The sequence below is a fragment of the Arvicola amphibius genome, chromosome 3 (genome assembly GCF_903992535.2).
Source record: "Arvicola amphibius chromosome 3, mArvAmp1.2, whole genome shotgun sequence".
Taxonomy (NCBI): Eukaryota; Metazoa; Chordata; class Mammalia; order Rodentia; family Cricetidae; genus Arvicola; species Arvicola amphibius.
In genome coordinates, this window is record NC_052049.1 from 175,504,487 (window position 1) to 175,574,875 (window position 70,389).

The 70,389-nt window shown below is 45.2% G+C and overlaps 4 protein-coding genes across 6 annotated transcripts in view; 3 read left to right on the forward strand and 1 right to left on the reverse strand.

Annotated features, from left to right (window-relative positions):
- The first annotated feature begins 6,343 nt into the window (after positions 1-6,343).
- Spink8 (serine peptidase inhibitor Kazal type 8 (putative)) lies at positions 6,344-22,193 on the forward strand. Its single transcript, XM_042054753.1, has 5 exons — positions 6,344-6,407; positions 11,049-11,104; positions 12,804-12,925; positions 18,319-18,365; positions 22,036-22,193. Exons 1-5 carry the CDS (start codon positions 6,344-6,346, stop codon positions 22,191-22,193), a joined length of 447 nt encoding a protein of 148 aa, XP_041910687.1.
- Positions 22,194-25,578: 3,385 nt separating this feature from the next.
- Positions 25,579-32,058, forward strand: Nme6 (NME/NM23 nucleoside diphosphate kinase 6). Its single transcript, XM_038322593.2, is given in 7 exon segments — positions 25,579-26,090; positions 27,023-27,119; positions 29,475-29,577; positions 30,487-30,526; positions 31,086-31,246; positions 31,581-31,709; positions 31,712-32,058. Coding segments are annotated over 7 exon segments (648 nt in total). The 5' UTR covers positions 25,579-26,007; the 3' UTR covers positions 31,747-32,058.
- Positions 32,059-36,130: 4,072 nt separating this feature from the next.
- On the reverse strand, positions 36,131-38,005 carry LOC119810851 (cathelicidin antimicrobial peptide). Its single transcript, XM_038324527.1, has 4 exons — positions 37,811-38,005; positions 37,129-37,239; positions 36,938-37,006; positions 36,131-36,280 (listed from the first exon to the last, which is right to left on the reverse strand). The coding sequence occupies exons 1-4, from the start codon at positions 38,003-38,005 to the stop codon at positions 36,131-36,133; spliced, it is 525 nt and encodes a 174-aa protein (XP_038180455.1).
- A 17,865-nt stretch (positions 38,006-55,870) lies between these two features.
- Cdc25a (cell division cycle 25A) overlaps positions 55,871-70,389 on the forward strand; it is a 19,330-nt gene continuing 4,811 nt past the window's right edge. Inside the window, exons 1-11 of one of the 3 annotated variants that reach the window (XM_038324052.1) lie at positions 56,342-56,451; positions 56,742-56,840; positions 57,399-57,475; positions 59,829-59,871; positions 60,792-60,828; positions 61,491-61,592; positions 62,868-62,987; positions 64,629-64,763; positions 65,516-65,590; positions 65,758-65,937; positions 68,973-69,071. In XM_038324052.1, coding sequence (XP_038179980.1) covers positions 57,415-57,475; positions 59,829-59,871; positions 60,792-60,828; positions 61,491-61,592; positions 62,868-62,987; positions 64,629-64,763; positions 65,516-65,590; positions 65,758-65,937; positions 68,973-69,071 — 852 coding nt within the window. In that variant the 5' untranslated portion in view covers positions 56,342-56,451; positions 56,742-56,840; positions 57,399-57,414. Of the gene's footprint in view, positions 56,452-56,741; positions 56,841-57,398; positions 57,476-59,828; positions 59,872-60,791; positions 60,829-61,490; positions 61,593-62,867; positions 62,988-64,628; positions 64,764-65,515; positions 65,591-65,757; positions 65,938-68,972; positions 69,072-70,389 lie in introns of all 3 variants that reach the window. The other 2 variants (XM_038324051.1, XM_038324050.1) reach the window with 2 other exon arrangements.

Consider the following 70,389-nt stretch of genomic DNA (forward strand, 5'->3'; position numbering starts at 1 on the left):
GGGGGGTGGGAGGTCAAATGACAACTTTGAGGATTCGGTTCTCTCTGCCTTTTTGTGGATTTTGGACAGTGAACTCAAGTCACCAGGCTTACAAATACTTTCACCCTCTGAACCATCATGACAGCCCAGCACTCACTTAAAAAAAAAGATGATGATGATTTGTTTGTTTGTTTTTCAAGACAGAATTGCTCTGTGTTGCCCTGACATGGAACTCGCTCTGTAGACCAGGTTGGCCTTGAACTCACAGAGATCCTCCTACTTCTACCTCCCAAGTGCTGGGATTAAAGGCGTGCACCACCACCGCCAGCCTACTTTTACTTTATGAGATTTGTTCACATGTGTGCCAGGTGCTCACAGAGACCAGAGGAGAGCATAGGATGCCCTGGAACTGGGGTTATGAAGGGTTGTGAGCTACCATAGGGGTGCTGGGAACTAAATCCAGGTCCTCTACAAGAGCAATGAGTGCTCTTCAAAGCTTAACCCTCTTTCCTGCTCCCAAATCCTACACTAGGGAAAGCAGATTCTGGGATCTGGATGGCCAGCCAGCCATTCTACCTGGCAAGCTCCAGGCTAGTGAAGACATTGTCTCCAAATACAAGATGGAGGTGGGTGGGGCAGGGTGGGTGAAGGGATAGCTCATTGATTAAGAATACTAGCTACTCTTGCACCCACAGGGAAGATCACATCAGGTTGTAACTCAGCCCCAGGAAATCCAGTGCCCTTTTCTGGCTTCCATGTATACTGTTTCCTGTAGTGAATATACACACATGCAGGCAAAACACTCATATATGTAAAATAAAAAACCATAAATCTTTACAACAAGATGGATAGAGTATCTGAGGAATAACACTGAGCTATCCATTTGTACACTTGCCCATGTGTGTACTTACCCACACACATGCATCCACACACATACACACACGTGTATACACAAAGATTTTATTAGGCAGTTTTAGAAATGTTGTTAAGCTAATGCTTCAATAAGGAAAGCATACAAGCTCCAGGCCAGGTGGGGCTGCATCAGACCCTCCCTCAAAATCTCCTCCCCCAAAAGATGAATATATGTAGCGCAAGTTCTAATAAATCTTAATAATAAAAGACCAGAGTCATATATAGGGGAAAATGCTGAGAGATCAGAGAAACAAAGGAAGCAAACCACCACCACCTTCCCTGCTCAACTTCCCAGACAAAGAGACTGAGTTCCTGTTTCTTCCACCTTATCACTTCCTCTCTCCACCCAGTCATATAACTTCCTGTCTGTCTGTGCAGACCTCCAGACCTCTATGGTTAGCTAGTGGCTGGCCCTGCCCTCTGATCTTCAGACAAACTTTATTTGTACAAACAAGATATCACCGTATGAATATGGTTTGACTCTGGATAAAATAACTAACTACATAGGTGTAGACGGTAATTAATACAATGTATCTGAAGCTATCCTGAATGTAATTGTTGAGCAAGATATGGTAACTCATACCTGTAATCCCAATCATGGAGAGGCAGAAGCAGGAGGATAAAATTTTACCTACACAGTGAGACTTGGGTTACAGAGAAAGACCTTGTCTCAGAAAACTAAAACCAGAGCCAGGTTACAGAGAAAGACCTTGTCTCAGAAAACTAAAACCAGAGCCAGAGAGATGGCTCGGCAGTTGGGTGCTTTCTGCTCTTCCAGAAGACATAAGTTCAGTTCCTAGCACCCAATTCCTTCCTCACAACTACCTGTAACTCCAGCTCCAGGGGATCCGATGCCTTCTTCTGGCCTCCACAGAAATCCACAATATGTGGCAAATGCACACATAAGGATAAAATTGTCTTTTTGTTTTGTTTCTGGTTTTCCATACAGAGTTTTTTTTTTTGGTTTTTCGAGACAGGGTTTCTCTGTAGCTTTGGAGCCTGTCCTGGAACTAGCTCTCGTAGACCAGGCTGGTCTCGAACTCACAGAGATCTGTCTGCCTCTGCCTCCCGAGTGCTGGGATTAAAGGCGTGCGCCACCACCGCCCAGCCCATATAGAGTTTTCTTGTGTAGCCCTGACTGTCCTAGAACTCGCTCTGTAGACCAGGCTGGCCTCTAACTCACAGAGATTCACCTGCCTCTGCCTCTCAAATGATGGGTTTAAAGGCATGTGTACCACCACTACCTGGCTTAAAATGAACTCAAAATCAATCAATCAATCAATTAATCAATCAGTGTGGCATGGTAGTGTACAGCTCTAATCTTAGTACTTAAAAGATACAGGCAGGAAGATCAGGAGTTCAAGGTTCTCTTCAGTACTCTAGGTCAGTCACAGGAGACCCTGTCTCAAAACAAACAAAAAAAAATTAAGTATGGCCTATTCCTAAAATGATAGCAAATTTGGCAAGAGGAGTTTCATTTCAAAGTGGCAGTGGACGACAATATTCTCCACCCCCAGGAAGCTGAAATGTGAACTTAGGATTTAGGAAGCATGGACTTTGTCATTTGAACTATATTTCTTTTTTTTTTTAAGATGAAATCTCAATATGTAATATGTAACCCTGTCTGTCTTAGAACTCAATGTACAGACCAGGCTAGCCTTGAACTCACAGAGATCTGCCTACCTCTGCCTCTGCCTCCCAAGTGCTGAGACAAGGCACGCACCGCTACACCCCTGGCTTGTACTTCTTTATACTTTTGAACTCCACAGCTCACTGTCTTCACTGCCGGGAACTGTCCTCTGGGACAACACCTACCTCCTGCCAGTCTTGCTATTTCCTCATCACCTAAAAGCTCAGCCAGTCAGCCAGTTTCTCAGAGCAACCGCGGGAGCCACAGCAGGTAACGTGAACTACCAATTGGCAACTTTTTTAGAATGAAAGAGTTGTTTTAGTATTCATTTTTATTCAGGGAAGTCCTGGGCTGAAATTACCCAGCTAGATCATTTGTCTGGGAAGTGTACAGGATGAAAAGAGTAGCAAAATGTGCTGGACACCGAGAGTGGCGTGTGCTCTGGCCGTCTCTACAGTGCAAGTGAGCGTCTGCTACCAGCTCTCTGGTTTTCATTTGGGGAATTTCACTGGTCACTAACTATGAACACCAGAGCAATGCATGATCAATGTTTAAGTGTGGCAGTGAGTGTCTGGGATTCTGTCCCTTTCTTTTCTTACCATCTGTTGACTTACAGGTCACACCCCAGAGGCAACTGCAACTTTAGAACAGTTCATTGAAAAACCCTTGGCACTTATTTCTTCATTTCACAAATATTATTCGCCATCTCTGGTACCTTATTAATTTGGGGTTTAAAAATCAGTTTCTTTTGTTGTTAAACAGTGATGTGTGTGTGTGTGTGTGTGTGTGTGTGTGTATATACATATATATATATATTTGTGTTTAATAATGTGTAAAAGGCCGTCCTTGGGCACAGCGGCACATTCCTTATTTAGCCATAGGCGGTGTGTCTGGAAGTCTCTTCCCATGTTTAGAAGCTGTGTCTGATCCCTGTCATCATGCTGCAGACAGTTGGGCCTTTGCTGCAAGGTAGTTTTCTCCACAGTTCTTTGCTCTGGCTGGCTGTGATCTGCTCACTTTACAGAACAGGGACGGGAAACAGGTTTTGTTCTCCTCTGCACCTGCTCTAAATGGGGCTTCAGCGCAAACACGAGGAATTTTCCTCAGAAATGGGCCCCATAAAAATTTACCTTAGCTCCCATGAAGTCTGCTGAAATCATACTACCCTTACTCCGTATGTCACCGTGTTGACGTTACTGTTTCTAGTCCAGCCTGGGAATTCTCACTGCCGATGTGATTTCAGCCCCCCTTCTCCCTTCTGCGGGGCCTGAGGGATGGGGACCCAGTTTTTGTCACTGTTTTGGAAGGCACTTCCTGCGGATGTGCTGCAGTGACTGTCACCTTGCTTTGCAGTGTCTGTGGCACACTGTCCCTAAGGAAGTCACTGATCGGGAAAAACCCCGTGCTCCATTAGAACTTCATTGCTCACAGGTTAAAAGCCCCGTGCTGCTTTAGAACTTCATTGCTCACAGGTTAAAAAGCCAATGCTCCATTAGAACTTCATCATTCACAGGTTAAAAACCCCGTGCTCCATTAGAACTTCATTGTTCACAAGTTAAAAACCCAATGCTCCATTAGAACTTCATCATTCACAGGTTCCCAGCAAGGTATGTGTGTTTAGTGAGTGACATACAATCATCCGTTTGGATGGAAGGAGGCGTCTTGTGCCTCTCAATGCAACAAAAGTTGCTCTACTTCTGGCTACAATCAGACGGCAGACGGCGGTCTGAACACTACTAATGGCCTTCCATATCCTTTAGAATTTCTCTTGCCTAACACCACTCCACTATTCTTTTTAGCCAATCTGACACTGAAAGTGAAGCTGGTGGGCTACTCCCCCACTAGTTTATTTATCATACGGGGCTACTGAACTATAGTTATGCCATCTTGTGGAAATATTCCTAAGAACACCGTCATGATTACGTCCTATTGTTGTCAAGAAACACTATGATCAAGGCAGCTCTTATAAGGCAAAGCATTTAACTGGAACTTGTGTAAGCTCCCATACTTACTTATGGGGCCAAGGTCACCTGACATGACCACAAGGAATGAAATCAGACCAGGCTGGAGGGGCCACAGCACAACTGAGACTGTGACAATTTTATTGAGAGCAATCAGATCTTTTGTACCTTTATCAGAAACGGAATATAATGGCGATTGTCAGGATCAAAACTGTTGTAGTTGCCAGGATACTATGAAGTTTGCAAGTCACACATGGTACACAAGATTAATGTTTAATACCAATTGTCCCATCAAGTTTCCATGCTCCCTTGGCTTCCAAGGGAACACACAGAGAAACACAAAATGACCTGAACGCTTCACTGCCTGAGGGAGCACATTGGTCTCTTGGGACCTGGAAGGCACATTCTACCCCAGGAACCACGGACTCAAACCTGAAAAACCTGTGACACATGCCTCTCAGGACAGCTAGGCCAACCCAGCTCCATGGTTCCCTGCAGGCTTGCTTATGAGTTCAGAGATTTAGGCTATTTTCATCACGGCAGGGAGCATGGGGTAACACAGGTAGACATGGTGTAGTAGAGCCTCTCGTCAGCTGCCAGCCCCCAAATAATGACACAGAGACTTATTATTAATTATGAAAGCTTGGCCTTTAGCTTATGTTGTTCCCAACTGGCTCTTATAACTTAAATTAACCTGTTTCTATTCATCTGCATTCTGCCATGTGGCTTTTACCTCTTGGCCATTCTGTGCATCTGACTTGCTCGGCATCTTGCTGGGTCTCCCTAGATTCTAACCCTATGAGGTCCTCTCTCTGCCCAGAAGTACCACCTAACCTCTCCTACCTAGTTATTGGCCCTTCAGCTTTTTATTAAACCAATCACAATGACACATCTTCACACAGTGTAAACAAACATCCCACAACACATGGTACTGGAGACGGAGCTGAGAGCTCTACACTGGGCTCTGCAGGCAGCAGGAAGAGAGCAACATTGGGCCTGACTTGGGCTTTTGAACCCTCAAAGCCCACCCCCAGTGACACATGTCCTCAAAACAAAAACAAAAACAACACCTACTCCAACAAGGCCACACCTCTTAATCCTTCTCAAGTATTGCTATTTCCTGATGACTAAACATTCAAATGTATGAGCCTTTGGGATCATTCTTATTTAAACCACTGTAACAGGGCCCCAGACTTAGCAGACCCTGAGACCTTAGCACAACTGACTCCATGATGGAAGTACTGTTTAGGCTGTAAAACTCAGCATGCAGAGAGTACGACCTGCCAAAACTAAAACAAAGTTCTAATCCATCAAAGTCCATAGCTATGGGAAAGTCTCTAAAAATACTAACCTTGTTTTTTAGCTTCTGTGGTTTGGTTTTATGCAGGGGTTAAAAATGGAGAGTTCTTGGCAAGCAATTGGTGAGGGGAGCATCCGGGGTGGTCTGCTTCTCTGACACATGGGCTGATGTCATCTGGATGACACTGGATGTCCTGGTTCTGTGTGACTCTACGCTACCGAGTCGAATGACTTATGACTCATGTTGCTGCAGTTCCTGTTGCAGCAAGGGTGATTCTGCAGCTGCTTATTAGGATGCAGAAGGCCTCTCTCCCTCGGAGAACGGGGGAGACAGCAAACAGCTGCTGTTCTCTACACTCGAGGACCAGGGGACATGGAGAAGCCGCTCTCCTCTAGGATAGAGCTGATAACATTCCCTGGCGCTGTCTTCACCCCTGAGGTTGTTCCAGGCAGGAGTGTCTTCCGCTGCTGAAACCACTGCAAGCTGGAGAGCAAAGCCACACCTGCCTTCCTTGTTGCTGTCATCAATGACTGTGCTCCCTTCCACAGGTCTTCTGTCACCATGAAGGCGACCTTCTCAACTGCCCTCCTTGTTCTAGTCTCAGTGTGGACTTCCTTTGCAGTTGGTGAGTTATAAGTTCTTGCTCTATCCACATTTTCTGCAATTGATTTAACCTATGGAAAAATTAGCGGTGCAAGTGCCATGTAGAGCCATTCATTCATTCATTCATTCATTCATTCATTCATTCATTATGTGCAGTGTTGGAGACTGAACCTAGAGCCTGCACACACTGTCTAAGCATTGTGCCATGGAGCTATGTCCCCAGTCACCTTTTAGATTTCTTTGATCATTCATTCCTCATGTTACTGATGAAGCTGAAATCCAGAGAAAGAAAGGAGTCACACAGTGTTGCCAAGTATCAAAACCTGCAGTTGAATCCCAGCCTTTCAAATCCAGAGCCACTGACTTTTCCAAAATACTAGGTTATCAAGAGGACATTCAGCCCTAGGAAGCATTCATTTCCGTGGTTCGTATCTGTACGTATCTCAAACCCAAAAAGAGCTTCAGCAGGCTCTGGAGAAGGGGATTCTGATATTCTTCTGGTTAATGATTGACCTTTCAATTTTTAAGATTTATTTATTTACTATGTATACAGTGTTCTGCCTGCATGTATGCCTGCAGGCCAGAAGAGGGCACCAGATCTCATTACAGATGGTTGTGAGCCTATATGGTTGCTGGGAATTGAACTTGGGACCTTTGGAAGAGCAAGCAGTGCTCTTAACTACCTAGCCATCTCTCCAGCTCCTGTGATTGACCATTTTTAAGCAAAAGTGGCATTCACAGTTAACTGAGAGTTGAGGACACCTATGCATTCTTTTCCTGTTTAAGATCCCCAGTGCCTCATTCATCTTTAATCTCATATTTTCCATAGCTACTTTCTCTCAAACTGACCTTTCTCCTACAAGGTTCACACCTTTGAAAGCTTTGTAAAAACCTGAGTGTTGCCGGGTGGTGGTGGCGCAGACCCTTAATCCCAGCACTCGGGAGGCAAGGGAGGTGGATCTCTGTGAGTTTGAGGCCAGCTTGGTCTACAAGAGCTAATTCCAGGACAGGCTCCAAAGCTACAGAGAAACCCTGTCTTGAGAAACCAAAAAAAAAAAAAAAACAAACAAACAAAAAACAAAAACAAAAAAACCCAAACAAACCCTGAGTGTTGGGGGAAGGCTGCTTGTCCCTTCCCAGCTACTTAGGCCCGAAATAATCACACAGAAACTGTATTATTTAAATCACTGCTTGGCCTATTAGTTCTTATTGGCTAACGCTTATATATTAATTTCACCCATTTCTATTAATCTGTGTATTGCCATGTGGCTGTGGCTTACTGGATAAAGTTCCGTCTGGCTCTGGCGGGGTTACATGGCTTCTCTCTGACTCTGCCTCCTTTCTCCCAGCATGACATTTAGTTTTCCCTGTCTAGTTCTGTTTCCCTATAGCTCTGCTATAGGCCCAAAACAGTTTCTTTATTTATTAATGGTAATCACAGCATACAGAGGGGAATCCCACATCACTTGAGAATGATTACTCATGTCTTTTTTTTTATTTTTTTGAGACAGGGTTTCTCTATAGCTTTGGAGCCTATCCTGGAACTAACTCTTGTAGACCAGGCTGGCCTCAAACTCACAGAGATCCACCTGCCTCTGCCTCCCAAGTGCTGGGGTGAAAGGCGTGCACCACCATGGCCCAGCTGATTATTCATGTCTTGAATATCTCCTCTCCCTCCATAGCCAGTGGAATCCTGTCTGGAGGGAGCTGAAGGGAGCTGGGCACATGTCCTCAGAGCTTCACTTTTCACTCAGCCCTCACCACTCAGCTACTGAACGCACTACCTATATCCTGCCTCATGTCCTTCTGACGAATGTTTCAATCCGTGGGTCCTGCAGGTAACCAGGACCTAAGTAAGGAGACCCACAGGCAGGGCAATAGTATACCCTGGCTCCTGCTACCCAGGGACCTGACTACTGTCGCTGCATGGGTCAAACAAGCCCTACTCTGCCACCCATAGAAGGAGTGACCCTGTCACCTAGCTGATGTCACATATAGCTCACTTTCTTTTCCTGGTCATACAGCACAAGCCACATACTAAAAGTATTGATTAAGCCTGCTTCTTCACAATGCAAAGCCTCCCTTTCCCTCACAGACAGACACTGATTTGACTAAGCCTGCTTCTTCACAATGCAAAGCCTCCCTTTCCCTCACAGACACTGAAGCTTCTTGCTCAGATCTTCAGACCACCTCTGTGTCTGCAGATTGTTGAGGTGTTAGTAAATCTGTTTCAGGCAGACAGCGGTGGTGCACGCCTTTAATCCCAGCACTTAGGAGGCAGAAATAGGTGTATCTCTGTGAGGCCAGCATGGTTGGTCTACAGAGTGGGTTCCAGAACAGCCAGGACTACACAAAGAAACCCTGTCTCAAAAAACAAAACAAGCAAAATCTCTTTCCTGAAAAACAATTCAACTCAGCTTCTCCCACCTGCACCTTCTTCCCTCCCCCTCACTCCCATATAAAGTTTTAGATTAAATAGTTATGTAATTATTTAACATGTAAGTAAATATAGAAGAATCATAACTCGTTAATTATATAATAATCACAGTTGAGTCACACAACTTTAAATCATGTAATATGTATGCTGAGATATTAGCTCTTCTGCTGGTGGTGCATAATTCATGCCTCATAGCATCCACGGAGCACTTCTCACTGCATTCAGAATTGCACGACCACCACCAAGACAGCTTGGGAACAGGTGGCGCCAGCTGTTATCTAGATGGGTGCTATAATTATTTGTTTGTTTGCTTTGTTTTGAGACACGGAAGGTTTTTTGTTGTTGTTGTTATTGTTTTTTTGGTTTTGTTTTGTTTTGTTGTTGTTGTTGTTTTTTTTTTTTTTGAGACAGGGTTTCTCTGTGTAGCTTTGGCGCCTGTCCTGGAACTCGCTATGTAGACCAGGCTGACCTCAAACTCAGAGATTCGCCTGCCTCTGCCTCTGGGATTAAAGTGTACATATGATTGCAGACATGTGCTCAAACCTTCCTTTCTGAGACTACCAATCCACAAATAATGACATAAAGACATTATTCATTAAGACTATTTGTAAAAAAAAAAAAAGAAAAGAAAAAAAAAGAAAAAAAAGAAAAAGAAAAAAAAGAAAAAAAAGAAAAAAAAAAGAAAAGAAAAAAAAAGACTATTTGGTCGTTTGCTTAGTTTATTCCCAACCAGCCCTTATAACTCAAATTAACCTGTTTCCATTAAGCTATGTTCTACCAAGTGGCTTTTACTTCTCTCCTGTTCTATACATCTGACTCGTTCTGCATCTCATGGCATGTCTTGTGAACCTAGATTCATCTCCAGTTCCTCTCTCTTTCCCTGGAAGTCCCGCCTATTCTCTCCTGCCTAGCTATTGGCCATTCAGCTCTTTATTAAACCAATTAGTAGATGCCTTGGCAAAGAGACCTCTTCACAGTGTACAAGATTATCCCACAACACAAAGATGTTTTGGATTGAGTGTGTAAGGTAGTGGAACTCAGCGTCTTTTATGGCATTCAGTATTATTATTACAGACAACTTATAACTTAAAATGTATTTTCCTAAACAACTGAAGAAAATACAAGTGCGGGGTTTGCGGGTGGCTCAGTTGCTGGAGTGCTAACCTAGCATGCACAACGCCCTGGACTCCATCCCTAGCACCACATACACTGGGCATAGAGGCACACATCTGTAATACTAGCACTCAGGAGGTAGAGGCAGCAGGCTTAGACGTTCAAGGTCACCCTGGACTACACACTAAGCCTAGACTACATAAGACCCTGAAGAAAGAAGGAGGAGGCAGGGCAGGCCATCTAGGAGAACAAATGGAACCAACTGTCAGAGGAGAGGAGGAAAGAAAAAGGATGGAGCGTACAGGGAGGGATGTTGCCAAAGAACTTCCCTTTGATATTTATTTTATTTGCATGAATGTTTTGCCTGAATGTGTGTATGTGGGAACTGGCACTGTTTGAGCACTGCTTTCATATGTGCACTGTGCTTGTGCACTGCTTTCATACGTGCACTGTGTTTGTGCACACTGCTTTCATACGTGCACTGTGTTTGAGCACTGCTTTCATACGTGCAGTGTGCTTGTGCACTGCTTTCATATGTGCAGTATTTGAGCACTGCTTTCAGAGGGCAGAAAAAGGTGTCAGGCACTCTGGAACTGGAGTTACGGATGGTTGTGAGCCACCCTGTGGGAGCTGAGAACTGAACTTGGTCTTCTGCCAGAGTAATATAGGCTTTTAACTGCTGAGCCATCTCTCCAGCCTCGCAGAATATGTAAAAATGTCTTTATGAGCCCAGTACTGCATAAAATGAATATATAGAAATTTTAAAAATGATGAGGCTGGGTGGAAAATGGGCTCTAAAGCTACACAGAGAAACCCTGTCTTGAAAAAAAAACAAAAACCAAAAAAAAAAAAAAGACAAGAAACCTAAAGCTTTTGGAAAGTTATTTACCCATGAAGCATGAAGGGGATGGCAAAGTCTCTACTTCACTAAGAGGCAGGAGCTCCTGACTCTCTTCATTCCTGTAGAGGCCAGCCTGTGCAAAGGGGAACCCTGGGCTCGGATGATGGAATGGAATGCTCTTGAATGACAGGCAAAGCCACAGTCACCTAGCCTTTTCTCTGAGGACACAGACAGGGCAATAACTCTCCCACGTGTATGCTTTTGTCTTCTAGATTTCCCTCTCCCTATGAGCCCTCGCGTGACCGACGAGGTCTTCCAGGAGACAAAGGTGAGCTCCACTTCCCAGGTTCCCAAGAACAGAAATGGAGAGTCAGTTTCCCTCCCAGGTCCCTGGGAGGTGGGGAGCAGAAGGGGCTTGCCTGAGAACACCATGATCATAAGAGAGTCCCAGAGTGTGTGCCGCTCATTTGGTTGTCCCTGGGGGCTCTTCCTACACATTACTCCAATCTGCAAGCCTCCTGTAATAACCACCACTAAATGCATGGGGAAGTCATGGTTCAGATTCAGGTTGGTCCCAGTCAGGTGGCGGTAGTGCATGCCTTTGATCCCAGTACTTGGGAGACAGAGGTGGGCAGATCTCTGAGTTCAAGACCAGTCATCTCTACAGAGCATTCCAGGACAGCCAAAGCTACACAGACAAATCCTGTCTCGAAAAACAAAAACAGAATTCAGGTTGGTCCCACGCTGCTATGGACATTCTTTCCACAGTGACATCCAGCACATGTGTATGCCACCCTCGCTCCAAGCCCCGTGATGCCTTCTTTGTCAGCTCTACATCTTAACCTTGTTGTGACAAGTTTGAGCACACTGCCGTTTAAGGCACAGACTGTAAGTCAGTCACCAATGCTCATAAGCATTTCCGATGTTTTCAGGCATGGTGGCACACACTGTTAGTCCCAGGACTGAGGAGGCACAGGTGGGAGGTTCTCTGTGAGTGTGAAGCCAGCCTAGTTTACAGAGTGAATTCCAGGAAAGGCACCAAAACTTCAGAGAAACCCTGTCTCAAAACAAACAACAAGGGGGCTGGAGAGATGGCTCAGAGGTTAAGAGCTTTGCCTGCTCTTCCACAGGTCCTGAGTTCAATTCCCAGCAACCACATGGTGGCTCACAACCATCTGTAATGGGGTCTGGTGCCCTCTTCTGGCCTGCAGGCATACACACAGAGAGAATATTGTATACATAATAAATAAATAAATATTTAAAAAAAAAACAACAAAACAAAAATAATAATAAAATAAAGAAAAGGAGGGGGCTGGAGAGATGGCTCAGCAGTTAAGAGCACTGGCTGCTCTTCCAGAGGACCCAGGTTCAATTCCCAGCACCCACATGGTGGCTCACAACTGTAACTCCAATTCTGGGGTATCTGATACCTTTATAGGAAATACACATAAAATAAAGTTAAATATTTTTCTAAAAAAGGAGAAAAACAACAAAAAGAAAATTAAAAGAAGAAATATCCATTTTTAGAAATTCTTTTCCTTTTTTCTTAAAATTTTATTTTAATTTATGTGTGTCTATATGGATGCATGCCACATATGTACAGGTAGATGCCCCTAGGAGCCAGAAGAGAGTCCTGGATAGCCTGGAGCTGGAGTTATTACAGGCAGCTTTGAGCCATCTCATATGGGAGCTGGGACCTGAACTCTGTTCCTCTAGAAGAGCAGCCAGTGCTGAGTCGCCTCTCCAGCTCCAGAGACGCCTGTTTGAAAAGACATTTCCCAGCTCTTGCTCTCAGTACCATAATGCTCACACTCTGTGGTCTGTCCAACAGAGACTTCTTCCTCAGAAGGACCTGGTGGGAGGCTGGGGAACCCACATCTACTACAGTCGTGCAGGTGGCAGTGGCAAGGACCAGGATAAATGAGGAGAATCCGAAGCCTGTTGTTCCTTGTGCCATCCCTGCCGCTGTTACCTGTAACAAAGGACCTGGAGGAAGGTGGTGGCAGCAGTGTTGTGTCTCACTTCAGGCCTTGTGCAACAAGAACGTAAGGAATTGCTGGATGCTTTCCTACTTCAAGCCCAATGAGCCTATATGTGCCACTGACCAAGTTACCTACGGCGGCGAGTGCCATCTCTGCTCCAGAATTCTGTAAGTCTCCATTTTGTTATCCCTGCCTCAGCCATTAGCTCATCTCTCTTCCACTAGCCCCTCCCCCACTACTTGCTTCTCCATTTCTTCCCTTTTCTCCTCCTGCTCCCCAAAGCTGAATGGAATTCCATGTCAGCAATGCAAGAACAGAAAGCCACAGAGGTCAGAGTGCAGTGTCTGGGGCAGACAAAGACCAACTGGAGGGAACTCAGTAGCAAGCAGGTGCAGCATTCACACCATGTGACCAGTGACCCCAGCCCAGTTGGCTCACCTGGCCAGAGAACAGTCTGGTGAGGAGAGAGGCAGGTGAGAGGGCTGGGCAGGTAAAGGCACTTGACACCAAGCCTGAGACTGGAGTTTGAGCTATGGTAGAAGGACAGGTCTTACATTCCAAAAGTTGGCCTCTGACCTCCACATAAAATACCACAGCACACAGACCCACGCATACACACAAGCACACACACGTACATACAATCTGATGAAAACAGTTCTTAAAGAAGAGGAGGATGAAGGGAGATGGGCAAAAAAGGAGGAGGAGGAGAAGGAGGAGGAAGAAAAGGTAGAGAAAGAGAAGGAAGGGGAGGAAAATGGGGAGGAAGAGAGTGGAGAGGAGGAGGAGGAAGTTGGGTAAGGAGTTTTCCCAATGAATGGTTTATTGGTCTTTTTTTTATATTTATTTATTAATTTATTATGTATACAATATTCTGTCTGTGTGGATGCCTGCAGGCCAGAAGAGGGCACCAGAGCCCATTACAGATGGTTGTGAGCCACCATGTGGTTGCTGGGAATTGAACTCAGGACCTTTGGAAGAGCAGGCAGTGCTCTTAACCGCTGAGCCATCTCTCCAGCCCGGTTTATTGGTCTTTAAATGAATATTATTCCCCAAAACAACTTTTTTTTTTAGAGATTTATTTATTTATTATGTATACAGTGTTCTGCCTGCATATATGCCTACAGGCCAGAAGAGGGCATCAGATTTCACTATAGATGGTTGTGAGCCACCATGTGGTTTCTGGGAATTGAACTCAGGACCTCTGGAAGGGCAGTCAGTGTTCTTAACCTCTGAACCATCTCTCCAGCCCAAAACAACTTTTTTTTTAATGTTCATCCTGTCAGTGGTTTAGTTTGGAACCAGTGACATTTAGCTTTTGGTAATGCCTGTGCAAAATGCCCAACTCTTTGGTCCAAGGCACAGAAGTCTGCATTAAGGAACCTACAAACAAAAGTGGGAGAATTCCCGGACAGAAGTTGCTTTCTTTTTTTTTTTTATTGTTTTTTCGGTTTTTTTTTTTTTTTTCAAGACAGGGTTTCCCTGTAGTTCCTAGAGCCTGTCCTGGAACTAGCTCTTGTAGACCAGGCTGGCCTCGAACTCAGAGATCCGCCTGCCTCTGCCTCCCGAGTGCTGGGATTAAATGCGTACGCCACCACCGCCCGGCAGAAGCTGCTTTCTTGAAAAAGGAAATCCATATCTTGTGTAATATTCCCCAGTTAAGCCAATATCTTTTGTTTGTGTGTTTGTTTTGGGGGGGTTTGTTTTGTTTTGAACACAAGGGTTTTTTGTGTAGCTCTGGCTATCCTGAAACTCACTTTGTAGACCAGGCTGGCCTAGAACTCTGTCTGTCTATCTTCTGCCTCCTAAGTACTGGAACTAAAGGTGTGCGCCACCACTGCCTGGTCCCCAGTATCTTAAGAGAAAAGAAGAATAACATGAGACTGGTCTAACGTTCACCCTTGCTTTAGTCTTCTTTAAGAAAAAGAATAACCTTGGTCAGTATGAGAGATGCTTGGCCAATAGGAATCAGCCTTGTTCGGCATTCTTGGTTGTATAAATAAGAAAGCTTACACTAAGAGCCCATAAAAGAGTTATGAAGCAAATTTGTATGTCAGCCTCAATGACTGGCACAGATAACTGCCAATTGCAGAGCAGGGGAGGGGGGCACAGCACACAAACCAAGAGATGATGTCATACACAAACTCACTTCTGCTAGAGTAAACAAAATTAGGGATTGGGGAAATGGCTCTGTGGGGAAGAATGTTTGTGGCCTCAGCATGAACCAGAGTTCAAATGCTCACCACCAACACGAGGAAGCCAGGCTTGGCTGCTTGCATGCCTGCAACCCCAGTGCTATCGGGGGCAGAGACAGGAGGACCACAAATTCTTGTCAACACCGGCCAAGCTCGAGGATTAGTGAGAGGCCCTGTCTCAAGGGAATAAGGTAAAATGATATAGAACAGGCTGTCTCCTTCTCTGGTCTCCACAAGAACACACAGAAGCAGGTCCCTGTACACACACATGCGTAGACAGAACACACATTCATCACACACACACGTCTATACAAGCAGTAAATAAACAAGTAAATTCTTTTCTTGACCTGTGGATACAGCGCAGTGGTATATGTGAGGCCCTGTGTTCCACACCCCAACCATTCAATGCGTCATGATGTATATCTGTGATCCTAGCACTGGGGAGGCAGAGGCAGGGAGATCTCTGTGAGCTAGAGGCCAGCCTGGTCTATGTAGGAAGCTCTAGGCCAGCCAAGCTGCGTAGTGAATCAATCTCAAAAAACAAACAAAATAAAAAATAAGTATAATAAAATATTTTCTCTGGTTGGTGGCAGCACACACCTTTAATCCCAGTACTCACTGGGCAGAGGCAGGTCTCTGAGTTCAAGGCCAGCCTGGTCTACACAGTGAGTACTAGAATAGCCAGTGCTACACAAAGAAACCCTCAAAAAAGTTAATTAATTAATTAAAATATTTTCTTAGCAGCTTCCCTGAGATTGCAAATAAACTTTATAGCGATCCAATCTGCATTTACAGCAATTATAGATAAAGATGTTAACTGAGCATGGTCATGCATGCCTTTAATCCTAGCTCTTAGGAGGCAAAGGCAGGTAGATCTCTGAGTTCGAGGCCAGTTTGGTCTATAAAGTGAGCTACAAGACAGCTAGGGCTACACAGAGAAACCTTGTCTTAGAAAAAGGAAGGAAGGGAGGAAGGAAGGAAGGAAGGAAGGAAGGAAGGAAGGAAGGAGAAAATAGTATATATTCCCTCGTTCTTTAAGTGATCACTGCTATACCAACTATTCCTTTGCCCATTGCACACCAGTTAACACAGGCATAACTATGTATACCCGTTAACACAGGCATAAGTATTGTACACCAGTTAACATAGGCATAACTATTGTATACCAGGTTAACTACTGCTATTTTCTTTTGAATCTGGAGAAAAAGGTGTACAAATAAAAAAGATATTTCATTGTCTTTTCTACATTCGTACGAGTTGCCCACTACTGGTTCTGTTTCTTCATAGAGATTCAAGTTTGTCTGTTTCAGCTGAGACAGGGTCTCATTTTAAAAAGCATTTGTAAGCTGCCCTCAGGCTTGCTGTAGTCCAGCCTGGCCTCAGACTCATAGCCTCCTGGCTCAGCCTCCTGAAGGCTCTTTACAAGTATGCACCACTACACATGACTTTCTGTGTGCGAATTCAAGTTTCTGTCTAGAATCCTTTCGTTTAAAAAATGATCACATGTTATTTATTTAGGGAAGAGAGCTTGTGCACGCCACAGTGCACACATGAATGTCAGCAGCTTGCAGGAGCTGACTCCCTCCTTCCCCCCTGTGCGTTCTGGGGAGAAGCTCAGGTTGTCGCCTTGGCAGCAGGTGGGTTTACTCGCTGCCCGTTTCAGCAATCCTGTTGAGAGGGTTTTGGTCATCTAGGGTTTTTTTTTTTTTAAGCTTTTCATTTTTGAGAATTTTAAGCATAAGTCATATTTACATCCCTTTTCCCTCTCCAACTCCTGTGTGTCCCCTCCCCAGTCCCTCTCTTGTATGTAAATGAGAGAACGGAGCAGACGCCATAGCAGGCTGCTCAGTCTTCTCTCAGAGATCAAGCCTCAATTTCAGTTTCCTGAGACTGAGCAAGCAGTTTCCGAGAGAGCCACGAACAAAGGGCAATTAATCACTGGTGCCCCTGACAATAGGGACAAGGGAGACAGGATGCCCCAAGCCTGGGCCATTGAGCCAGCCCCCACAGTCGGTACCTAGGTCAGCCAGCCCCCACAGTCCGCACACAGCAGCTCAAGGACAAAGCCAGGGACTTGTCCACCCCTGACCAGTCTCTGACTAGTTCTTGCCAATTAGAACACACTAATATGATGGCCACTTGCTTGAGCCAATCATATCTAAAGTGACCTTACTGCCCTAGGACCGCCCCTTGGCTGTGTTTAAAAGGAGTCTTGTGAGCTCCTCTCCGGGTCTTCGCCATCTTGCCTTTGTGTGGGAATGGCAGTCCCCAGCATGCTGGAATAAAAACGCCCTTGCTGATCGCATACGAGGATGGTGGTTTTTTTTTTTTTTTTTTTTTTTATGGAACTTCTCCAGGACCCTAACACACACACACACACACACACACACACACACACACACACCCTACTACTGAATTCATTTATGTTTGCTTATGTTTACTTGTGTTTAGGGCTGACAACTTGGGGTGAGATAACATAAGAAGGGCTTCTTTCTAGAGGAAACCAATCCCCATCCTCGCAGAAGACACCGGCTGTAACTCATCATCTAGGGGTGGGGACTTGTGAGCCGGCCCCCCACCCACGTTGCCATGGTAACTGGTGCAGTTATTATGCAGGTCTTGTTTCCCAGCAATATGGTTGCCTGAACCAGACTAGTTGGGAGACTTGATCACAGATTTAATGTCTCTACTTGGAGGTCTCCTGAGCTGTTTCATTTCTTCACCAGTCAGTTTAGATAATTGTGTTTCTGTGAAAATTTGAGTGTCATCTAGGTTTCCTAATTCATTGATACATGTATTCAGTGGTATCTTAATCTCTAAGATTGTTTTATTTATTTGTTTGTTTGTTTGGTAGGTTTTTCAAGACAGGGTTTCTCTATGTAGCTTTGGAGTCTGGCCTGGAATGCACTCTATAGACCATGCTGGCTTCAAACTCAGATCTACCTGCCCCTGCCTCCCGAGTGCTGGGATTAAAGGTGTGCACCACCACTGCCCAGAAGATTGCTTTATTTTTAATTGTGTGTGTTTGTGCACATGAGCATGCATGTACACATGTGCACATACACACATGAGCATGATACGTGTAAATACAGGTGCCTATGGAAGCCAGAAGAGATCATTGGATCCCCTGGAGCTAGAATGTAGGCTCATCCTCTTCTGATCTCCGTGGATACACAGACCTACATGCAGGCAAAACACACATACACACAAAATAAAAAGTTACATTATATATATAATATATATATTAATCCACTGTTATTAACAAAATATTTCTTGGCTTTGCCTAAGACTACCAAGAAAAAGTTGGTCATGGTTTATGGCATCTAACAGAACAAAAATAACCATTTCATAATATAATTTTTTTCCAGATATGAAAGCAGAACCATAGTTAAAATGCATGATGGAGAATGTGTAAGTAAAATCACTCTTATTTTTTCATTTTTGAAAGTAGACCACAGATATTTAACAGCTCATTGTCAAGGGTTTATGAACGTGAGTTGTGTATGTGTGTGTGGTTTCTGCATGAATATTTAGGTATGCACACACGAGTGTACATGTGGAGCCCGGAGCAGCTGCCAGGTATCTTTCTGTGTGTGACTTCTTTATTGCTCTCTGTCCTGTTGCCGTGAGACAGGATCCACCTGCTTCAGTTCCTCAATGCCACCTAGATGGACACACAGTCACGTCGAGGTTTGCACTTGGTACTGGGAATTCAAACTCAAGTCCGCACATTGTGCAGCATTTTCTCTTAGTCCCTGAGACATTTCACCAGCCACTGTTACCAGGGATCTGTAACAGTTTGTTAAGAAAATCACCAAAATGCACAAAGGGAGAAGTAGTGGTAAAACAAATTCCATATATCTGTCATGCAGATTTTTAAAAATGGGGGGTGGTGGCATATGTCTTTCCTCTATTATTCTTTGTGCTTGATGAAGAATTTACACAGATTTGGACATATCCTTTGCCCCAACATTCTCCAGAGTGCATTACTAAGTTTGGTCGTTTCTTTATATAACTCCATTGCCGTTACAACATCTAATTAATTCCTTAGCATCTTTTTTTTGTTTTTGTTTTTCGAGACAGGGTTTCTCTGTATATCTTTGGCTGTCATGGAATTCACTATGTAATTGGCTAGCCTCAGACTCACAGAGATCTGCCTGCCTCTGCCTCCCAAGTGCTGGGATTAAAGGTGTGTGCCACCATGTCCGTTTTCCTTGGCATCTTCTAAAAGTATCTTCAAACGTTCCCAAGCTTTAAAAAATAACAATTAGCCAATCTATAGCAAGGTCAGAACCAGCCTAGCAACTCAGAGAGATGCTGTGCATGGTGTGAGAAAAAGGAAGGGAAGAGGGAAGCAGGGGAGAGAGGAAGACAGCCATTCTTAGACTAAAGAAAAAGAAAACCCAACATACTGTCTATAGAGATAGCCTGATACACAGAGAAACAGAAAATAAGTATATGTAACTAAAAACCAACAATAAACTAAAAGAAATCTAAACCTACAAGCTTGATATGAGCAAACAGAAGATTCTGATGTCTTACCCTTGAGATTAGAGATGGGTCAAACAAGTTACCTCTGCTGTAAGACCCTGTTTCTAAAACATAAAATCAGAGACAGAGAGTGTGCACTTGGTTTTGTTTTTGGCCTAATTGTAAAATGTGAAACCTGCTCAAATGCTCTGGAATAACAGGACAAATTCAAATTGAAACAATAGTAAGATGCCAATTTCCTGGCTGCCGGAAAAAGTCCGAAGTCTGGGAAGTATTCAGCTGCTGGAGACAAGATATCAGTATTCTCACAAGCTCTGGGAACAGTGAGGGTTTAACGTCACTGTGGAGGACAAATCTCACATGTTTTAGACAATGCAACAAATGATGTACATATATATCTTATGGACCAGAATTTTCAAACCTAGAAGATGGCAAAGAAATTTTCTCATAGTTTTGCAAAGTGACTTAGAAGTCTATGGCAATGTTTATCATGGTGTGAAGCAAAAGAAAATGGATAAATGAATGAATGGCAGTTCCTCCCCGCACAGACTTGCACAAGTTCCCTATGTATATACAGCATACAACAGGGGGAGGGCTGGTCCTTACACCTATCCCCAGCTCTTTTTCCTGCCTAGTATCACACCCTTTATTTGCTGTTATCTCCTCCCCCAGCCCTCTCACAAGACCTTTAAAGGCACAGCTCTTAGCTACATTTCACATTCAAATAAGCAGATGTCTGGAGAGGTCATATGATTTGCTTCAAACCCTCCGGGCTGAGAACTGATGGGGCTGTGTTGAGAATGTGAGGATCCGTTTCCTATTCTGTTCTTCACACAGCCCTTGGTCTATCCCCTGAGTGTCACATGCTTCTAATCTAATGCCTCTACCTTCCATCTGCTCTGCTGGAGCGGCACCCTGAGGGGCTCCAAGTCCACAGAATCACAAGCACCCACACCCTCTGCTCTCTTCTCTGCCCACATCTACTCAGTTATCTTTTCATCCTCAATGAAATCAGAATGTCTCTCATCAGCCTCAGTTCAGGGGTCAGCATCCTCCTGGAGTGTGGGTGTGTACATGCCCCGCACCGCGCCCCCGTGTCTGTGTTCGGTGCGCTGGCACCCAGTTCGCGAGATTCGGGCAAGGGGCAGGAGGTTAAAATACACAGACACACACACAGACAGAGAGACAGCGACGCGGGTCACCCTTGAATTCCCCAAGAATGCCCCCTTTATTGTGTTCAGGGGCAGATTTATATAGAGATAGCCACGCCCCAGCCAAACCCACCAGAAACCACTCTCCTACTATCAGGAACTCCTGAAGGTCTCGTGCTCAGAGCAGCTGTAGGCACTCAGATCAGGGGATTACAAGAAATTCAGGATCTGGGGTCACACTGCTCCCAACATATACAGTTAGCGCAGCAGCTTTTCTCGTAATTTTACTGACTGCAGTGTCTCTAAGCAAATATCTCTCTTACAGATTTACTCCGGGGAAGACTATGAACACAAATAAAAGTTGCTGAATCCTCAGACAGCCAAGTGAAGCATGAAGACTGGGTCTTCAGATTTGGGCACAGGGGCTGGGCCTCCTGGCACAGTATTTGCCTAGTATGTATGAAGCCTTAGTTCACCCTCCAATGTTTGTAGGACAAAAAGAATAGCTCATTAAGAAATGCATCCTGCCCAGCACTCGGGAGGCAGAGGCAGGCGGATCTCTGTGAGTTCGAGACCAGCCTGGTCTACAAGAGCTAGTTCCAGGACAGGCTCCAAAGCCGCAGAGAAACCCTGTCTCGAAAAACCAAAAAAAAAAAAAAAAAAAAAAAAAAAAAAAAAAAAAAGAAATGCATCCTGGTGGTAAAAGGTACTTGGATCAAATTCATTGATTTGCTTCTTCAATAAATGATTCTTAGCATAAGCTTGTTCTGTAAACATTTTCTCAGTTAATAAGAACCTTTTCTTTTCTTTTTCTTTTTGCTTTATCATTTTTCTCCGTAGCCCTGGCTGTTCTGGAACTCATTATGTAGACCAGGCTTGAACTCAGAGATCCACCTACCTCAGCCTCCCTAGTGCTGGGAAATGACTGTGCCATCACCACTCAGCAAGACCTTTTCCAATATATCAGGTATTCTATGTTCTCACCCCTCCATAGTTTCACATAATGACCAAATAACCGATGAAATGCAAAGTGAGGGAATAAATATCTCAGTAGCAGCAATATTTGGACTTTGGTCATAATTAAATTGGATATTTGTCCTGTGAACCATACAGCTCTCAGCATGTCTCAAAACAACTATACCATAAGAGGGATTCAGATTTTAATCAAACCCTGGCCCTCTGGAAGAGCAGCAAGTACTCTTAACTGCTGAACACCTCTCCAGTTCCAAAGGTTTTATTTTTTTAACTTAATATGCATTGGCATTTTGCCTGCATGTGTGTCTGTGTGAGGGTGTCAGATCTTGGAGCAATAAACGGCTGTGAGCTGCCTTGTGTGTGCTGGGAATTGAGCCCTGGTCCTTTGGAAGAGCAGACAGTGCTGTTAGCTGCTCAGCCATCTCTCCAGCCCTCGTTTTTATTTTTAAATTCTGTGTATGTGTCTAGGTGTGGATGTGGGCAGGTGCCTACAAAAGCCAGAGGCACTGGGCCCCGTGGATCTTGACTTACAGGTGGCTGAGCTACCTGACTTCAGTCCTCTGCAAGAGCAACACGCGTTCTTAACCACTCAGCTGTCTCCAGCTTGGAATTCAGAGTTGTATTGAAAGAAAATTTGTTGAGTATGATATTGGAGTAATTCCTGGGGATAGTCGTGTTTCTAAATACTTCCCAGTAAGGCATCTAAGGTTCAAAACAAACTCAACTGGGTCTGATGGTGCAGATCTGCGACCCCAGCTATGTGGAAGACTGGGACAGAAGAATTGCAAAATCAAGGCCTGCCTAGGCTCCAGTGAGCTCAGGAACAGCCTGGGAAACTGTGGTGTACAGACAGCTCTCAGGTAGAGCATTTGCACAGCATGTACAGCGCTCCCCAAGCAACACAGAACCAACAATACAACAACAAAAATGCTTGAGAAGTATATTCCCATTTTATATAAAAACAAAAAATTAAAAAACAACAACAACAAAAGGCATAGCTGGACAGTGGTGGCACACAACTTTAATCCCAGCACTTGGGAGGCAGAAGCAGGTGGATCTCTGTGAGTCTGAGGCCAGCCTGGTCTACAAATTGAGTTCCAGGACAATCAGGACTGTTACACTGAGAAACTCTCAAAAAACAAAAAACAACAACAAAAAGCTACAGGTAATCAATGTCAGCTGAGAGAATCAATTTTCACCAGATACACGCTCTCTGATAGTTTATCCAATCTCAAGTGTTTAGCCCTTACCATATGTAAGGTACAGTATATATGAGCAGTGAGTTTTATAAAAGTTATAGGCAATTTTTTTTTTTTTGGTTTTTCAAGACAAGGTTTTTCTGTAGCTTTGGAGCCTGTCCTGGAACTAGCTCTTGTAGACCAGGCTGGCCTCAAACTCATGGAGATCTGCATGCCTCTGCCTCCCAAGTGCTGGGATTAAAGGTGTGTGCCACCACCGCCCGGCCAGTCCCTTATTTGTGAGTGCACATGCACACCACAGCACTCACGTGGAGGTCAGAGTGAGGGGTGAGGGACGATTCTCTCCTTATACTATATGGATCCTGGGGATTGTACTCCAGTCATCAAGCTTAGTAGCAAATGCTTTTCTCTACTGAGCCATCTTGCCAGCCCATTATCAACCTAGGTGATTTTTCCCAATTGAGTTTAGACTCACAAAATGGAGACTGAAAAACTATCATGGAGCTTCCTGAGTCCCCGTAAAACTGAATCAAAACTTTCACCTTTTCCTAATTATCTTCAGATCCACTGGGGTCTGGGAAACATGAAGAACTGAAAACTAGGGCAAAACTTTGCCTAAAAGCCAGTAGAGTCTGGACACTGAAGTGTTTTCTGAATATATGGGGGGGGGGGAACAATGCTCTGATATCGTCCACGCTTTGGTAATGATATATATGTTTATTATTATTGCTGTTGTCTCAAGTGAGGCTCCTATGTCTCGGTACTGAAGTAACGGAGTTAGAAGCCAGGCATCTTTGGTTCCCACATTAAGTTACAACCTCTAACAGCTCCTTGGGTTAGCAATAGAACTAACAATTTGGTTCCACCTACCTGCCATTCCTTTTTGTTGGTTCTTTTTTGTTTTGTTTTGATTTTTGGTATTTTTAATTAATGTATTTTTATTTCACAAGCATTGGTGTTTTGCCTGCATGTACGTCTGTGTGAGGATGCCGGTTCCCCTAGAACTGGAGCTACAGACAGATGTGAGTTGCCAGGTGGGTGCTGGGATTGAACCCAGGTCCTCTGGAAGAGCAGCCATCAGACTGGAGAGATGGTTCATTGTTGAAGAACACTCGCAGATCTTGCAGAGGAGTTGGGTTCAATACCCAGCACCCACATGGTGGCTCACAAGCATCTGTAACTCCAGTCCCTGTTGGCTGATCACCTCTTCTGGCCTCTACTGGTAACAGGCACACACATGCTGCATAGACATACACACAGGCAAAACACCATAAACATTAAAAAAATGGATTTTCATGCTGGAGAGATGGCTCAGCCATTAAGAACACTGGCTGCTCTTCCTGAGGATGGGGTTATAGTCCCAGCTCCCAAGTGTAAGCTCACAACCATCTGTAATTCCAGTTCCAATGGATCCAGCACCCTCTCCGGGCTCCATGGGCACCAGGCATGCATGTGGGATAATATAAAAAAATTTATTTTAAAAAAATAAATGGGCCAGGCGATGGTGGTGCACGCTTTTTTAATCCTAGCACTCGGGAGGCAAAGATCCCTTTGAGTTCGAGACCAGTCTAGTCTACAGAGAGAGTTCCAAGTTACATAGTGAAACCCTGTCTCGAAAACCAAGAAATAAATAAATAAGAAAGAAGTGGACTTTTCTCTGGAAGACACCTTGTGTAAGCAAGCACCACCACCACCGCAGCCCCCCCTTCCCACCAACATTCCAGGAGTGCGAAGTCTGAGCATCCAAGCCCTGAAGCTAAATGAGCAAGTCTTGAACGGATTATTGTTCCTTCTCAAACTCAGTCTCACACGCACATACACAAACGCACACGCACACACGAGCGCCACTCAATTTACCGCCGCTAGACAGTAGGACACACACACACACACACACACGTCACAGATAGTAGGACACACGCGCACACACAAACACACACGTCACTCAACTTTACCACCGCCAGACAGTAGGACCCGAGGAGGGCTGCCCGGCGACGTGCCTGAAGAACCCCAAAGGACCCGGTAGGCTAACTAGCTCAGTGCCTGCTGGCCTAGAGCCCTGCCGGGAGGACCAGGTGAACCCAGAACCCAGGCCCGCTCTGGAGCCGGGTTTGCTGAGTTTGGGGTGGGCTTTGACCCGGAGTGGAGAAGCCCAGATCGTACGGATTGAGGCCTAGAATAAGGGGGTAGTAGGCCGTTCGGGAGAAGACGGGGGCGGTGGGGGGCGTGGTCGCAGAAGTAGCGTTGAGAGGCCAGCAAGTACGTGACCAGCGTGGGAGTAAAAGAAATGGCCTTAGCTTGCCGGGACGCTGTCTGATAGGGTGACCTTTAATTCAAGCCAGTTTCTTCCTTCATTTCTCTCTTTCTTTTTTTCCTTTTCTTTGGTTTTTCGAGACGGGGGTTTCCCCGTGACAACTCTGGCTGTCCTGGAACTCGGTGTGTAGACCAGACTGGCCTTGAACTCGCTGAGCTCCTCCTGCCTTTCTTGACCTGACAGCATTTTCTTGTAAACCAATAGCCAATACAGCACTAACCAACTGACATTTGTAAAGGAACCACACCCCCTCTACAGTTCACCTGAAGGAGATAACAGGGGAAACACACGAGAGACTTGGACTCTTCCTTCCACAACACTTGTCAGGCCAGAAGGGCGTGGGACAGGAAAAGCCTATGAAACTGGAGCAAAAGAGTTCAGGGTTGTGGGGCTCAAGATGAGGCCAGAGAAGTTAAAGTCTTCTGAAATCAGAAGACCCAAAGACCAGAGCGGGAGTGGGGGGGGGGGGGGGGGGGGGGGGAGGGGCTAGGTCTTCAGAAGTCAGAACACCCTGACCAAAGGAGGGTACTGTGTAATTAGCAACTTTTGTTGCTGCGGTAGAACAGATTTTGGACTGGCAAGAGCAAAAGCCTAGGAACCATTGAGGGTGTCACAAGTCCCAGACAAAGGGGTAATGGCAGTTAAAAGGAAGAGATTTGTTTGGACTTTGAGGTGTATTATATAGGTAGGATTTTTAGAACTTGGTAATAGTGTGGAGGTGGTGGTCTCATGACATCCCCATGTAGAGTGGGCCACGGTGCCATGTTATCTAGAATATTAGGTGAAGCGGGTATGCTGAACCTGTACTGGTAGATTGGGCTCAGGTCCACAGTCTGAATGGATCTTCTCGTAATAAACTGTGAAGAAGACGTGAGTGGAAGAGACCTGAGCACAACTACCCCTGGCAGTCCTGTTGTGATTGGCTAAGCTATGTTCAGGCTGCAAGTAATGAGAACGTTACCTGATTCTGCCCTGCTGGTGTCCCCGGACACCTTCTCTGTATTTGTTAACAGGTTAGAGATGATATTTCGGGGCCGTGGTTGTTTTGCAATGGATTGGTTAGGGTCTGGCTGTATAGTCAGCCTCTAAGTGCTAGAATTACAGGCTTGTGCCTTTCATCCAGTTTCTTCCTGCCGAAGTGGTTTCTCACATGTAAATAGAATGTCACAGTTGAAAGTGACCTCTGATGCTTAACCAAGTCTAGAAATATTGTCTGTTAGTTATTCCCAGAGTTATTTATTGAGCAGGGAAGAACATCCATAATGTTAAATAAGAGATGTCTATAGCCCTGAAGCCTTTTCTTATCTGGGGCAGCCTAATTCTTCTTGTCAGTCTATCTTCCAGTTCTGTGACTGGAAGAACACTATAGGATAAGGCTTTATGGCAGTCTTTTTTGTTTGTTTTTTCAAAACAGGATATCTGTGTATGACAGCCCTGGCTGTCCTGGAACTCGCTTTGTAGACCAAGCTGCCTTCAAACTCAGAGATCCACCTGCCTCTGCCTCCCAAAGGCTAGGATTAAAGGCATATGCCACCACTGCCCAGCTAAGTCATTGTAGTCTTATGGCTAGACTGTTCAATAGTAGATGTCATAAACCTTGTTCAAAACACAGAAAAGTTTAGAAGTTGAAAGTTTTGGCAAAATCAGGTGGTAGTATTAACTCACATTTCTTTTCAATGGAGAACTCCCTGCTGCCTTTATACTTGTAGCATAAAGCAGACTGTATGTCTCACAGGGTGACCTGAGTGTCCCCTCTACAAACAAACAAACATAGTAAAAAGTCACATGAGTGCGAATAGGTAAGTGAGTGGTCACACACAGCCTGACAATGCTCTGTGAGGCTCGGGGGAAGCCCCTGGTTGACTTGCAAGGCTAGGTGGCTTCCAGAGTAGAAGGGGCTGAGAACTCAACACTGTGTGGCTCTAATCCAGCCCTCTGATGGCAGGGGTGAGATGGCCTCCATCCTGAGAAGCCCTCAGGCTCTCCAGCTCACGTTAGCCCTGATCAAGCCTGATGCTGTTGCCCACCCGCTGATTCTGGAGGTAAGAATGAACCCTACATCTCCATCATCCTGTTTGGGATGCCACAGGACCACTTGTGACAACTCAGTCATGTGCTAGATGCTGAGGCTGAAAAGCAAGATGGATCAGCTTGACTTCTCGGCATGTAAAGGCTTGAGTTTGACCTGTGCATCTCACATGCTGGAAGGGGAGAACCAACTCTTGGATGCTGTCATCTGACCTACACACACACACACACACACACACACACACACACGTAAATAAGGAAAGCTTGTTGAACATGGTGGCAAGGTAGAGACAGGCAGATCATTGTGAGATCCAGGCCAGCCTGGTCTACAGAGTGAGTTCCAGGACAGCTGGAGCTACACACAGAAACCCTGTCTCGAAAAACAAACAAACAAAAAAAGAAAGAAAATGAAAAGAAGAGCTAAGAGCCATGAACTCTGACCCTTAGAAGACTACTCTTAGAAGTAGGTATATCTAAAATACAAGAAACAAAATTTTTTGCATTATTTTCATATTTTTACTTATTTTACATGAGTGTGCAGATTTGAATTTGAGTTCTCATGCCTGCACAGCAAATGCCCTTACTCCCTGAACCATCTTCCTTGATCAATTTTTTTTAACAAAGTGTTATTGTGTACCTGCTGCTGGCCTGAAATTAACTGTGTAGACTAGGCTGGCTCTGCCACCAGAGTACTAGGATTAAAGATGTATACCACCATGCCCAGTCCCATTTAAAAAAAAAAAAAAACAAAAAGCAAAACTCTAGTCTGTGTATGTGTATTATAGTAGTTTAATATATATATTTTAACTGAATATATTTAACTAACATGTATATATTAGTTATATATACATATATTAGTTTTAATTAAATGTATCACTTAGTTGTATGTACATATGTGTGTGTGTATATATATATTAGTTATCAAATGCTACATTCCAAATTTGATAGCTTAAAACGACTTATTTCAGGCTGGAGAAATGGCTCAGCCCTTAAGAGCACTAACTGCTCTTCTAGAGGACCTGGATTTGGTTCCCAGCACCTACATGTTGGCACATAACCATCTGTAGCTCTATTCCAGGGAATTCAGCACCCTCTTCTGGCTTCCTCAGAAACTAGGCACATATACGCTATACAGAATTACATGCAGGTAAAACACTCATGATAGTAAAACTACCCAGAGCCGGGCGGCGGTGGCGCACGCCTTTAATCCCAGCACTCGGGAGGCAGAGGCAGGCGGATCTCTGTGAGTTCGAGACCAGCCTGGTCTACAAGAGCTAGTTCCAGGACAGGCTCCAAAGCTACAGAGAAACCCTGTCTCGAAAAACCAAAAAAAAAAAAAAAAAAAAACTACCCAGAATGTTCTGACCAAAGCATGACATGTATATAAGTTATAGAGTTTTTAATCATGATTTAGAATGAATGAGAAAAACTGAGGACAGGACCATTAATTTATATTTGGGTTTTTTTATGGTTTACTTAACAATAATTTTATGTGACTTGGTATGAAGGTGTCAGATCCACTGGAACTGGATCTTCAGACAGTTGTGAGCTGCCATGTGGGTGCTGTATTGAACCTGGGTCCTCTGGAATGGCAGTCAGTGCTCATAACCGCTGAGCCATCTCTCCAGCCCAGGACAGGACCATTAAAAAGACTTGTGTGGTGTTCTGGGTGGCAGGGCCTAGGGACACTACTTCTTGCCTTAGGACTGTGGCTCATACTCTGGCAGTATAGCTGCGGTCCTCACTTCACCTGTTAGTCAGCTCTCTGCCACTGGACCACACTTACGGGAAGATCATTTTCCCTCAGATGTTCACAGGTTTTATTTATTTTTTTTAAATATTTATTTATTTATTTATTTATTATGTATACAATATTCTGTCTGTGTGTATGCCTGCACGCCAGAAGAGGGCACCAGACCCCATTAGAGATGGTTGTGAGCCACCATGTGGTTGCTGGGAATCGAACTCAGGACCTTTGGAAGAGCAGGCAATGCTCTTAACCTCTGAGCCATCTCTTCAGCCCCGATGTTCACAGGTTTTAGTCCGTGGCGCTCGGTCCTGTCGCTTCCAGCCTCTGCTGAGGGTGGATATTACGGTGAGAAGTGCTCACTGCAGGGACTGGGATGTGAAGAGGGGAAAAGTTGAGCTTCCGCTTCCCCTTCAAGAGCACACTCCTAATGACACTTTCTTCAGGAAGGCCCACTTTCTGAAGTTCCCATGACCGTCATCGGCCTTAACACATGAGCGTCAGGGTGGAAGGGTACTTAATATCTGGACCATAGCACCCATCACGGGCAGACATGTGAAGTGATCCTTGAGACAGCTGGAGTCCTGACTGATTTCTATCTCTGGAATGGTTTGTTCTCCAGGCTGTACATCAGCAGATTCTGAGCAACAAGTTCCTCATTGTGCGGAAGCGAGAACTACAGTGGAGAAAGGAAGACTGCCGCAGGTTCTACCGAGAGCACGAAGGTCAGGCAGCAGTCTAGCAGTCTGCATTACAGCCCCCCACCCCGTGTGTGTGTGTACGTGTGTGCATGTGTGTGTGTGTGTGTGCGTGTGTGTGCGTGTGTGTGTGTGTGTGGTGCACCTGTGTCCATGTAGAGGCAAGAGAACAACCTTAGGTGTCAGTCACAGGCACCACCATCCCGCCCAGCCCTGGTCAGGGTCCCATCAGTGGCCTAGAACTCAACAAGTAGGCTAGGCTGACTGGTCCCTGAGCCCCAAGCAGCCACCTGCCTTAGCCTCCCCTGCACTAGGTTTGTAAGTGTGTGCCACCATGCCTGGCATTTGTACGTGTGTTCTGGAAATCAAACTCAGATCTTCATGTTTGTAATGCAGGCCCTTTACTGCCAAGCCATCTCCCCAGACCCTGTGTCTTCTCATGTTTGCTTCTGCACAGACTTCTCATGATAATCAGCATTTTCTTTTCCTAGGCGAGATCTCCTATATAGTCTCAATCAGAAATTTAATATTATGCCTTGGTAATATCAGTAATTAATATTGGGTAAACATTTATCTTGTCAAACATTTCCCTAATGCTCATTATTTCACTTAATTTTCTCAGATTTAGAAAAGGTTGTGGTAGGTAGTATTCTATAGTGCACGCACGTGCACATGCATAGAAAGATAAAATAATTTCCCCCTAATTATAGCGAGCTAATGTTATATCCCAAGGTATAGATTTGGAAGACACGTTAGGGAAGTTATTGACTTATCCAAAAGTGTACAGATTGTAAGTGGCAGAATCTAGATCTGCACTCAGAAAAGTCATACTCCAAGGTTCTTGTTATCTCTGTAAACAGTGTGGTATTACAGGTAGTGAACAGTGAGAAACTTCCCTGGGCGCCATGTTCTCATGAAGGAACTCTCTCTTTGCAGGGCGTTTTTTCTATCAGCGGCTGGTGGAGTTCATGTCCAGGTACTTGTAATTTTGGGTATCAGCATCTTTATATGCTGTGGCAGATCTCCTCCCTATGAATAGAACTGCCAGTTCTTTACCACCCTTTAAAGATGTAATCACTGTCAAGTCTAAAGAAACATGACTAATGCTAGTTGTGGTGGCACACATCTTTAATCCTAGCACTCGGGAGGCAGAAGCAGGAGGATCTCTGTGAGTTCCAGGCCAGCCTGGTCTATAAAGCTAGTTTCAGGACAGCCAGGGCTGTTACACAGAGAAATTCTGTCTCAAAAAAAACTAAAAGAAGAGTCATGACTGAGCTACACTAACCCATATGCGGTAGGTGCTTATCCTGTGGCTGCTGAGCCAATGGCTATAGTGGAGTACCATAGAATGCTGCTTAGCAACTCTGCCCATCAGTCCTTGCACATCAGTAGTCTGCCTCTCCTGATCAGTTCCCCTTTGAAGCAGCCTCAGTACTCACTAGAAGACAGAGACATTCAGGAAGTACAGTGGACTCATTCCTGCCCTGTCCACAGCATGTCTAGATTAGGTGGTCATATCCCTTCTTTATCCTCAGTGGGCCAATCCGAGCCTACATCCTTGCCCACAAAGATGCCATCCAGCTTTGGAGGACACTGATGGGCCCCACCAGAGTATTTCGAGCACGCCACATGGCCCCAGATTCAATTCGTGGGAGTTTGGGACTCACTGACACCCGAAACACTACCCATGGCTCAGGTGAGTCTCAACCTCTCATCCACAGCCACAAATGAGGAAAGATGTCTTCCATTGAGCTTGGTTCCATATATTTCTGGCCCTTTATAGCTGTCTCAGCCGTGTGGCTTGTACTGAGTGGTTCAGGTTTCGGAACCTGAAGCTGTCTTGACTGCCTCTACCCTGTGATAACCCTCCTCTCTCATTTGAGTTTTTCGTTGATGTTTTGTTGGGTTTTTGTTTTTTGTTTTTTGTTTTTTTAAGACATGGTCTTGCATTGTTTCCTAAGCTGGTCCCAATCTTGCAATCCTGCCTTAACCTCCTAAGTAGCTCTTCTCTCCCTCTCCTCTCCTCATAGACTCTGTGGTTTCCGCCAGCAGAGAGATCGCAGCTTTCTTCCCTGACTTCAGTGAACAGCGCTGGTATGAAGAGGAGGAGCCCCAGATGCGCTGTGGTCCTGTTCGGTACAGTCCAGAGGAAGGGATCCACTGTGCACTGGAACGGGAGGCTTGGAACCAGCCTAGTAAAGTCCTGTCAGTCCCTGAGGGGAATCATGGGCTGTTGGACCCCATCACCTGTCCAAAGACCTAGCATATCATTGCTCAGCTGCTGCAATCTAGTTCTCGCTACCTCTTCTATGGAACATTCTTGGGTATTTGGGAAGGTTGGGGACTCCTCTTTTGTGTGTATGCGGGGGTTACTGAAACAGGTTTCTCTGTATAACAGCTCTCTATGGCCATCCCAGAACTTTTCTTGTGATCAGGCTGACCTCAAACTCACAGAGATCCTCCTGCCTCTGGCTCCTAAATGCTGGGATTAAAGGTTGTACACCACCACCGCCTGCCCAGCTGGTGACTCCTCTTTCTGCAAAGAACTGTCATCCTTCCTCAAGGATACTGCCTGTTGACTAACCAGGAAAGTGCAGTGACCTGGCTTTTTTAATAAATTCTGGGCTGCTGCATCCTCCAGGTCATCAGCACTAGGTACGAGCTTTCTTTGTCGTCCACTGGAGTCATTGCATCTGCCCTGGAGCCAGGTTTCTGGTCTGTGCGAACTGAAGAGAGAATCATGTAGATTCTCTCAGTGGGGTGATAGAATTAACTTACTGTCCTGTTATGTAGGAGGCAGAAGCCTGGTATTCCCGTCGTCTGCCCACCCCCACCCCTGGTCCCACAGAACTGACTCCATAGTTCCTCTGACCTCCACACATGTCCCGTAGTCTGCAGGTATGTGCAGGCATTCACACACACACACACACACACACACACACACAAGAAATAAAAAACAATTTTAAAAAAAGAAATAAAAATATGAGGGGTTGGAGCTAAAAGTAAAGGTTTAGCTCAAACATCAAATCCATAGCTCCAAGCCCAAATTCCTAGTTGATATACTCTATACAGGTCAATATCCCAAAGATATCTGTGGTGCTGCTTTGTTTGTGATCTAACAAATCAAGCTTGCCTGAAGATCAGAGTGCAGAGCTAAACTACTAGTTAGGGAGCCAAACCACTAGTTAGCTATAGAGGCCAGGCAGTGGTGGCACACACCTTTAATCCTAGTACTTGAGAGTCACAGGCCTTTAATCTCAGCACTAGGAAGGTGGAGATAGGAGCTCAAGGCATTCAGTCTGAGGACTTGTAGAGACAGGATACCACATTTGGTCTGAGGATTTTGTAGAGGTAAGAGCTCTGAGGGCTGACTGCATCTGACTCTGGGTTTTTGTTATTAAAACCGATTAGGATTTGCGCCACAGATACTACTTCACTAACGTTGTGGCTTAAATTGTACTCCCCCGATTTATAAACTGAATTCCTAACTCCTAATTCCTAATTCCATTTCAGAATTAGAAGTAGTCATTTCAGACATAATTAGTTATACAACCTGTCTTAGGGTTTCTATTGCTGTGAAGAGACAGACACCATGACCACAGCAACTCTCATAAAGGAAAATATTTAATGAGGTGGCTTATATTTTCAGAGGTTTAGTCCATTATCACCATAGTTGGGCATGGTGGCATGCAGGCAGACATGGTGCTGGAGAAGGAGCTGAGAGTCCTACATCCTGACCATCAGGAAGCAGGAAGTGAACTTTCTCACTGGGTGCAGCTTAAGCATATATGAAACATCAAAGCCCACCTCCAAAGTTACTCACTTCCTCCAACAAGACCACACCTGATAATGCCATTCCCTTTGGAGGCCATTTTCTTTCAAACCACCACACACCCCTCCCCAGTAAATAAATAAATAATTTAAAACTTAAGATTGCTTAAAGCAGTTTTAAAATATCCTTCAGATCACAGAGATAGAGATAGAGAGAGGGGATAGGGAGGAGGGACAGAGAGAGGGACAGAGAGGAGGGAGAGGACTCATAGGCTTCATGTAGCAGTTTTGAGTCAATGCCTCTGACCGTAAAGTTCAAAAATCTGATGCCAAAAATACATACGTACGTGTGTGTGTGTGTGTGTGTATTCTTTAGAATAAATATAGGAACATAATGGTATAACAACAGCAGATGAAATAAAAGTCAGACCAAATCAGATTGGCCAGTTAGAAGCTAATTCAAATGGATGAATCTGCACTGAAATAGATGCAGAAACCAAGTTAGAACTCAGTGGGACAAAGCCAATTCAAATTAGATGAGAGCAGTTCCAGACACACCCAACCAGACACAGGGAACAAATCAAAACTATTTGGTTCAGACTTGTACTAAAAGAAGCCTTATCTTGGGCTGGAGAGATGGCTCAGAGGTTAAGAACACTGGCTGCTCTTCTAGAGGTCCAGAGTTCAATTCCCAGGAACCACATGGTGGCTCACAATCATCTATGATGAAATCTGGTGCCCTCTTCTGGTGTGCAGGCAGAATGCTGTATATATAAATAAATAAATCTTTAAAAAAAAAAAAAAGGCAGATTTTGAAAGAGCTTCTGACAGAGACTCCAAGGGTAAGACCCTCAGCTATCACGAAGGAGCCCACAACTGTCTGTAACTCCAGATCAGAGGATCTGGCACCCTCACACAGACATGCAGTAGGCTCTCTGTAACTTGGGATTCCCTCACGGGCATTGTTTTGTTGGTAATGCCTCATAGGTGATGGGTGTGACTTCCTCTTTCTAAGCCTGCTGGGATGTTGTTCTCTGGGACTCTTCCTAAAGGAATATCTGTATGAAGTTCAGCTTAGGAACTGGTGATGCCTGGTGTTGACCAGGGAAGTTTCCTGAAACACAGGACCAAGGGTGGGGCTGGACACTTAACCCCAGGGTGACCAGCTGGAGTCAAAACCTTGGTGAGGCTGGGCGGTGGTGGCGCAAGCCTTTAATCCCAGCACTCGGGAGGCAGAGGCAGGCGGATCTCTGTGAGTTCGAGACCAGCCTGGTCTACAAGAGCTAGCTCCAGGACAGGCTCTAAAGCTGCAGAGAAACCCTGTCTCGAAAAACCAAAAAAAAAAAAAAAAAAAAAAAACCTTGGTGCGTTTTATGAGCCTGTTGGAGACAGGATACCAAGCTTTAGACCCAGGGAAATCTGTCTACTATCTGGAGGCTGTGGCTAGAGCCATAGACTTGAAGTAACCTCTGAGACCACTCTGGTCTTCCAGTGACTCCATCCCCTAGTACCCTTAGAGACCTCTGGAGCCAAAGCTGCAGGCAGTTCCTCAGAGAACCCTTGGGCCCTGCACTGACCCCTTGAGGCCACTGCCCTGCAGTCCAGGATGCTGTCTGTTTATGCAGGAGTCAGTAGCCTGGTATTCCTGTCATCTGACCCCTACCCCGGTCCCACAGAATTGACTCCCAAAGTTGTCCTCTGACCTCCATACACGTGCTGTAGTTTTCAGGTATGTGCAGATGTATACATGCGTGCATGTGCACACACACACACACACACACAGGAAATGAAAAACAACTTAAAAAAATATGAGGGGTTGGGGTTGAAGAGAGGCTCAGAGCTTAGGAGCATTAGCTGCTCTACAGAGGGCCTGGATTTGATCCCAGCACCCACATGACTGTTACAGCCATCTATAACTCCAGTCCCAGGGGATCTGATCCCTTATTCTGACCACAGGCACACATGTAGTGTGGGCAAAATACCCACATACATAATTTTATTTTAAAAAGTTTAAAATGGGCGGTGGTGGCGCACACCTTTAATCCCAGCACTCGGGAGGCAGAGGCAGGTGGATCTCTGTGAGTTCGAGGCCAGCCTGGTCTACAAGAGCTAGTTCCAGGACAGGATCTAAAAAGCTACAGAGAAACCCTGTCTCGAAAACAAAACAAAACAAAAAAAAAAACAGTGTTATGGGGCTGGAGAGATGACTCAATGGTTAAGAGCATTGCCTGCTCTTCCAAAGGTCCTGAGTTCAATTCCCGGCAACCACATGGTGGCTGACAACCATCTGTAATGAGGTCTGGTGCCCTCTTCTGGCCTGCAGACATATACACAGACAGAATATTGTATACATAATAAATAAATAAATAAATATTTTTTTAAAAAAAAGTTTAAAATACATTGATTGAGTTGGTTATGACCTTTAATCCCAGCACTGGGAAGGCAGAGGCAGGGCAAGTTCTGGGACAGCTAGGACTATTGTACAGAGAAACCCTGTCTCGAAAAAAAAAAAAAAAAAAAGGAATGTGCCACTACTGCCCGGATTTCATTACATAGATATGATATATATATATATATACACACATATGAATGGACCTCTTGCCCTGCTGCCTTAAATATACCTTCTAATGGAACAGCTACACTCCTCTCTCTCAAACACTCTTCCTCCTACACACACACAAAGTACAAAAATGATGGCTCACACACGTGCTCAGCCTCCAGAGTTAAAAACTAAAAAGACAAAAGCCATTGAGAAGTTTCCTTCACCAAATTTATTATTTTTGAAATCCAGAAACAAGCCAAGGCAGGCCTACTTCTCTCCCTCAGGTGTAGTTTTCTGGAAAAAATTCAGGATTTTCTGGCCAAGTTTCTCAATCTTTTGACCAATCTTCAGCCCACCTCTTCGGAGAAGTTCACCAATATGGGCAACTTTCTTGACCCGCTGGGGCTGTGTCCCAGGCTGTGTACCACGAAGAGATGGGTTCCTGGTGAGGCTGGTCCCAGGGCACCCAAAGTGCTCCCAACTAGACCACACTCAGGGCTGCTCCCAGAGCCTCTGGGCCCTAGTGCAGCTTTTTGGACATGTAGTTGGACCCTTCACCCCAACAACAGATGAGAACACTGGGGCCTGGTAATGGCAAGAGGCTCCCGGGGGTCTGAGGATGCTGTCAGTATTAGCAGGACTCAGAATATCCAGTAGGGCAATGCTAAAACTCAGATGAGATCCTCAGCTGAGTCCTGTTAAAACTCAGCAAGACCCGAGAATCCACATCCCTAACAAGTTCTGGCTAACAAAAACAAACGTATTGATTGATTGATTGATTGATTGATGATTGATTGATTGAGACCAGGCTTCACATGTACACATGTCTGGCCTGGAACTCTCTAGAAAAGGCTGACCTAGAACCTATAGCTGCCTCTGCCTCCCAAGTGCGCCAGCTCTGGAGTCACGTCACTGCTCTAAGGGATGACAGAACCGGTCTTGGAGCTGAAATCAGGCACAAGGGAGGATCAAGGGGATGAGGTGAGCATTCTCAGTTCTGGGTAGGAGTAGGGAGTAACTGATCCACAGGCTAATCCACGCCCATCCCCACAGCACCTTTTCTATTCCACTCACCCCTTTACAGCTGATGTCTGTAAAAGAATCTGTGCCCTGGTTGACTGTCGCCACACACTGCTTCACCAGCTGAGAAGAGGAAGCGCAAGGTCAAACTAGAACCCGTTTGCCACGTCGCCTAAACCCTAGCCCACTGGATGGAAATATTCCCTCAGGCAGCCACCACCAACCACCCCGGCCCTCTGACTTACCCCGTGTTCCCTGAAGTTGCACTGCTCAGGTGGTGTCTGATATGTTGCTTTGTCACATACTGTTTCCTTCACTCTGAACCCCACATAATTTGGGGTATCTGGGTCTTCATCCTGGTCATGGGAAAAAGTAGGGAGACTAGTCTTGGGCCCCTTCTCAGCTTCGAGAATCAATCTCCCTGACAACCACTAACAGAGTGGCCTTCCAACATTGCATGTAAGGTGCTGAAACAAGGCCTAGTGCTGGGGTACAGCGGGGAAGAGAAAATGAGCCCCCCTCTTTCTTCCCACATCTACAGTGAGTAGGCAAAGCCCTCAGTCAGCTAAGATGAAGAACACCACCTTCCCTTCTGGGAAGGGAGAGGGAAATCAGGGCCAAGGGGATCAGGCACATACTTAGGGACCTCAAGGCTAGGCAGAATCCTTTATTGGGTATGAAAAAAAAAAAACACCTTAGAGCAAAGGAAGCCAATTCCTGAGGCCAGTGATTCCACTGTCCCTGGAATGGAGGTCCCAGGAATCACTAGAATGCGCTTGAGGGCACTTCTGCCACAGCAGGTATTCCAGGGCTGAAAACTGTCAATCTGGAAGGCGACACAGATCTAGGGAGTGTCCTCGGAAAAGAAATGACCACACTAAAAGGGGAGGATGCCTTGGATTAGAGCCTGCTCTTCCCCAGCCTCACCCCTGAGGGCTGAAAATCCATGTCCAGAAGGCGGTAGAGTTTGGTGTCCAGGGACTGCTGGTTGAAGTCATCCACAGCACGGAGCACAGCCTCCCTGTAGCTGAGGGTCTGGGAGAACACTAAGGGCAACACCAGGCCCAGCAGCAGCAGCGATAGTGAGCATCGCAGGGAAGGGTTGTCCCTCTGGGCTTGCATCGTCCCCAAGACTGCCTACTCCAGGCCTGAGAGCCTCCTTTATGCTCAGCCTGAACCTGATGCAAAAGCCCAACCAGAAGCCTTCCGCCACTGGCTGCCTGCCAGGGTGTGGGCTGGGGCTTGCTTCAGACTTTTGTTGCCTCATGAGTCTCGGGCAGTGAGTGAGGTAGGCCTGGCATACTGGGTGAAGAAATAATTTCCCCATCTTCCTGAAATGGCCTTGGCTTCTCTCCAGCCCCAGGGGGACTATCACATCCAGTATTGCTCAACGGGTTAAACATTCCGAGAAAGGAAAAGCCAGTGACTATCCTAAGTCTGTCTACTCCTCGGGAATGAGTCTAGACTTAGTGTCCACTGCTAAATCTCCAGCTCTAGGTACTGTCTGACTCTCAGTGGACATTTGGCCTTTGGTGGTTACCCCACCCAGTAACCCATCCTCCCAAGGAAGAAGTTTCCCCTGTCATTCAAGACCATAACACCCTCTTCTTTGACAGTTGAAGGGTTTAGAAACACAGGGCCAAGAGGCGATGGATACTGGTGACCAAGCACCACTAGTTGAAGCCACGCATTACAAGGACCATGGCTTCCTAGACATTTCACTAGGTCCAGAAGCAGTAATGACACCCTCTCCTGGATCCTTCTCAGCTGCCTTTCTCAAGATAAAAATGTCCCTATCCTGCAGATGTGGCCTTTAGCCCAGTCCCCAAAAGGCTGCCTACACTGACTGAGTCCGCATTTCTGCCTTCTCTCGCACTGACACTCCTGCATGCTGACCGGCCTTTTCTGAAGCCAGTGTTTTAGTGCACGAAGGCTTAGGTTACCCCTCTGTCTCCTGGAACCGTCCTTCCCCTATCATCCTTGTTTGGCCTCTTGTCTATGTCTCCTCCAAGGGCTGTGGGCTGTTTTCTTTTCTTTCTTTTTTTTTTTTTTTTTTTTTTTTTTTTTGGTTTTTCGAGACAGGGTTTCTCTGTAGCTTTGGAGCCTGTCCTGGAACTAGCTCTTGTAGACCAGGCTGGTCTCGAACTCACAGAGATCCACCTGCCTCTGCCTCCCGAGTGCTGGGATTAAAGGTGTGTGCCACCGCCGCCCGGATAGGGCTGTTTTCTTAACATTGAGGTCTAGAGGGTTGCATCTAGGGCCAATTCTGTCCCAGGATTCAGGCCCATGGTCTGTATCTCTGAGTTCATGATCCTATAAATATAAAGGTATGGTGGTTCATGCCTATTATTTTAACACCTCGGAGGCTGAGGCAGGAAGACTACTATGCGCTCAAAGCCAACCTGGGTTAGTAAGTGAGACCCTGTCTCAAAACCCCCAAAAAGAAATGGGAACTGGGGAGTAGTCATAGTCTTGTTCACAGCATACAAAACCCCAGGTTCAAGCCCCAGCACCACAGCCCCACACAACCTGTTTAGACTGGTGCAGGCTGGTTATCACAGCACTTAGGAAAAGGAAGCTGGAGGGTCAGAAATTCAAGTTCATCCTTAGCTACAAGTCTGAGGTCAGCTTGGGCTGCAGGAAGGCCTGCCTCAAAAACAAATGAACAAATAAATTAATTTTAGCATATAAAAGAAGTGTGTGTCTGTGTGAACATATGCCACATCAGTGTGGGAGCCTAAAGAAGCCAGAGGCAATGGGTCCCCCAGAACTGGTGTCACAGGCGATCATGCCGTGCATCCCTCTCCATTGTTACTGGGAGTACTGTTCAGAAGAGCATCACATGCTCTTCACCACTGAGCCATCCCTCCAATCCCACATTATCAGATTTTCATGGGTCCTCTCACCTGACTGCTTGAATTGGTTCTCTCACCCATTGCTCGAATCCTGATCACAAAATTGTAAGAACAGCCTAATTGTTGCTTCTTCCTCCTGGGACGTGCCCTTCACCCCTTCCACACCATCACCCTGATTTTCACTGATTTTTCCTCCTAGAAGTTGTTACCAAAATCTCTAGGTTTCATCTGCCCTAGGTTCCACACTCCCTGCAATCACTAGGAGGGCCCCTTCAACCCCTGTCTTCAGCAGCCCACACATCCTCATCTCCCATCAGAGCCTGCATCCGTCTTTTTCCCCACAGCTCTCATCCTAGTCCCCTGCACATCCAGATGTCAGAACGCCACCCACACCCACGCTCGGACTCACTGAGCTTCTGTCCCTACACGGTGCTTTGGGTTTCTGTTGTGGCTGCTTTTGTTTGTATGCGAAGGAACCAAACTGACTGAACTATGGATGCTAAATTATGTGAAGACTGCACTACTTCAATTAAGGCTTTTCGTTGGAGTTGTAACATTAGGTTGGTCATTTTATTTTATAATTTTAAGACAGGGTCTTATGTAGGCCAGGTTGACCCTAAACTCTTTATGTAGCAGCCAAAGATAATCCTGAATTCCTCCTGCCTCCAATCTCCAAAAGGCTGGTGTTACAGGCATTTGCCATTATACTAGCTTTTTGTTTGTCTTGTTTAAATTAGTGTGTGCATGTGTGTGTGCCTCTGTGTGTGTGTGTGCGCGTGCGTGCATGTGTTCAAGCACATGCATGTAAGTGTCCACCTTCCAAGTGCTGGGATTAAGGATAGGCACAACCACATCCTGTTTATTTTGGTTGATTATACTTCCTGTTGGAAAGAGACAAAATCCCCAATGTCAAATACATGCAAAGCAACAGCCATTGTGAAATAAAAGAGCAACAGGGGCCAGGGAAATGGTTCAGTGGGTCCACAGAGCATACAAGCAAACACTCCCACCTGAGTGCATTTGCACACATACACACTCATGCATGCACACAAAATAATTTTTGTTGTTTTTTGTTGTTGTTTGAGACAGGGTTTCTCTGTATAGCCCTGACTGTCATAGAACTCACTCTGCAGCCGGGCAGTGGTGGCTCTTGCCTTTAATCCCAGCACCTGGTCTACAAGAGCTAGTTTCAGGACAGGCTCCAAAGCTATAGGAAAAACCCTGTCTAGAGGAGGGAAAAAACTCACTCTGTAGACCAGGCTGGCCTTGGACTCCTGGAGATCCACCTGTCTCTGTATCCTGAGCGCTGGGATTAAAGGCGTGTGCCCAGTGGAAAAAAATGTTTCTTAAAAATTCCTATACTTAGCAGGACGTGGTGGCACGCATCTTTAATCCCAAAACTAGGGAAGCAGAAGTAGGTGAATCTGTGAGTTCAAGGCCAGCGTGGTCTACAAATCAAGTTCAAACACAGAAAAACCTTGTCTTGGAAAAAAAAAAGGACTCAGAGATCTGCCTGCCTCTAAGGAATGCGGGGATGAAAGGTGTGTGCCACCACACCTGACTAAGAAGCTTTTTTTTTTCTTGGTTTTTCTAGGCCTGGTTCTTCTGTGTTGCTGTGGCTGACCTGGAACTAGCTCTGTAAACCAGGCTTGCCTTGAGCTCACAGACATCCACCTGCCTCTGCCTCCCAAGTGCTGGGATTAATGGTGTATGCCACCACCGCCCAGGCTAAAGGCCACACCAAAGAATTATGAATTGTCCTGGATAGTCATGTTATGAACCTGACACCTCTGGAAAAGTGGGAACCTCAACTGAATGATTAGCTGTGGGCTTGTCTCTGAGGCACTTTCTTAATTGCCAGGCCACCAAAGGCAGTGCTGTCTCCGGGCGGGTGAGCCTGGGCTGTATAAGGTAAGTGGATGCACATGAGCCTGGGAGCAAGCCAATAAGCATCCTTCTCTGTGGTCTCCTCTCCATGTTCCTGCTGTGAGTTCCAGTCACACTTGTTCGTGGTGTTCGTCACAGCAGCAGAAAAGCAGACTAGAGCATCATTCATTCGGCAGGGTTCTGTTTTGGTTTTTTGTTTGTTTGTTTGTTTGTTTGTTGAAAAGTTTAAAAAACTGATTTTTTAAATGTTTCTTATAATGAAGTTTGTAAGTAAAAAAAAAAAAAAGATGTAATAGGGGCTGGAGGGATGGCTCAGAGGTTAAGAGCACTGGCTGCTCTACCAGAGGTCCTGAGTTCAATTCCCAGCAACCACATGGTGGCTCACAACCATCTGTACTGAGATCTGGTGCCCTCCTCTGGCATGCGGGCATACATTGAGGTAGAATGTTTTATACATAATAAATAAATCTTTAAAAAAATGTAATAATAACAAACATACTTCTTTGCTCTTTAAAAAGTTAGCCAGCTGTCTCGAAAAAAAACAAACAAAAAAAAAAGTTAGCCAGGTGATAGTGGCTTTAATCCCAGCAGTCAAGAGTCAGAGGCAGGAAGATCTCATGAGTTTAGACCAGGTTGGTCTACAGAGTGATTTCCAGGACAGTCAGGACTGTTACACAGAGAAACCCTGTCTTGAAAAGCCAAAATAAATAAATAAATAAAAATAAATAAAAAAATAAATAAATAGATACATAGATGATTGATAGATATGCCAATGAAAACATATTTTGCACCTTAAATTATACTGAGTATAAATTTTAGAAATATTATAGTCTGGCAGGATAACTGAGCAGGTAAAGGTACTTGCTTTCAAGCCTGATTATCTAGGTTCAGTCCCTGTAACCCACATGGCGGAAGAAAAGCATTAACTCCTGCAAGCAATTTGTCTTCTTACTTCCACACATACTATGGCATGCATGTATGGGTACACACACACACACAATAAATAAATAGAATAAAGTTATTTTTAAAAGATATTTATTGTATAGTATGAGTGTGACTGTGTCCATACATGTGTGTGCGCACACACACAGGCACACATATTTGCACATACCCGATGCAGAAGAAGGAATCAAGCCCCCTGGAATTAGAATACAGACAATTGTGATCTGCTATGCACCACCACTGCCCGGCTAAAGTGGTTTTAAAATTACAATAAACTACAAGTATCAGAGAAGCAGTTACCTAGAACATCAAGACAGGGGTTCTCTGGATTTTCGATAAAGATTTTAGAATTGACTGTACTGTCCTCTCCTCCACCATGTTTAGGGTGTGTTAAAGTAGCACAAAGCTAGGCGAGAGGATGGGCCACGGCAGTGGAGGGGTCTAGAGTCCCTGGGGCAGATTCTGGTCCCAGCTCCTCTGTGAACTGTGTGCCTTCAAGGCCTGAGATAACTCTTGGCTTCAGGTGCTGTGGGACCTAAGTGGCTTAGCCAGGACAAGGCAGCAGCCTGGGTGAATGTTGCTGATTGCACACTCAGCCCCGGGGCCGTGAAGGAGAAGTGGACTTCTGCAACCTCGTTTCACAGTGCGGGTGTTACTCCAGTCGCTTCTTGGTCAAGCAGGCCTTGCACATCAGGCCCTTATAGCAGCGGAAAAAGGGACAGTCCAAGGACATCAAGCCTCTGTTGTTCCTCTGGTTCCTTCACTGGAAGCGGGACATGATGGTGCACCCCTTTAATCCCAGTATTTGGGAAGCAAAGGCAGGTGACTTCTTGAATTTGAGGCCAACCTGGTCTACAGAATGAATTTCAGGATGGCCAGGATTATACAGAGAAATCCTGTCTTGAAAAAAACCAAAAAATTAAAAAGTAACTAAAGTCACCCTGGAAAAAGGCCTCTGAGAACGTTGGTGAGGGACTTCGTGGAGTACACCCATTGAAGCGGGAAGTCCCTCCCTGGCTGAATGAGCACCCCTAGTGAGGTTTCTGAAACATCCTCTGTTCTGAGTTCGAGCCCAGGCTGGTCTACGTAGTGAGTTCCAGGTCAACCACAAATATAGTGAAAGCCTGAATTAAAAAAAAAAAAAAAGGAAGTAGGTGTCCCACCCCCACCCAAGAAGCTGTTTGCGACTGCTGCCCACTGCAAAGGGAAAATCGGTTTGTGCGACACCATGCCACTGTTACCACCTCTCTCCAGGGCAGGCCCCATGCCCAGACATAGTTAGCAAATACAAAACAGAACTCAGTGGTACTTTTTGTGAAATGTTTGGCTATTTTTTTGTCTTATTGGTGTTTTCCTTGTTTGATTTTCTTTTTTGTGTTTTTGTGTGGCTTTTTGTTTTTGTTTTTTGAAAAAGAGAGAATATAGAGTTGAATGTTAGGGAGGTGGAGAGGATCTGGGAGGAAGTGAAGGAGAAAAACGTGATCAAAATTTAATGTTGTGGCCGGGTTGTGGTGGCGCATGCTTTTAATCCCAGCACTCTGGAGGCAGAGGCAGGCGGATCTCTGGAGTTCGAGGCCAGCCTTGATCAACAAGAGCTAGTTCCAGGACAGGCCCAAAAGCTACAGAGAAATCTTGTTTCAAAAAACCAACAACAACAACAAAAAAAATATTGTTATGAAAAAAATTTAAGACTATTACATTGTAAAAAATAAAAAAAAAGAAACAATGAAGACATATTTTTCAAGGCAAGTGTAGTAGCCCACATCTTTAATCCCAGCATTTGGGAGGCAGAGGCAGGCAAATCTCTGTATGTTCAAAGCCAGGCTGGTCTACATAGTGGGTTCCAAGACTCCAGAGCTACACAGTTAAGACTCACTGTCTCAAAAACAAAACAAACCATAAAACTATTTTTCAGTGGGGTTGGGGGCTCAGTTAGCAGAGTGCTAACTCAGCACAGGTAAACCAAGAACGCACACGCTGAGCTTGGCCACACAGACCTGTAATCTCAGCACTCGGGAGGCAGAAGCAGGAAGGTCAGGAACACCCCCCACCTTGTCCCATCCCCACAAGAAAATCAAGAAAGTGTGAGACTTTAAGACAATTCTGAAGCCATTTCTGACAACTCTGAATCCTCTCAGCCTCCGTGCCTTAGTGCTTCCCCTCCTCTCCTGGGAACCAAGGACCTAACAGCTACACATGCACATACTCAGTTTCTGAACAATTATCTATATATGTATGTTTTGATTCAGTACCCTGGGAAACGGGGTCAAAATGAATTCTTACCTCATCTGATCTGGCAACAGCTCTCCAGCCAATTATTGGTAATAGCCCTTTCGAATAAGCCAATCACAACTCCCCCTTGCTTCTATGCCCTTCTCCTTTAAAAATAGCCTGTACCAGCTAGTCGGGGTCTCTTGGCTTCCCGAATGCTGAGGGACCCTGTCATGACAGAATTAATAAAATCCTCATGCTTTTGCATAGGCTGTGGTGTGAGAGGTGGTCTCTGGGGGTGACTCCTCCTCGGTGTTTGGACTCTAGAGTCCAACAAAAGGACTCCTTAAATGAGTGAGCATATCAAGATAACCAAGGTTTACATCTGGCACCACTGTCAGAGGTAGAGAATTTCCTATCATGCACAGAGCCCTCTGTTCAATCTCAGCTCTTACAACATCTGCCTGAATGCCACAGGGTGCACTGGGCTAACCAACACCAACCCTGCACTCCAGCAATGGGAGTCTGTCCAAGTCATATAAGGGCGCTCTTCTCAACATCCTTTGGAAGTCCTGCTGGGAACTGGGACAGTTGTCCCAACCTACCCACCTGCTAAGCCCTCTCTCCACCCTACTAGGAACCATTAGTGGAAAAGAACAGCATTCGGTCTCCTGCTCCCCAGTCCTGGCTCATGAACCCGGCCCACACAATCCCAGCCTCAGAAGCCCAGTAGCCACTGGTTTCCAGGCACATGTGCCCTGAGAGATGCCTGAGGCCGGGTCTTAACCAAGCTATGTGTAAAACCCCCGGTCCTGGACCTTCCTTCACTCACCAATAGGAAACGCCCATTGCCCTCTGGAAAGGGAAGAGGAAAAGCTGCTTAGGGTGAGGGTGAGGGGTAGGAAAGGGATGAGACTTGGGAAGCCTTGGGCACCAGATACAGAACTGCCCAAAAGAGATGCTTACAGTAAGTCTCCAGAATGGTTGGTTAACTTCTCTCTGGGGACGAGAAAGCCTGTGTGCTCCCTCAGGTTAGTGCCAACCCTGACAGAACCTAGTCAAGTATCTATGCTCAGAATAGCCACTCAGCCATAATCCAGATGCATCCCCAGATCACATAACCTGGGCAAAAAGAGACTCACAAGGAGTCAGAGAGCTGGTGACATGGCGCTTGCCACCAATCTCGACAACCTTTGTGAAAGGAGAGGACCAACTCCAGAAGGTAGTTCACTATCCTCCACATGTGCCCTCTGTGCGCGTGTGTGTGTGTGTGCGCGCGCGCGCGCACACACACACACACACACACACACACACACAAATAAACTGAATTTAAAAACAATTTTAGGCAAGGCATGGTGGCAAACATCTTTAATCCCAGCACTCCAGAGACAGAGGTAGGGGATCTGTGTGAGTTTGAGGCCAGCCTGGTCCTCATAGCAAGTTCCAGGGCAGCAGAGCTATACAGTGAGACCCTGTCTCAAAACGAACAAAGAGTAATCAGAAGAATTACAAGGCAAACCGTTCACTAGAATGGCTGAGAGGGCACCAGTCAGGTAAGATCACTGGAGAGTAACAGGGCTGAGATGGCTGGAGCCTTTGCCCAGACTGGCCCTCGGAGTGACTGTTGGACCACCTAGAGAAGAGGACACTTTTCCTGGAGGCAGATAGACACATGGCTCCAGGAGGCCATAACTGTCACTTGAGGATCCTGAAGATAAGAAGATACTCGTGCTAGTCAACTCCCCTTCAGTACAGGCCTAATCCAGTTCTTAAGTTTCTGACCACGCACACATAGGCACAGGCATGCGTGCGCACGCGCGCGCGCACACACACACACACTGAGTCGAGGCCTGGCAGAAGCCCATCCTGCTTCATAACTCCATGAAATCAACAGGGGCTTATACAATGTGAAGCAGGAACTTCTCAGACTGTGCTCCATGCAGCAGGGTTCTCTGTGTAAAGAGCCCATCCCTCAAGGAAGTCTGAGAGCCTCCCTTGCTGTTTTTAGCCACTCAACACACAGCTCATTAAAGAGCAGGAGGAACGCTACAGAAAGTGAAACTGTTTTCCTTGATTAGCCCCTGGTTCTCTCAAATCTGCCCCTTTCCACAGAACACACCTAACAGACGCCAATGGGTCCAGCCTCCATTCCCACTGAGGAAGGAATGGCTCAAGAATACAAAGGGACAGGTCATGGACACAGACTTCCACCCTCACCTTGCCATTCCCATTCCCCCCATAAAGCACCTCACCTAATGTGAACATTTGTCAACCAGCTACAGGCAGATGAAGAAAGAGAGGAGGGACCGGGGACAGGAGGGAGCCCCAGGAAACCATGCCACACACCAAGGCCCAAGGATTGAGAAAGGCAAGGGCACAGTGAAGACATCACGGAGCCCAGCTTCCGGGTCTCCAGCTCCTCCTTGTCCCTAGCACATATTTCCCCTCTTCTAAGTGGGGCAGGGAAACAACACTCAATAGGGGAGGTTATAAGGAGTGCTTTGCTGCTTCTCAGGACTTCCAACTTTTAGGAGAACCCTAGAAAACTCAGTCCTTAGTGGGTGGTGTAGGTACTCATATCTGTAATCTCAGCACTCAGAAGTCAGTCGTGATTGCCATGAGTTGGGAGGCTATATAACAAGATCCTGTCTCCGAGAATCACATCTCTCAGAATGTCCACTGCTGGACACTCACTTTGCTGTAGTATATATGAGTATAGTGTTACAAACACCATACTTAGGTTAGCATGAGTCAGATGGGAGACACGGAGGATCAGCAAGAGAGTATACTGAATTTAGACTGCTTTTTTCATGAGTAGGAATTGAACTCGGAGCCTCACACACGGTAGGCAAGTGCAGACTTCTGAGAAGGACACGCACTACATGGCTGTCCTCTCTTGCTAGCACCTTGAATGGGTGGATTAAGACAAAACTGAGACCAGCAGTGGTCAAGATGCTGCCACATAAGATAAATGACCAGAGGAAACTAATAACATAGCTGCAGCCAGGCAGTGATGGCCGACCTCAAATCCCAGTACTTGTGCGGCAGAGCAGGTAGGTCTCTGTGAGTTATGAGACGAGCCTGGTCTACAGAGCTAGTTCCAGGATAGCCAAGGAAGACTACATACACAGAGAAACCCTGTCTTGAAAAACCGAATCAAACCAAACCAAACCAACACAACCCTCCCCCCACACACACACAATATAGCTGGGGGCTCCCAGCCCTGAGCATGTCCCTCCTTGAAATGGGATATGAACTCAGATCCCAGGAATCAGTGTGCATTTATTTTCCCATCCATGCATTTAGCTTTTAGCCAAGACCTCCTAACTACAGCTCTTTTCAGTTAGAAACTCAATTGTTCAATATTCGCCAGAGGAAAACGAGCGCCCTCTCGTGGTCTGCCTGGGTCTAGAGGAAAAGACCTCGATCTCAGAAGAGGAAAGGCCTAAGGATGAACCATTATCACTCCAAAACCTAACTTTGTCTATCTCTCCCAAGGAAGCGGGAGGAAGGGTGATGGCTCCGCAGAGACCTTATGACACCCTGCCTTCAGGATCATATTTACACATTTGGTCCTCATTCACTACACAAACATTTCTCCTGCTTTTAGACTGTTGCTGGTCATGCTGCCCCAAAGGAGCGCCCAGCTGTCTTCTCCCCTAAGCCTGATTCCCACCCTGGAGAAGCCAAAGGGCTCTCTCTAGTACATCCTCTCTAAAAGCCAATCCTTATTCTTTTCAGAGCAACTGGGAAAATGAATACAGTTTGGAGAGTGGCGCCGTGGGAGCAAAGCTAAGCAGATGTCTCTGGCAGGAAGTGGTCAGCTGTTTCTGATGGTGGCTGCTGGATGGCAGAAGACCAGGCCCACAGATTGCCTACTGATTTAACAAATGAAGGCCCCCTGGAGAATACAACAAAAAGCCCTTTCCGCTGACTGGAGAGGGCAAATATTTGACTAGATGGGGCACAAGAGGAAATGGAATAAATTAAAGCAACAACTGGGGAGAGAGTGTCCTGAGGACCGAAACTGTGAGCCCTGTGAGCGTGTGCTCTGTTGCTGAGCCACATACCCAGCCATGGAGAAGTAAGGCTGAAAGGGAAGTAGTGTCAAGAGAAGATGAGTTTGTTATTGTTGTTTGTTTGCTTGCTTTTATTTTTTGAGGAATAGTTTCTCTGTGTAGCATTGGCTGTCCTAGACCTCCCTTTGCAGACCAGGCTGACCTCGAACTCACAGAGATCCCCTTGCCTCTGCCTCCGAGTGCTGGGATTAAAGCATGCACCAACTACTGCACAGAGGTGGTTTTTACTGTTGTTGTTTTGGCTTTTGTTTTGAGATGGAAAGTGTCTTGGGCATGCTGAGTTTTTATGCTCTACCTTTGTTTTAAAAATTATAAATTTTAAAAAAAATTATAAATTTTATTTCAATGAACTATCTCATTGAAATATGCCAGTCAGTGACTGAAGAGATGGCCCAGCAGTTGAGAACATGAATCGCTCTTACAGAGGCCCCAAGTTTGACTCCCAGCACCTATGTTGGTTGGCTCACAACTGCCTGCAACTCCAGGTCCAAAGAATCTGACACCCTCTCCCAGCCTTTGTGGACACCTGCACTAACATGCGCACACGCGCACACACACAAACATATAAACACATAATTTAAAATAATAAAATGTGGCTGGGAGTGGTGCACACACTTTTAAATCCCAGCACTTGGGAGGCAGAGGCAGGTGGATCTCTGAGTTTGAGGCCAGCCTGATCTACAAAGGGAGTTCCAGGACAGCCAGGGCTACACAGAAAAACCCTGACTTGAAATAAATAAATACATAGATAAAATAATAACTGTTTGAGTGGAGGCTTCACCCCAAGCGCACCCCCCCCCAGTTGCATCGGTCCAGATCCCACCCCTGAGAAAGCCTGCCAATGATGACTCCTCCCCAGAAGTGCTTAAGACTACTCCCACAGGGTATTTAAATTGCCTCCCAGAGAACAAACACGTGGTTTTCCGGTCTTCCTTTCCTATCTCCTCTCTGGGGTGTTAGAAAGCCATCGAGGAGTGTTGTATCCATTAAACCTGGGCTTTTTCTAATTTGGTTTGATTTGGTCTGATTCGGATTATTGTGCCGGTAGACTTATTGGGGTGCAGAAACTTTTGAATAACAATTAATAATAGTAAATCTAATCTTAGAATTTATTTTTATTTTATGTGTATGAATGTTTTGCCTGCATGTACATACATGCTCCACATGTAAGCTCGGTGAAAACAGAGATCAGAAGAGGGCAATAGAGCCCCTGGAGCTAGAGTTACAGATAAGGTTGTGAGCAGCCATGTGTGTTTGGGGAGCCTAGCCTGGGTCCTCAACAAAGGCAGTAAGTACTCTTAGCTGCTGAACCATCTCTCCATCCCCAATAAAAGAAATTTTTAAGGGCAAAAAGAAAAAAAATATGCCAGTCAGGTCCATGCCTAGTATGACAAGCTTTTATGATTTCAGCTTCTCAGAAGACTGAAGCTAGAAAAGGCCAGCCAAGGCAATTTAACAAAACCCTGGTGTTTCAAAATAAAAAGTGACAGCTGGGCTGGGGAGGGAGCTCAGCCACAGAGTTTTGGCCCATCGCTCACCACCCCAAACAGCCACATTCAGCCCAGACAACTATGCATGAAGCCCTTCAAAACCATACATTTAAAACGATTTGTTTGTTTTCCAAGGAAAGATTTCTCTGTGTAGCTTTGGCTGTCCTGGAACTCACTCTGTCGACCAGGCTAGTCTCAAACTCACAGCTATCTGCCTGCCTCTGCCTCCCGAGAGCGGGATTAGAGGCGTGCGCCACCATCGCCTGGAGACCGTGCAGTTTCTATTGTGAACTTTGGAAAGAACATACTAGTGTACCAACTGTCAGAAGGTTGCACGTTTACCATCCTCTAAATTCAATCCCAGATTTATTTTTTAAAGTCATTCATACGAGATAGTGAGCAAATCATATATGTAAAGATCAATGAACTCCCACGATTTAAAGAAACCCAGATAACCAGATCAGCAGAATGGGGTGCTGAGCCATGGCTCTGAAGTTAAGAGCACTGACTGCTCTTCCAGAGGATCCATGTTCAATTCCTAGTACCTACTTGGCAGCTCACAAACATCTGTTTTTCCAGTTCCAGGGGACCTGACACTCTTCCAACCTCAGCAGGCACCAGGCCTGATTTAGTGAATGGACACAAATACAGGCAAAATACTCAAGACACAAATTCTTTTCAGAGAAAAGAAGGGCTGGAGAGATGGCTCAGTGGTTAAGAACATTGACTTGTTCTTCCAGAGGTCCTGAGTTCAATTCCCAGCAACCACATGGTGGCTCGCAACCATCTGTAATGAGATCAGGCATACATGCAGGCAGAATAGTGTATACATAATAAATAAATAAGTATTTTAAAAATTTTTTTAAAAAAGAAAGAAAACAGAATGTACTTGGGAAAGAAAGGCAGATAGATCATTGTGAGTTCAGACCATCGTGGTCTACATAACAAGCAACAAGTTCCAGGTCAGCCAGAGTTATATACTGAGATTCTGTCTCAGAAAAATAAAATATAAGTAAGTAAATAAATAAAAGTTGGGTTGGACACAGCTCAGATGATTCTGCAAAAATAACATGTGCTGGGGGCTGGAGAGATGGCTCAATGGTTAAGAGTATTGCCTGCTCTTCCAAAGGTCCTGAGTTCAATTCTCAGCAACCACATGGTGGCTCACAACCATCTGCAATGAGGTCTGGTGCCCTCTTCTGGCCTTCAGGCATACACGCAGACAGAATATTGTATACATAATAAATAAATAAATAAATAAATATTTTAAAAATTAAAAAAAATAACACGTGCTATACTCAGGAGATAGAGGAAGGAGATCACAAGTTCAGTGCCAGAGCTGGAGAAATGGCTTAGCACTGACTGCTCTCCCAGCTTCAATTGCCAGCACCCACATGACAGCTCACAGCTCTCTGTAATCCTGTTCCAGGAGATCTGATTCCCACATACAGACATATTTGCAGGCAAAACACCAATGTATATAAAATAATAATGAATAAATTATACTAAAAGAAGTTCAATGTCACCCTTAAATAGATAAGGAGTTCAAGGCCAGCCTGAGCTAGAAACCCTTTCTCCAAAAAAAAAAAAAAAAAAGAGGAAAAAAGGGGGAGGGAGGAAAGGTAGGTTGGTTCAGCAGGTAAAGGTCTGGCCAGGAAGCCTGGCAACTTGAGTCTGCCCCTCAGGACACGCATGAAGGAAAGAGAAACTTCCTTCCAGGAGGCATCCTCTATGACAGATAACTGCTAACCTTCACAGACGAAATGAATAAATAAATATAAAAGGAAGGAAGAAGGGAAAGAAGAAAGGCGGGCAGGCCAAGGAAATCATCTTCCAAGGCTGTCTCTCTTCTCTTGTCCCTAATGCCTCAGGCTCAGGACCGCCCTGTTGGGCTGTCAGTCTCCAAGCTCCTCAGACTTTTCCTTTCCCCAAGCCCACAAGCCCACAGCAAATCTGATCCCGTTATCTCCACACCCTTTGCTGACTATTCCTGGTAGAACCCCTTATCAAAACCTATGCCCTTCAAGTATTGTCCCTTTCCCCAGCGTGGGTCCCTGGCAGCCACTCCCAGTCAATGGCAACCCAGCCAGAGTCACATTCCTTCTCCCCTGCAGGCCGCCTAGGGTGCTCTTCTCCTTAGAGAGTTCTCCCCACCCCCAAAAGACCGTTTTCTAGTAACTCACCCCTCCCAGCTTCGCTCAGTGCCCTACAGGAAGGCATCCTTCCCTCCCAATGGGCCTCCTGAGAAACCCTGGATTCCCCAAACAGCAGAACTTCCCAGGGCAGACCCCCCCCCCCACACACACACACACAAACACCAAGAGGAAGGTCATTCTCCAGGAGGGTGGGACAGCCCTGGAGCAGAAGTAATCATCTTCCAGATTGGTCCCTCAGGGATGCCAGCGGAGGAAGATTAGCAATTTGCAGGATTTCCGACAGTGCAGGGCTCAAGGCCTCATCTTAATCAGGATTGTGTAATCATGCATTCTTGCCCTCTATTTAAGCCTAAAGTGCATGTCAGTACCCCAGGACAGACAGGTCAATGGATGCCTTCATAGTTTTCTTCCAAACTTGGTCATAGTGAATAAATCTCTCTCTGTATTTTACTTGTCTTTTTCATTGACTTCACTAAGACACTGGCTGCAAAATGTGGCTAATAGCTCTGCCCCCCAAAAAACTCTAGCTTACTTGTTTTGTTTGTTTGTTTCAATATGTTACTCAAACTGGTCTTGGATTTGAGGTTCCCATGCTTCAGTTTTCCAAAGGCTGGAATTACAGGCATGCACCTGGTAAAATTCCTTTTATTTTAAATCTATTTATGTATGAAGGTTTTGCTTCCATGTATAGATGTGCACCACAGGTATGGCTGGTGCCCACAGAAGTCAGAAGAGGGTGTCTGATCCCCAAGAACTGGAGGTAGAGAAAGTTGTGAGCCCCCACATGGGTACTAGGAACCAAACCCAGATCCTCTACAAGAGCAACAAGTGTCCTTAATCACTGAATTATTTCTGTAGGCCCTTACTTTACTTTTTGAGACAGGTCTCATTGTATTCCAGGTTAGCTTTAAACTTACTATGTAGATAAAGATGACCTTAAACTTATGATCTTCCTGCCTCTACCTCACAGATCCTGGGATTACAGGCATGCACCCTAAGACTGTGCCTGGTTTTATGTGGTACTGGGAACTGAAACTAGGAACCACTTTACCAGCTGAGGTTCATCTTAAGCCCACTGGCCTGCTGATAAAATGTTTTGCTTGTGTTGAGACAAGGTATCTGGAACTCGCCATGTAAACCAAGCTCTATGAAACTCATAGAGACTTGACTGCTTTTGCCTCCAGAGTATTGGAATTAAGTAAAGACTTGCACTACCACTCCTGGAAAAAAAACTTTGATACCTATTATTTTTTTGTACTTTCAGTCATTTAAAAACATAGGAAAGTTTCTACTTTTTACCCACCTTTTTTTCTTCTCTCTCTCTCTCTCTCTCTCTCTCTCTCCAAGACAAGGTCAAACTACACATCTCTGGCTATCCTGGAACTTACTCTGTGGAGCAGGCTGCCCTTGAACTCGCAAGTGCTGGAATTTAAAGGTGTGCCCAAGCCCAGCTAATTTGTTTTTGGTTTTTGTTTGTTTGTTTTCAAGACAGGGTTTCTCTGGGTTGCCCTGGCTGTCCTGAAACTCGCTTTGTAGATTAGGTTGGCCTCGAACTCATAGAAATCCACCTGCCTCTTCCTCCATGCACCAACACACCCAGTAGGCACTAGGGCTCACTGTGTAGCCCAGGCTGTCTATAAACACACCATTCTCTGTTCTCCATCTCCCGAGTGCTAGGACTACGAGTGTACACCACCATGCCTAATTCAAGACAGTAAATTTTTTAATTATTTATTTATTTATTATGTATACAATATTCTGTCTGTGTGTATGCCTGCAGGGCAGAAGAGGGCACCAGACCCCATTACAGATGGTTGTGAGCCACCATGTGGTTGCTGGGAATTGAACTCAGGACCTTTGGAAGAGCAGGCAATGTTCTTAACCTCTGAGCCATCTCTCCAGTCCAAGACAGTAAATTTTTAAAAGTTGGTTGTGGTGGCTCATTCCTTCCAAAGGCTCATATGACTGAATGTTTGAGCCTCAGTTGATGGAACTGTTTGGGAAGGATGAGGAGGCTTGTAGGAGTTGTGTCACTAGGGGTGGGCCCAGGGTCTTTCTCTGTCTGGTAGCTGTCCCTGAATCAGGACAGAACGCTCAATGACAGCTCCATCACACACCTCTCTGCTTCCCACTGATCATGGACTGACCCACTGAAACTGTAAGCAAATACCCAATTAGATGCTTTGTTCTGCCAGGCAGTGGTGGCACACAACTTTAATCCTAGCACTCTGTGTTCGAGGTCAGCCTGGGCTACAGGGATAGTTTCAGGATGGTCAGAACTACCCAGAGAAACCTGGGAAACAAAAAATGTTTTCTTCTGTAAGTAGCCTCAGCCATAGGATCTCCTCACAGCAAATAGAACAATAACTAAAACAAGTTCACTAGAAACATTGCTCTCTAGATCTTCCCAATAGAAAAGAAAGGATAAAAAAGAAGGAATGATCTTAGAGCCTACAAGAAACATAAAGGATGCTAAGGTCATATTGTATATAGATCTTACCTCTCCTGCAACAAGAACAAGAGTTTGTTAACACTTGTGGGCAGGAGTCCAATCCTAGCAGTCTTTCCATCTTTTTTTTTTTTTTTCCATATAAAACCTAAGCCTGACAGAGTATGGTGCATCTCACCTAAACAATAGGATTACCATGAGTTCGAGGCCAGCCTGGGCTATAGAGGAAATCACTATATAATTTAATTTAATTATAGCCTGGAGTCCTTAATCTCAGCACTTAGGAGGCAGAGGCAAGTGGATCTCTGAGTTTGAGGCCGACCTGGTCTACAGAGTGAGTTCCAGGACAGCCAAGAATATAGAGAAATCCTGTCTCAAACACACACAGAAAGGAAGAAAAAAAAAGAAAGAAAGAAAGAAAGAAAGAAAGAAAGAAAGAAAGAAAGAAAGAAAGAAAGCCAACCAAACACAATCAGAGCTTGGATACTTGTGAAGGAAAGGAGGTATCCATGGTGCTACATAATTAGAGAGGAGTCAAAACTAGGTCCAGGTGGCCATCTAGTCTGTATGCGCCCTAGGGGTGTGCGGCGCGGGAACTACACTACCCAGGATGCAACGGGAAAAGAGCAGCCGGCCTTTCCGTCCGGACTAGCGCCCTGCAGGGAGTTTCATTGACTTCCGAGCCCCCTTCTCATTTCTGCCACCTCCCAACTCTTCAGGCCTAGCTCGGTCTGAGAGAGGGAGTGGCTTCGAGGAGGCCCGCGAGAGTCTTCCTCTTTTCCTTCTTATTGGTCCAGCTCAGCTGTCATTCGGGAGCGAGGGGAAGTTTGCTTCCTGATTGGTGAATTCCGTTTGGCGCCAAGTAGGAAAGGGGCGGGGCTGCGGCGTTCCTAGTTGTGCAGCAATTAACGCTAAGGCCACTTTGGTGGTGACGGTGGTGAGGGTCGCTTCTTTGCTCCTCTGGGACGGAGCAAGGAGGGAGAGAAAAAGTGAGGCTAGTTACTCCGGGCGGTCGCCTCGAGACTCTCGGCCCGTGGAGTTTGTTTGGATTTAATCTCGAGGTTGCAGGCGCCCGCCCGCCTGCGGGCCTCGCGGGGCCGAGAGGGAAACACCGGTGCCTGTGGCCGGCGCCTGCCGAGTCCCCGACGCTCGCCCGTCCGCGCCGCTGCCCGTGGTGGTCGCGTCTCGGAACCGCGGGGTCGTGTTTGTGTTTGACCCGCGGGCGCTGGCGGCGTGGCACGCGGCTGAAGCCGGTGCCAGCGGGGCGGGGCCCGGCGCAGCGGAGGCGGAGGAAGACGGAGCGGGAGTCCGGGCAGGCCCGGCGGCGCCATGGAACTGGGCCCGGAGCCCCCCCACCGCCGCCGCCTGCTCTTCTCCTGCAGCCCCACTCCTGCTCCGCAGCCCACGGGGAAGGCGCTGTTTGGCGCGTCGGCTGCTGGCGGACTGTCCCCTGTCACCAACCTGACGGTCACCATGGACCAGCTGGAAGGGCTGGGCAGGTGAGAGACCGGCGAGCGATGCCCCAGGCCGCTGGCCTTTGGTCGACCCTTGGGATGATCCAGCAGGACGCAGGGTTTGTCCAGCTGGTCCTGATGCTCGGATTCGGGATGGCCTGGCCAGGGCCCGCCATGTGCACCCTCCCCCCCGGGCAGAATGTTGGGCGGGAGAGGCCGTTCGGATAGTCCAGGGCTATCCTCAGCCCGAGCCAGACCGGGGAGCGAGGGAGACTGCTGGGCTTAGTATCTTGTTCACCCCCTTCAGATTTCTCTGTACTCTGTCTCTGTTCCAGGAAACTCTTTGGAATCTACCCCCACGGGGGGGAATGGGCCCTCCTAGGCCCTCACTTCTACTTTTTATGCTGAACAGCCGCGCCGGATCTGAGTTTCCTGTAAGCTTTGTTCCTTCTCAACAAAGGGACATGGCATTTTCTTTTCTTGCATTTCTGCAAAATCTATGCAGGCACTTGGCCGGCACGTTTCTTACAGCTCCCCGTCTACCTTCTCATAGCTAGCCCTTTCTACTTGATTTTTCTGTGTTGGAAATACTCGTGCGCTACACTACCACCAACAGCAAAAACAGATTCCTCTATTTTTAGTGAAGTTATTTTTCCTTCAGTCGTGGGACTCTCCTTTTCTAAACAGGATTTTTCCAGCCCCTGAAGAGCTGGGATCCCTGTCCTCACCTTTGCCCTCACTCCCAGCATAGCACCTCTAACCAAGGCTCTCCTTTAAGGAAATAACCCAGCATTTGCCACAGGCATGGCCTACAATGTGGCCCAAGGCCAGATCCACTCCTTTCTTTGTTCAAATGCCATCTGGGTTCTGGGTGGCCAACTGTGAGTGTGGGGTGGCCTTGGCTTCATCTCAGAATATTAGTTCGGCAGTCTGGCTGCTTTTTAATTATGTCCTAGAAATTGCTCATGTGGAGGTATTTCTCTTGGTTTCAGTGAGTGTGAGAAGCCAATGGAGGTGAGAAACAACAGCAGTCTACAGAGAATGGGCTCCTCTGAATCGACAGATTCAGGTACTATTATTTATGAGTGTGTGCAAGTATATATGGAGGTGCCTGCCATGATCAGAAGGCATTGAGAAGAGACCCTGAAACAGGAGAGTTACAGGCCGCTGTGAACTGTCTGATTTGGGTGCTGGGAACTGAATTTGCCCCTTTACAGGAGCACCAAGTGCCATTAACCACCGAACCAGCTCTTCAGTCCCTTATTTTTCAAAATTTATATGTAGATCATATTGGCCTCAAACTCAGAAATCCGTCTGCCTCTTACCTCTTGTGTGCTATGGTTAAAGATGTGGACCACTGCGCCCCAGCCGGATCCAGGTATTTGTTCTATCTTTGCCATTCACCTTTGAGCCGGCCATGTGGGGAATACTATTGGGAACTTTCCTTATCATGTCTTTTTCCTAGGAACTTACCTGGTAACACTATGCAGAAATCATGGCATGGCGTGACATGCTGTTTGGTATGAAGGGAGCCCCTGAGCTCAGCAGTTTATGAAGAGAAAATAAGTGTTGGGTCTCTTTCTTTTTTATTATGTATACAATATTCTGTCTGCGTGTATGCCTGCAGGCCAGAAGAGGGCACCAGACCTCACTACAGATGGTTGTGAGCCACCATGTGGTTGCTGGGAATTGAACTCAGGACCTGTGGAAGAGCAGGCAATGCTCTTAACCGCTGAGCCATCTCTCCAGCCCGAGTCTTTTTCTTTTTAAAAATAACTTATTTTTATTTTATATGTGTGGGTATTTTGCCTGCCTGACTCTCGTGTTACATGCCATGTACATAGATTTCCTTGGAGGCCAGAATTCAAGACAATAGAAGCCACGTGGTTGCTGGGACTTGAACTCTGATCCTCTGCAAGAATAGCTGCGCTGAATTGTCTTTGTACCACTTTTTTTTGTTTTTTGAGACAAGGTTTCTTTGTGTAGTCCTGGCTGTCCTGGAACTTCCTCTGGACCAGGCTGGCTTCGAACTCACTGAGATCCGCCTGCCTCTACCTCCCCAAGTGCTGGGATTAAAGGCATGCACCACCACCACCCGGCCACTCTTTTTTTTTTTTCAATTGCCTCTGCTTCCACAAGCTACTGCTAATCTTACCATCTTTTTTTAAATTTATTATTATTCATATTTATTGAGCTCTACATTTTTCTCTGCTCCCCTCCCTGTCCCTTCCTTCCCCTTTCAATCCTCCCTCAAGGTCCCCATGTTCCCAATTTACTCAGGAGATCTTGTCTTTTTCTACTTTCTACTTGCTATGTAGATTAGATCCATGTATGTCTCTCTTAGGGTCCGCATTGTTTAAGTTCTCTGAGATTGTGGTTTGTAGGCTGGCTTTCTTTGCTTTATGTTTAGAAACCACCTATGAATGAGTACATGTGATAATTGTCTTTCTGGGTGTGGGCTACCTCACTAAATAATGTTTTCTAGCTCCATCTATTTTCCTGCAAAATTCAAGCTACCATTTTTTTTTCTTGCTGTGTATTACTCCATTTTGTAAATGTACATTATTTTCTTTGTCCATTCTTTGGTTGAGGGGCATTTAGGTTGTTTCCAGGTTATGGCTATGACAAACAAAGCTGCTATGAACATGGTTGAGCATATGTCCTTGTGGCATGATTGAGCATCCTTTGGATATATACACAAAATTAATATTACTGGGTCTTGAGGAAGGTTGTTTCCTAATTTTCTGAGAAATTGCCACACTGACATCCAAAGGGGTTGTACCAGCTTGCACTCCCACCGGCAATGCAGAAGTGTTCCCTTTTCCCCACAACCTCTCCAGCATAAGTTGTCATCGGTGTTTTTGACCATGGCCATTCTTACAGCTGTAAGATGGGATGTCAGTTGTTTGATTTGCATTTCTCTGATGCTCCTGTCCACTCTTTTTTTTTTTTTTTTTTTTTTTCCGAGACAGGGTTTCTCTGTGGCTTTGGAGCCTGTCCTGGAGCTAGCTCTTGTAGACCAGGCTGGTCTCGAACTCACAGAGATCCGCCTGCCTCTGCCTCCCGAGTGCTGGGATTAAAGGCGTGCGCCACCACCGCCCGGCTCCTGTCCACTCTTTAAGACACAATCGCACTGTGCAGCAGACTGGCCTCTTGGAACTCATACCTAGATGGTTATATTTTTCTTTTTTATTTTTTTTTGGTTATATTTTTCATACCCATAAATTAGTCACATGATTTGAAAAAAATAATTCCACAAAGGATATGGGTCACTCCTATCTGAAAAACAATCTTAATATCAATTGGCTCTTGAATCTTGTTTCTCTTATTGGTATTTGCAAATAGAAGAGAATCTGTGGAATACTTAGAAAATGTTACTTAAAAACGTTATTTCCTAAGAATTTTGTTTTTATTTCTCAAAGGTTTCTGTCTAGATTCTCCTGGGCCCTTGGACAGTAAAGAAAAGTATGTATTCCTTGCTTTTAACTTTTATGCTTAGAAGAAAAGTTTTCCTTAATCAGGCCTACTGGCACAGGCTGTAGTCTCAGCTGCTTGGGAAGTTAAGGCAGAAAGGTCAGAGATTCAAGGCCCTGTCTCAATAAAAAATGAAGGGGCTGGAGAAATGTCTCAGTGGTTAAGAGCACTAGCTGTTCTTCCAGAGGACCTGAGGTCAATTCCCAGTACCTACATAGCAGCTCACAACTGTCTGTAACCCAGGGGATCTGACACCCTCATGCAGACACACATGCAGGCAAAACAACAATGCATATAAAGTTAAAAATAAATTATTTTTAAAAAAATAAAAGAAAATGAAGAGCTCAGTGATAGAGTGCTTGTGTGGCGTGTGTGAAGCCCTCAATTTGCCAAAAAGAAGAGGAAAGAAACTTGTTTGTTGGTTCTTGATATGGGATCTCATTATGTAGCCCTGACTAGTCTGGAACTCAGATATACCTGCTTCTGCCTCCTGGGTGCTGGGATTAAACTTGTATGCCATCGCTTGTTGCCCAGACTTGCTAATCTTTGGGTTAATATTTCATGCAGTGGGCTAGAGCTCTGCAGTTGGCTGTTCCCAGTGAGATGCTTGGATGTTTTGTGTCAGCAGTTGCCAGGATTTTCCCTCCTTTATCTTAGCTGTGATTTGCCTTGCTCCACCTTTTGGCATTAAAGCCTTAAATGAATATATGTATTTTAAGAGATACCAGGTCTTGGTGCCTGGTGTTTTTGGTTGCTCCTGGGACTTGAGAAGCTTTAGACATTCATTCTTGTATATCTTTGCTACAATGAGAACCTGACTTGCCCACCCACTCCCCAAACTATAGGTTAAGCAATGTGAATCTGCTGATATACATACCTCTTCTCACATTTACCTTTTGATCTCATTACAGCCTTGAAATTTCCCTGAGGAGAATACATTCCTTACCTGTAAGTTCCGTTGTCATTTTGAGCTAATACCTGTAAACTGCCCCCAAATGTCAGCGTCACCTACATTTCTAAGACTGAGCAGTAAGGCATTACCTAGAACAGCTTCGACAGTGACTGCCTCTTGTGGACTTTGTCCTCAGTCCAGTTTATCAAACCAAGAAAGGTTCCTATTACGCAACTGGTACTAGGCTTGGCACTGTAATATACCTACCAAGATGGCTATAAGCCTTATATTATTAGGCGTAAGGCCATTCTAAGTTATAGTCTTGGTCACATCTACTGGTTATCTGCTGTAGTATATGGGAAGCTAGCTCTCCCAACCCCCACTTCAGTTTTTAAGAATGGAGGTTTTGAGCCAGGCGGTGGTGACCCCAGCACTTGGGAAGTAGAGACAGGCAGATTTCTGTGATTTGAGGCCAACCTGGTCTACAGAGCAAGCTCCAGGACAGCCAGGGCTGTTACATAGGGAAACCCTGTCTCAAAAAAAGTGAGGTTTTGGCTGCATGTAATGGGTCAAACCTGTAATCCTAGCACTTGGTGAGACTGAGACAGGAGAATTATCGCAAACTCAAGGCCAGCCTGGGATGCAGGGTGGGGAAAAAAAGGAAATTTTTCCATTGTGTTTTCTCTACTGAATTCAATTTCTCTTTTGTCTTTGGTAGCAGAAACTCTTAGGTTGTAGCCCAGCACTGAAGAGGAGCCATTCTGATTCTCTAGACCATGATATCTTTCACCTCATCGACCAGGATGAAAATAAGGAAAATGTGAGTATAGTATCCACAGGGTAAGCCAGGCGGCTGGGCTGCTGCCTGTTGACTAAGTTATGGAAAGCCACACCGGGCCTTTGCAGAGAAGTCTGCTGCAGGAGCGTCTGTTAGTCTCCTTGTGGGCTGTTCTTGAAATTAAATAAGATATATGTCGAGAATTTAGAATGGTACCTGGCAGGTAAATGTGGCTGGATTATAGTAAGTAGCTTTTGTGAGGTGTAATTACATCCATAAATAGTTTTTTGTAGAAGTGTTTACTCGAGATTTTTCCTTTTTTGACTAACCCTTAGGTGACTTGTAAACTTGTGAAATCTGCATTGTGTTTGGAAGACTTGTTCCACACTGGGCCTACCTAGCAGCATTTTTTTTTTTTTACACCTTATTTTCTGTGAATAACTGCCAAGTATATAAACAGTAGAATATTGAGCCAAAATCCAAAGCCATGCGAGTTCCGTGAGTCTCAGAATATCTGAAATAGTGGCTTTGAGGATGATGCGGTTCATCTAGAAGCCTGACTTTCCCCCTAAACTTTGTAGGGTGGCATTTCTACAGCAACTGCTCACTCTACTTCCGTATGTTTATTGTTTCCCATTCCCTGCTAAAATGGCGGAGTTTATCACCCTTAAAATTTCTAGGTTTAATATAGAACCACTTGCCTGTAGGAACGCAATTTTTGTGCCATGAGGTGATCTATGGACAAGGATTCCCCTTGTGTGCTTAAAGCAGTCTGTCGACCTCTAGTGCTACCAGACCACTGTTGTATAATCTGGCTCTTGATCCAAACTTGACTTCTCCAAGACTGCCTTCCTGGAAGCTTTGTTCTAAACAGGAATAATAACATAAGCTAAAGAACTTTCTGGAGGTGTCCTTCAAGGTCTAAGTACTTCATTTAACCTGGAAGACCTAGTTTCCATTTTGAGGCTAACCTGGTAGTTCCAGGACAGCCAGGACTATTACACTGAAAAACCCTAACTGGGGGTGGGAGGGAGGAGGCCTATTTTCCTTACTTGTAAAATAGGAGCAGTCGGGTTGTATTTGATGGTTAGACAAGTTTATGTTCAGAAAGTATTTAGTAATATACAAAACTGCTACTAGCACTTGCTGGTTTTAGTACTTAAAATTGGATGCATGCATTTTTGTGTTTATGGGTGTTTTATTTTTGTGTTTGTGTACCATGTATGTGTAACTATATTTACCTGCCAAATCCATCCCACCAGCCTTAAAGCTGTTTTTTTATAGACAGTAGAAAATATATCGAATATTGTTTTGCAGGAAGCATTTGAATTTAAAAAGCCTGTAAGACCTGCATCTCGTGGCTGCTTCAACGTTCATGTACATGAGGAGAATAAAGATCTCTTCACATACAGGCAGAACTCAGCCCCAGCTCGTATGGTATGTGTTCTGACTTTCATATAGGGAATTCATCATGGGAATAGAATTTATAACACTGCAGTCATGTGTGCATGCATGCATTCATGTGTGTTGTATCAGTATGAAATTTATTAATGCTGAACTTATGGTGAATGGCTATAACCCAAACACTTGGAAGGTAAGGGAGGAGGACCAGAAATTCAAGATTTTTTTTCAGCTCTGCCATGATTTCAAGGCCAGCATGGGCTACATAAAATCCTGTTTCAAAATTAAAAAAAAAAAAGCAAAGATTGTTTTTAAAAAGATTTAATAAATAAATTTAGATTTTTTTATAAAGGAAGTTTACTATTATTTTAGTTGTCTGTAAACCCAGTATTTGGAAGGCTGAGGCCTGTGAATTTTCTGGAGTTACCTCATTTGGCAGATTAGAAAGTTTCATTAGAGAAGTTGATTTATTTGTCAAAGGACATGTAAATAGTAGACTAGAATTTAATCTCTAGTTCATAAGTTTGAGAATATACTGAAATAGAAAATATTTGGTGGATGCTTGGGAATCAGAATGCCAAGGTTTTCTGTGACTGCTTGATCATCAAAGGCACTAATAGTTGTTGTAGATGCTGCATACTTCTAAAAAGTGTTAATTTTACTGGTTTGGCTTTTGTTTATAGAATTGGGATTCTTGTTCGCATTTTTGAGACAGGCTAGCTTCACATTTTCTATGTAGTTCAAAACTGCTTGAGCTCCTGTCTCTAGCATTACAAGTGTTTGCCACCACAGCCAACTGGTTTCCAGGTTTGGGAGTCAAATAGGTGAGGTGTATGATCTGGTAACCTTAAACATCAGTTTCCTTTTATTAAACAAAAAGCAGAGGACTCTTTGGGTATGTTGATACAGGTAGTTCCAGCTTCAGGGGCTAATGCAGGGTGGATTTTAGGAGCACTTAGTCTCGAGGAAGAACACAGGGATTAACTAAAGTGACAGTGTGCACTGGGGTTTAAATGGGGTTATAGCTGCAAAGATTTTGTTGTAATGTCTAGGATATAATCATGATCCCTCAATTTAAAATTGGGCACGTATGTTTTCTTTTAAATCTTTTGGTTTTTGAGAGAGGGTTTCTGTGTGTAGTCCTGGCTGTCCCGGGACTCACTCTGTAGACCAGGCTGGCCTTTAACTCTGACATCTGCTTGTCTCTGCCTCCCAGTTGCTAGGAATAAAGGCGTGTACCGCCGCTGCCTGTCTAAAATTGTTTTTATTTTAAATTATGTATGTGTGGGGAGGGGTGCATATGAGTACAGATGCCTGAGGAGGCCAGAGGCTTAGGATCACCTGGGCTACAACTCCAGGAAGCTATGAGCCGACTGAGGTGGACGCTAAGAGTCAGATATTTGGGGGGAACAGGTTTCCATCCGATTATAAACTATCACAGCTTAGACATGGTAGTGCATATACGCTCATGAGCCAGGCAGTAGTGGTTCATGACTTTAATCCCAGAAGTAGGTTGATCTCTTAATTCGCGGTCTGGTCTACAGAGTGAATTCCAGAACAGTCGCTGCTACATGAGAAACCATGTCTCAGGAGCCAGGGAGCCCAGTGCTTTCCCCTGACCTGAGGACACCAGGTCCATACATGGTGCACTTGCATACCTTCTGTTTTGTCTTCCAGCTCTCTTCAAATGAAGGCGATAGCAGTGAGTCAGGAAACTTGAGTCCTCTTTTTACATCCCAGTCACCTGTGAAAGCCACTTTGTCTGATGAGGATGATGGCTTCATAGATCTTCTGGATGGAGAGAATCTGAAGGTATCATCTGTGGGTATATGGCTATGCCTACATTCTAGACACCACTGGAGAAGCCTCCTACATAAAAACAGTTCCTGGGGTCTCAGCTGGCTGATTGTTTAGTTCATTTTATGAGATTATTGAGACTTCCCTAAACTAAATCCTGTTGCAGGGTGGAAGGTCACATGATACTGGTGAGGTCCATCTGTCTTACTGCTAGCCGGGCTTTAAGGAGTAGGGGAAAAAGAGTGTGTTGAGATACTTTTTAAAATTTATTATTTCATAATTACACACATCTCTAAATTTAGTTTTTTTTTATAGTATGTTCTTGGTATTGTGCTTGCATGTATGTCTATAGGAGTGTGTCAGATCCTCTGGATCTGGAGTTAGACAGTTGGGATGTGGATTCTGGGAATTAAACCCTGGTCCTCTGGAAGAACAGTTTTCTTAACTGCTGAGCCATCTCTCCAGCTCTTGAGATACTTCTGTAGCTAAGATATAGCAAGGTTCAAGCTCTTTTGTACTAGCCTTCCCTAGTGGTGCATGCCTGTAATCTCAACGTACAGGATGCTGAACAAGGTTGCCATAAATTACAAGTAAGCCAGCCTGTGCTCTAGCCTCTTTCTAATCACAAAACAAAAAAAAATTATTCAGACATGTTTGGCATTCTTTAGAAAGTTAAATACAAAGCATTTAGATTAATGCTAATCTGGGCTGGGTCCTTCCGTTTCCTCTGCTAGATCTGTTTAAAAGCAGTTTGTCTCTTCCTCTAGAATGATGAAGAGACCCCTTCATGCATGGCAAGCCTCTGGACAGCTCCCCTTGTCATGAGGAGACCTACAAATCTTGTAAGTTATTTCGGTATGTGGAGTTTTGAGTAGTTGGGCCACTGAACAAAGTAGTCCTTAACTATGTTGACTGGAATAACATAGGATTTAGGGCCTAGGTTTTAGACTGATAGACATTCAAATGGTCAAATTTTAATCCAGAGTGGCTCTGTCTCTTTTACCTTAAGGGCAATCGGTGCAGGCTGTTTGACTCCCCTTCCCCGTGCAGCTCCAGCAGCAGCTCCAGCACTCGGTCACTGTTGAAGAGAACAGAACGATCTCATGAAGAGTCTCCTCGAAGAAGCACGAAGCGGAGGAAGAGTGTGTCCAGTCCTGTCAAAGCAGATATTTTAGAGCCAACCCAAGAGGTTAGTTGTGCAAGCTCTCCTTTGGTCTAGAGTAATAACTGTCTTTCAGTTCTAAACATTTCTACTTGGTGGTCCTATCCTTGCCAAGCCTTACTCTATTTTTCTACGACAGGGTACAGGGTTTCTGTGTATATTCCTGTCCTGAACTCTATAGACCAGACTGTTCTTGAACGCAGATCCACTTGCCTCTGCATTGCTGGCATTGAAGGAATGTACTACCACCTAGCCTAGAATGTTTCTGATGGTGAAATACAGCTCTATTTTTTTCTTCTGTTCTGGTTGCTTTATTTAGGGGTTGTTATTTGTTTCTATTAGGTTTTTCTTTTGCTTTGGCTTTTGAGGCAGGGTCTTGCTCTATGTTCAGGCTGGCCTGGACCTTGAAGTGACCTTCCTGTCTTTGTCCTGGTGCTGGGATTACAGGTGTGCACTACCATACCTGACTTTCATCAGTCTCTCATTCATTATCTGTGTTATATCTTTTTTTTAAGATTTATTTATTATTGAGTGTTATGCCTGCATGCATGCTTGCATGCCAGAAGAGGGTACCAGATCTAATTATAGAAGGTTGCAAGCCACCATGTAGATGCTGGGAATTGAACTCAGGACCTCTGGAAGAATAGCCAGTGCTCTTAACCTCTGAGCCATCTCTCCAGCCCCTATGCTATATCTTTTTGTCTGTCTTAATTGTTAAAGAACTTGTCAGTTGTCACAAATATAGGGGTTTCCACTGGCCTTTTATCCCTAGATTTTTTTTCAGAGGGGTAAAATTGCTGTATCGTGGGCCAGAGCATGGTTTCCATTTGGCATATATTACCAAATAGTTTTCCAGAACGGTGTATTTACTAGCAGTATATGAGTTGCGTTTGTTCTATATTTCTGAGTAGTATTTGGTGATGTATAGCTAGCTGTTCATTTTAGGTGTTACTTTTTCATTGTTGTGGAAAAAAAAAACACCATAACAAAGCAAACTTTAGAAAGAAGAGTTTGTTAACTGGGAGGTAATAGAATGTGCCTTTAATCCTAATACTCAAAAGCACAGACAGGCAGATCTCTGAGTTCCAGGACAACCAGGACAAAGAAACCCTGTCTCAAACAACCAATAAAAGAAGGAAACCCAGTGACATAAATCCTCTAGCAGTATCACTTCTGAGCCTCCCAAAGCAGTGTCATCAATAGGGACCACGTGTTAATGCTCCAGCTGTGGGAACATCTCATTGTAAACCGCCCTGGTATTTTAGTGATGATACGGTATCTGGATTTGTGGAAGTTCATTCTTTTGTTATTCTGTGGGTTTGGCTGTTTTTAGTGATTTATGTGTATGATTGTTTTGTGTGCATGCCTGGTACCCACAGGTCAGAAGGCATTGGAGCACTAGAACTACTAGAATTACTAGAACTACTAGAATTACTCATGGTTGTGATCTGCTGTGTGGATGCTGGAAACTAAATTCTTTTTTTTGTTGTTGTTGTTTTTTGTTTTTTTGTTTTTCGAGACAGTTTCTCTGTGGCTTTGGAGCCTGTCCTGGAACTAGATCAGGCTGGCCTTGTCTACCAAGCGAGATCCACCTGCCTTTGTTTCCTGGCATGCACCACCATTGCCCAATTCTCTTGTTGTGGGGACCTTGAATTTTTGATTCCTGTCTTCCTAATGCTGAAATCACTACTATGCCCATATTTTTTTTTTTTTTTTTTTTTTTTTTTTTTTTGGTGTTGTTTTTTTTTGAGACAGAGACAAGGTTTCTCTGTAGCCCTGGCTGTCCTGGAACTCATTCTGTAGGTCAGGCTGGCTTGAACTCACAGAGATCCTCCAGCCTCTGCCTCCCTGAGTGCTGGGATTAAAGGCACCACTGCCTGACACTGGTTTCTTTTGATGGGAAATGGGGTTTAGAGAAAGTACTGTGTTGTCTAAGGGTACAGTGATCTTCTAAGTGAAGGAAGTGGGGGTTACCATCAAAGACAGTTGTCTGGAGCTGTCTCTCAGCTCTAACCTGACAGGCTGGGCTTGGGAAAGAATCTTAAGGTGCTCACCGACTTCCACCCTCTTTTTAAAAAAATAATACTATTTTGGTGCGAGACCTGTGGATGCCATGACTTGTGGGGAGGTCAGAACAAAACTTCCCAGAGTTGGTCTTTCTCCACCATGGGTTCCCAGGATTGCTAGCAGGCATATAATATATAAGGACTTTCACCCTCTGAGCCGCCTCTCTGGCCTCACCATGCCTTTGGCAGATTTATATACTCTGTCCTTGGAGGAGGAGGTGAAAATGGTTGGTTCAAAGTTCAAATCTCCCTCCTTGGATATAAATGTTCAGGTTGCTTCTAGATTACTAGTTCTCAGGCCTGCTTACACAGTGGTTCCTTTTGTCCCTGTTTGCTGGAGCTGTGCCAGGCTGCAAGAAGACAGCCTAGAGCACAGAAGGCTATTTATTTAGAGCAATCTAAGTGATCTTTACAACTTCTTGAGTTTGTTTTCTCACTAAACAACTTTATCAGAAGTTGGTGAACTCTGCTGAGATAAAGTAATTACATTTCATTTTGTGAGATACAGGACAGTCATCTGTTTTGGTGTTGGGTTTGGTTTTTGTTTTTGTTTTCTTGTTTGCTTTTAGGCAAATATAGCCCTGACTGGGCTCAAGCTTCTAGCAATCGTATTTCTAGGATTGCCATGCCTCAGCTTGATATTATCAGCTTAATAGTTCTTTTTATGAACAATAAAAAAAGCAAAGTTGCTAGATATGTGGGGCATACCTGAAATCCTTATGGGTCTCTGAGTTTGATGTTAACCTGGTTCCCCATTAGCAAGCTCGAGTTCCAGGCCAGCCAAAGATACATGGTAAAAAGGACAAAGGGGGTTTTCAGAAAAATTCAACTATTTAATAAATAATAGGACCTATCTTTTTCCTTCTGATTCAGTCGCATCACAGTATCTTACCCTTAGTCATCAATATTCCAGTCTCCTCCTTCCATGGCCAAGGTAGATATTTTTAGGAGTTAGTCGAAACCTTGGTGTCAACTTCTACCTTTGGTTTGTTACAGCTTCTACACCAGTCTTTATCCCTGACATCTTCACCCAAAGGAACCATTGAGAACATTTTGGACAGTGACCCAAGAGACCTTATAGGGGATTTCTCCAAGGTAATTGCAAGAAGCATTTTCTAGTTGGGATTGTGCTGGGGAGGTAGCTTTTCTCCTACCTCAAGATGGTTCCTATGATGCCGCCAAGGCAGCAGTTTTAAAAGTAAAAGATAAGGAACAAGTTGAGCTTCTAATGATGAGGTACATGTTGGTCTTTGAGACTTGTTGCTAGCTTAGTGGTTTCCTGTGGGCTAACCACCTTCACTCTGACTCATAGTTCAGGTTTCTGGGAATTGGACTTCTGACTATAAAAATAATACTCAAGGCCAGCCTAATCTACATATAGATACCCTGTCTCAAAAAAATTAAAAATAAAAAGAGAGAACAGGGAATTTGAAGAGAAAAACTAAGCCCTGTGTAACATTCAACTTGAGTTGAGACTGTTGGTGGTTTGTCTTATGGTCATAGGTAAGCTCTTAGTTGGGCCAGTTGTCCTCTAAGTAACACTGCCATGTTTGTCTTTCTTAAGGCTGGACCAAGGCTGTCTTTCCATTCTCATTGCCTACCTCCATGCTAGGCAACCAGGTGCTCATCAGATGAGCAAATTGTCTCGCTTCCAGGGGGGGGGTCTCTAAAGTCATCTTGGGCTCTTCCCTCGTCTCGTATCCCACTCAGGCTGGAGGTAACCTTTATGACCTTCCTGCCTCTTCCAAAGGCTGTTATTACGTGCCTCAGCGACTATATCTGGTTCTCCTCGCTGCGTTTTTAAGTCTTCATACTCTAGCTACTGTGTGTTCCTGACTAAAAATGAGGGGAAAAGGGGGGCTGGAGAGATGGCTCAGCGGTTAAGAGCATTGCCTTCTCTTCCAAAGGTCCTGAGTTCAATTCCCAGCAACCACATGGTGGCTCACAAGCCATCTGTAATGAGGTCTGGTGCCCTCTTCTGGCCTACAGACAGAACATTGTATACATAATAAATAAATAAATATTTTTTTAGAAATGAGGGGAGGGCTGGAGAGATGGCTCAGTGGTTAAGAGCGTTGGTTGCCTCGTCTTCCAAAGGTCCTGAGTTCAATTCCCAGCAACCACATGGTGGCTCACATCTGTAATGGGGTCTTGTGCCCTCTTCTGGCCTGCAGACATACACACAGACAGAATATTGTATGCATAATAAATAAATAAATATTTAAAAAAAAAAAGAAATGAGGGGAAAAGGAAATCACCTTGTTCAAATATAACCTAGTTCCTAGCCAGCCAGCCTGGCCTATACTGCATCAAAGCTGAACATTGTGGCTCATTCCCTTAATCCCAGGGGCAGGCACATCTCAATGAGTTTGGAGCAGACTGGTCTACATAATGAGAACTTGCCTCCTTAACA

What these genes read in the sequence shown, in the direction of transcription:
- Spink8 (XM_042054753.1), top strand. Translation starts at nt 6,344, where the DNA reads ATGAAGGCGACCTTCTCAACTGCCCTCCTTGTTCTAGTCTCAGTGTGG. An exon ending in GTGGACTTCCTTTGCAGTTG is followed by an intron (nt 6,408 to 11,048) that starts GTGAGTTATAAG and finishes TTTGTCTTCTAG; the next exon opens with ATTTCCCTCTCCCTATGAGC. An exon ending in AGGTCTTCCAGGAGACAAAG is followed by an intron (nt 11,105 to 12,803) that starts GTGAGCTCCACT and finishes GTCTCACTTCAG; the next exon opens with GCCTTGTGCAACAAGAACGT.
- LOC119810851 (XM_038324527.1), bottom strand. Translation starts at nt 38,005, where the DNA reads ATGCAAGCCCAGAGGGACAACCCTTCCCTGCGATGCTCACTATCGCTG. An exon ending in GCAACTTCAGGGAACACGGG is followed by an intron (nt 37,007 to 37,128) that starts GTAAGTCAGAGG and finishes TCCTCTTCTCAG; the next exon opens with CTGGTGAAGCAGTGTGTGGC. An exon ending in CAGACATCAGCTGTAAAGGG is followed by an intron (nt 36,281 to 36,937) that starts GTGAGTGGAATA and finishes CGTGGTACACAG; the next exon opens with CCTGGGACACAGCCCCAGCG.